This window comes from Lissotriton helveticus, chromosome 2_1 (genome assembly GCF_964261635.1).
Source record: "Lissotriton helveticus chromosome 2_1, aLisHel1.1, whole genome shotgun sequence".
NCBI classification, from domain to species: Eukaryota; Metazoa; Chordata; class Amphibia; order Caudata; family Salamandridae; genus Lissotriton; species Lissotriton helveticus.
In genome coordinates this window covers 286,247,804-286,319,892 of record NC_136059.1, presented here as the reverse complement: position 1 = coordinate 286,319,892, position 72,089 = coordinate 286,247,804, and positions in this window count along the sequence as shown.

The following is a 72,089-nucleotide window of genomic DNA, read 5'->3' as shown; positions in this document are numbered from 1 at the left end:
GCAGTCCTTCTTCCAGCAGATGTTCCTCTTGATTGTAGAATCTAATTTTCTGTTGTCAGGGGTCCTTCTCTTATACCCCAAAAAGTATTTGAAGTCCTTTGAAGTCTTTGTGCAAGTGGGCCCTGAGCCCGGTCTAAACCAGTTCTGGGTGTTGCTGGAGCACTGGGGCTTTCCTGGCTTCCTTCTTTTTCTCAGTATCAGGGACAGAGGTGACAGTCGCCCAGCAGGGGGGTGGAGCCAGCATTGTGGTCAGGCAGGCAGAGCCCTATTCACTATCAGGTGCGATCTCCTCCCACTTCCCTGGCAGCAGATGCTGCCTTTCATCCACGGGCTGACTCAGACAACCTCCTGGGGGCTCTGCAGCCCCTGTCACCCTCAAACCAGACAGTCAATCCACAAACAGGCCCAGGCACACAGAAAGGTTAGACAAGAGAACAGCCACTTTCTAAAAGTACTATTCTCAAACACAGAATTTAAAAACAACCTTTACTAAAAGATGTGTTATTAAATTCTGAGTTCAGGGATATCAATCACTTATGTCCCATCTTGTTCCTATGAGAAGATAGGCTGGTATCCATTGGGGCCAGCCTCCCCCATGTTATTCTATGGAGCAAGATACCTTACAGCAGTGAGCACACAAAATGGCTGCTGCTCACTACCAGAGCATGTGACCTGCACTAGTACATGCTCTACCTTACCCATGCCCAGGGGGGTACCTTGAGCCTTCCATAGGGGTGACTGATGTGCACAGACAGGGAAGGGTTGGGCCCAGCCAGTGGGGACACTGGCCAGGCGGACATGGCAGTCCACTGACTGCACACAGGCGCTGCGCTGGCAGGCCTGAGACACCATTTTAGGGTTACTCATGTGGGTGGCGCAATCTGCGCTGCAGGCCCACTAGTAGCATCTGTCATCACCAGCCCTGGCACACACAGTGCACTTTAGTAGGGACTTCATGGCTATACAAATATGCCAATCAGGTATACCCAATCAATATGACAATTTACATAGGGAGCACTTACACTCTGGCACTGATCAGCAGTGGCAGAGTGTCCAAAGCATCTAAACCAGCAAAAACAAAATCCAGCACAGCATCAAAAATACAGGAGACAGAGGCAAAAAGATGGGGGAAAACCACGCCAAGGGTGTCAGGTCTAACACTCACATGCTCAACATCTGCTTTGCCAGAACTAAAACATGCTATTTTACTAAAGCTAATGCAGGGAAAGCAATAATAAGTAATTGGAGTTAGGGTAGAGATAGGTGGTATTAAGTGAAACCATTTATTCTTGAAAATAACATCTGTCTTTCTGACTTTATTATTAGTGCACATTTGGGCCTCTGAAGTGTGACAGAAGCAAGCAGAAACAAGTGACTGCAATGTTCATCTGCGCATGTCTATTGAGAGTGAATCTGCAATGATGACTACAAACTTCAATACAAGCCAAGGACACTGAATGTCCTGGCCTGGGAACCAAGTGGTGAAGAGTTTTCAAGGATGGCAGAAACTGTAGAAGCTATTATAAATGTTGCAAAAATACTGTGAATGCGGAAGGGAAATAAAGGTTGAATAAAGAATTATGGGGATGGGTTTATTAACAAATGGCTAACTGAAAAGAGTGATATGTAATCATGGTATGATGATCACCTCCCCTTGCCTGTCCAAACAGATTTAGGAGTTTCATGATATTGAAACATTATTGGGAGGTACATGAATATTGTAGGGTATTAATTGAGGTAGTTCCTAGTTAGTTAGCTAGCATTGAGAAGCACAGAGCATGAGAACGAGATGCTGTCGGAGTGACGAGAGAAGCTGAAGAAGAATCGAATGTAGAACTACTTTATTTTAAAGTAATATACTTAGAAGAAGATCACGGAAGAATCTCGAGGAGGAAGAGAGTGTCAGAGAGGGGTGCTACGCAAGCGTCAGTGGTAGAGAGGTCATCTGTCCTGTCCTGATTCCTGTCCTGAAGCCTTTGTCACCCGATCTTTCCCAGGGGACCCTTCCCAGCCCCTTCGCCAGGGGGCTGGTTTTCACACCATCCTAGGTAATATATTTTCTGCGTATGTGCTAATGTTCTTTTCTCTCCATCCCCTCCTTTCTACGTAAAGTCATTGCTTGATTAAGTATATGTATAGATTGAATAATGAAATCTTCCTTCCTATGAGTGACGATGGCTGTACTGTACTTTGTAAGTGGTTCACATGAAAATAATTTAGATAAAGGTTGAAAATATTTCCTGAGTCTGTGATTATTTAATCAAATGCAAGCAGATTATATTTATGTCATTTCACCATCAACTAGTTCAACTAATTTGGTCCATGGACCAGAGGAAAGAACATTTTGATCAGTGAAAGATTAGCTGAGAATGAGAATAGACTAATCTAGAATGATAAAAATTACAAGCAATTGACCCCAGCGGTTTATTACCCGGTTGAATGAATGTGTGTTTATGGGCCCAGGTGAGTATATGGTATTAGAGTACCTGTTGCTGGTAACCCACTGGATCAGTTTTCTGGTAGCAGAGCTGTGGTTATTATTGACTAGTTTGGTGATGAGTATTGATTATTGATTATTGATCTATGTTTAACAAGAAGACGTTTGAGTTGCGTTTTGTGTTGTCTGGAAACACAGGTATAGTGCTACCTGGAAATCCTGGGAAGGAATAGCGGGTGATAAATGGAAGTCACACTGCAGTGAGGTTACTCGTCTGTTGGAATAGCACTGAGAAGCTATGCAGGGCTGGCAGTGTTATATTAGGGACTAATTTAGGGTAAAAGTGAGTGTGATTGACAGTAGAAGTTTGGTCTCATATCACAATTTTAAAGGGTAACACCAAAGGAGTAGCAGGTTCTTCCAAGCTTGAATGAAGAGTAAGCGGAAAGTTTTACTCGCAGTGTATGAAAAGTAAACAGAAGGTCTTACTCAAAGAAGAGTGAGCGGAATGTTTTACTTGCAGTAGAAAGAACTAATCTATCCTTTGGATTAGAGGAACAGGCAGAGTAGTGAATGTTTCTATGTTGTTACTAACTAAAAATGTTATGGAAAATATTGAGTAATACAGTTTTCGCATTACCTTGTGAAGGGAGGGTCAGTTGCTGGAGTTGTACTGATGTCACAGTGTACCGTGCTGGGATTGGTGGAAACAGCGGGTGTGTGTGACTAACGCAGATTGTAAAGGAGGGGTCAGTAGTGAGGAGTGATACTGACGTCACAGAGGCCGCACTGGGATTGGTCAAACCATGAGTGTGAGCCTGATTATAATTGGTTAACAAAGTAGAAGCCGCATTAGGATTGGACGGAGGAAGATTTGTATGTGGAATTCTGTTTTGGCTATTGTAGTGGATCACCCAGATAGAAGATGTCAAGGGCATAACATACATAGATCCTTATCTAAAATGTACGGAAAAAGGAAAACATTTATTTTATAAAGAAAATTAAGAGTTTCTTTAAGAAAGATAAACCTGTTTTGACTAAAGAGGGAATTCCTATTGTGCCACCTAAAATGCCTGCTTCATTTATGATGATGGAGAGAGGTTATCATACATGTGTATGGATAGTTATTGGATGGAATATACAAAGGATGATGGTGTCCTAGCATTTCCAGAGCATGGTACCTTTAATGGGAACTTGTGTCATATAGCTACTGTATATCTTTATAATGTGTTAAGTTAGCATAGGCTCATTAAATGTTTAAACGCCATTTTTCCTTTTGCTGCTTCTGCACACGACACTTAATTGTTGATTTAGCTTTCAACCTAGTAGTTCGTTGTGGTTTACATGAGAATAATATGTTATTAAGCTTTGCTTAATAAACTATGTCTGCTCATAGAGTGCTGAAGCCTCAGGAACAACACGATACAGAATTGTTATGAGGTCTGATCTTCGCGCCTTTATAGACATAACATAAGTGCAGCTTCTGCCAACTTTGGGCTTGAGGCGGGTTTTTATATTGCTTTGCTGGAGGCACAAAGACACTTGATGCTGTTCGCATGCAGAGAGAGCTGGTGTATGCTGATGTGATCCCTTCATACTAGGACACTGAGGTATGGGCCCGCCCTAATTCAACCCAAAGAGACCTTCTTAGGTATTAATATAATATGCGAGTTAGGGAGGGTGATAAATAAGTGTTGTTATACCCTTATTGATTTACAGCATGGTAACATGCTGTCACCATTCGCTTTCTATGGACTAGTAACTATGCTTGTAGCTTTGTTGTTGATAATATGTTTACTTGTATTATCTAAGATACTGCGCCTGAGAAGACGGCATTAGTAAATAAACATTTCAAATGCTCACGTGTTCTTCTTTACTCCATGTTCTGGTTTGTAATGATTGTATAACGAAAGAGTGCTCATGTGTTCCACGTAACCTGAGGTTGGTGAGTTCATGTTCTGGTTTGTCTAAACATTGGGAGTTGGTTATGACCAATGAGACACTGTAGCTAGCTCGGTAAGGGGTTTGTTGGGTACTAAGGTGAGTTTTGGGTCACCCTAATTCGCTGAGGTTCCAATCCTCTGTGTACAGTTCTGTGGGAGAACAGAAACCCTGCTACATGGCGCCCAACGTTATCGGTGGTCTTATATCATGACACTCGAGTAGTATTTAATTCCTACTTTAACCCCTTCACTGTCATTTCCGGTAAACGGTGGTGTCGGTGAAACCTACCTGTTTTTTGAAATAGGTCTTTATTCAAGCTTGATTCTTTCTAAACGGTTTCCTTGAATTACTACCCAGTTGTGCTACAAAGTTGACTTTGTTTTTCAGTGGTTCCGGTGGAATCATGGCTGTGGCTGTGGTCATTGCGCAGCATAGTCGCATTGCGGTGCGCACCCATCTACAGACATACCAGGTCCCGTTGGAGGGCATGGCTGTGATTTTAGTGGTGTGTGCAGATCCGGCGTACCCGTTTGAACTGTTTTATTCATGGGTAACGTTTCCGGCAGTGGACGCAAATTCTGGTGTGTTCCACTCCTACACACCCTCCCCTGTACCGGCTGAATATACACCGTACAGGGCACTGGAGATACCTATTGATCATTGGCAGCATCGCGTTTGGTTTGATGGCGCCCTCCCCCACTCTTTATCTGCTGCGAGGTTAGGTCCTTTATCCATTCCAGGTACGAATTGGCCTGCTTTGGGTGGCTTTACCCCGCACCCGAATCACGGGGCTTGTACCCTTGCGGAAGTTCGAAGGCTACACGTAGTCTCAATTGCCGTGATTCGTGCCTTAGTGCAATACATAGGTCGACATCTCCCGGGAGGTCCCCAGGGGGGTGCGGCCGTTCAAACGAAACGTGTCGGTTTAAGGCTCAATCCAGTTATGGTCAATTCGGTTTTTGGTCAGCGTCCTGTTGATAACGATGACTTCCCTTTCTGGCTTGCCGAGAAATTTGACCAACTGGAGGCTGTGTTTCCGAATTCTACTCCTGCTGATAAACATAGAATGTTGACGATCACTCTACCGAAGGATTTAACTCCTGAGCTCGTTGACTGTGAAAGCTGGGGAAAGACTTTTGCGGCCGTTTATACGAGGTGTTTCGGCACACCGTCTATGTCCGCACTGCCTGAGATCGTTAAGCGTGTTCAGGATGATCACGGACCGGAGGCAGCGGTTGAATTGGGTATGCGCCTGTGCGGTTCTTTTGAGATTGTAAGCGATCTCATTCTCTCCAATATTAAAGGAGATACAGTGAACTTTCTGGTGTCAAATGCTTTGTCTGCTCTGCCCGATGCCGATAAACCCCGACAGTTAGCGAAGATAGTTGTGGCTACATATAAAACTATTGGCCGCACAAGTAGAGGTCTGAAATATTTTCCAGTCAAGGAGAAAAAACAACCACAAGGACAGTCTGCTGCGGCGGATGTCCAACCCAAGTCCAAAAAACAAAATTGGCCTAAAAAACAGACACAGGGGAAGCAACGAAAGCAGATTCAGGATTCTTTTCCTGCAACACAGGTTACTGCGCCGACTGAAAAAGTTTATGATTTGCGCGATCGCGCGATGATTAAATCGCCTGATCGTTTTCAGGTTTCTGATCAATGCTCTCCTCGTTCCTTTCAGGACTCATCGGCCCCGAAAACCGGTGGAGGAGGAGGCGGTAGGGGACGTGGTGGCCAACAGGGACGTGGCCAGTCCCGCCAGACAGACGGCGCGGCGAAGCAGGAGGATTCTACGCCTAAAAGACCACAGTTTGCAAAAAAGAAAGTCGCGGCCTTAACAGCGCATAGATATGCCACAGATAGTGAGAACGCGGCTTCGGAATCTGATGTGGGCTCTGACCTTGCTGGACAGCGCGGCGGAGATTACCATAGTCAGAGAGGCGCTGCGTCCACTACTGAGGGTGACAGCGACTGATGTCTACGTTGTAATTGAAACAGCAGATACGAGACTTGCTCCCCCTGAAAGACTTTATGAAATTGTCCTGTTAATTGAAGGTGACATACAGCGTACCGTTAAAGGGGTATTTTGGGAAAATCTGTCTTCTACGTATGATATTTTGCTTTCGGAGGCTGACTGGTCCCTACCTTTTGTGCTCGCTGCGCCGCGAGGGGAGGAGGTAATCCTCCCCAGTTTCACGAACACTGTCTCGAAAGAGCATGCGCAGCATTTTGCAGAAGAGTGGGCTCGGGCTCTCGCACCGGCTCTGTACCGTAACCAATGTGGTTGGGATAAATTGTCGCCTTGCCACGAAATTCCATTGCGGTCTCAGCCGCAGCCTCAACCTCAATATCCCATTCGGCGTGAAGCCAAAACTTCCGTCGCAGAAATCCTTGAACAATTTGAATATCAGGGAGTTATAGAAACTTGTGTGTCACCAATGAATAATCCTCTTTTTACTGTGACCAAGCCTGACGGTTGGTATTGGATTACCGGCATTTGAACTCGCATTGCCGTAACTGTGCAGTACAGAATACTCACGGCTCTGCCCTTGTGGATAGTCTAGTGCGAAAGCGTTTCAAGACAACGCTTGACATATCCAACGGTTTTTATGCCCACCGATTGGACAGCTTTAGCTCCCAATGGACCAGTTTTACGTGCGCTGGGGTCCAATAACAATTCCGGCGTCTCCCAATGGGCTATAAGAATAGTCCTGGTATATTTACCTCTCGCATTGTCTCTATTCTGGAGGTACTCGACCCAGATGCTTGTTCGTATGTGGATGACATATATCTCACAGACGACGATATTTGGGAGCATCTGTGTCGTGTAAATTCTGTTATTTGTAACTTTGCTGACATGGGTTACAAATTTAACTTTGCAAAATCGCACATTGCTGAACACACAGTGTTGTTTTTGGGCTATGAGCTCAACAATGAAGGTAGAGGTTTGGCTCCTCACTTCTTAGAGAAGTGCGCACAGTTGCGCGCTCCTACTACACTGAAAAAATTACAGTCCTTGCTGGGTTTCTTAAATTTCGGAAGAACATACATTCCGGAATATGCCCAGCGTATCAAGCCTTTGTATGCTTTGATACAACCAACTTTTTCCAAATCATGCTGGCTGCCTGAGCACTCAGCCATCTTGCAATCCTTGCAGGCTAATCTGCTCGCTTCTAAATTCTTACTGACTCGTGATAACCACACCAACCTGGTGATAAGAATAATTCCGGGGACAGTGGGTTTCACGTACCTCACTTTTAATGAAGGAGACACAGTACCTATTGCTTACAAGTCACACTTGTACACTCCGGCTGAGATGCGGTTTCCCACTGTGGAAAAGGTTTTAACAGCTGTACAGATGGCTATTCTTAAAGAACGGGCTCTGTCACAAGGTCAACGCATGTTGGTTGTAACACCCTGTCCTCACTTGGAGGCAGTCACGAAAGCCAGTGTACCAAATTCGAAAGCTTTGCACCCTCGGTGGATTCAGTGGGCTGCGTCCTTGGCGTCCACGGATGTCACGTTTATTTTTGACGCCTCGTTGCGGTCGCAGGAGTACTTGCAGTATGAGTTTGTTCACCCTGCTCCTCTAGCTATGCGACCTTTGGAGGACTTCCATTGCATCATTTACACTGATGGTTCGGCACAGGTTGCGCATGGCTCTAAACATGCCTACGTTTCCGCATGCGCCATTGTGGTCGGTGCTATGTTGAACGATGAGTTCATATCAAGGGAAGTGCACACGTTGCCGCTTGGAGATTGCACCGCACAATTGGCAGAGCTTCGTGCTCTTTGACTTGCATTGGAGTACGCAGATCCTAGTGTTACTACTCTTATTGTAAGTGATTCTTTCTACTGTGTCCAGTCTTACAATGAAAACTTGTTCTTTTGGATTCAGAATGACTTTCGTGATTCCAAGGGTAGCACAATAAAACATAAATTGATCTGGGTTCGAGTGGCAGAGCTTAAGGCTTCGTTGCCGCTCGTTTTTGTAATTCATACTCTTGGCCATCAGCGTGTGGGAGTCCACGCTGTCGGTAACTCGCTTGCTGATGAAGCAGCGAAATCAGCAGTGTCTACATACTTAGTTGCAGCAGTTACACGGTCCAAAAGTAAGATTGATAGTGACATCTTGGCAGCTGTTGCTGCCACTGAGAAGGGAGGTAAACATCCTTCGGGGTTCCCTTCGAAGTACACATACCACTTAAGTCCCGAAAAGGTTCCTTTTGTGAAAATACCTGATGTTGGTGAACGTTTGATTCCCAACGCGGATCGCAGGGCAGACTTGATTACTGCGGCTCATGAAGGTGTGGCGTCTGCGCATGCAGGCGTCTCAGCCACTGTAACTCAATTACAACAACGTTTCTGGTGGCGGGGACTGTACAAACAGACGCGTGATTATGTCCTTCTTTGTGACATATGTCAGCAGATTAAACCTTCGACTGCTGCGCGTCCGCCACAGACTCAGTTGTACATTTCTAATAAACCACTAGGTTGTGTTTATTTAGATCACTGCGGTCCTTTTTCCTCTGATACTGCGTATAAGTACATCTTAGTTGCAGTTGATTCAGGCACACGCTTTGTGTGGGTCTAGCCCCATCGCAGCGCTGATTCACGGACTGTCATTAGAGATTTGCGCATCTTTGTAGGGATTTTTGCCTGTGGTACCTTCCATTCGGATCAGGGTCCGGCTTTCGCCTCTAAGGCGTATAAGGATGCCATGCGTTCGATGGGGGTCCAAGTCAAGTTTTCGTCTCCCTACAGACCTGAGGGTAACAGTGTAGTGGAATGAATGAACCGTGATTTAAAGCAATCTTTGACAGCTCGAGTTATAGGCACTGGCAGAAACTGGCTAGCCCACCTCTATGGCGTGCAGCGTGCTCTTAATAATCTCCCTAGAAGGTCTCTGGGTGGGCGGACCCCATACGAAATGCTCTTTGGCATCAAGATGTACGTCCCTGACCTTGACGGTCTAGACTGTGTGGTTCGCGCCACTTCCTTTGACGCAGATGAACATTGCAATGTTTTACAGAATCTACAAAAGACCAGAGACAGTCTTGCAAAGGAACATTTGCCCTCCACCTCGGATGTTGCATTGCAGATCCGGGTAGTCGGCTGGCTACCACAAGTTGGAGAACTGGTTCGAGAGAAGATCGATAACAAGAAAGAATTTGGTCCATCCTAACGAGCTCCAGTTTCAGTCCTTGGTGTGAAGGGCACAAGAACAGTCATTTTACCACCGCTTCCTGGTCGTAAGGAAAACAGGTTTATTTCAATTGACAATGTCAAGATACACAGAGTGGCCGATTCTTCTTAGTATGACACCAGCAGTTTCCTGTCCTTCCATTGTGAGAAATTCCGTTGGGCCCACTGCTTTTAATCATGAATCAGAAGTGGCCATTGAATTACCTGCGATTTCCAGTCCTTTATTGAGTGCTTTGCCAGGTGCGTATCAAAATGAAATAGACTATGCATATCCCACTGATTTGTCCATGCCTGACCTGCAAGCACGTTTAGCCACGGAATCCAGATTTTCATTTGACTCTGTTTCCCTTGCCTCGAAGAAACCCTCTCGTTTTGCAGTTTATGCTACCTTATTCAAAAAACATTTTTTGATTCCCCCTTGGACATATCTCTGGCTGGTGCTTTTTTCGATATATCTTTTTATGTCAATTGGTTTTGTGTTTTATTTTTTCCGATTGGTAAATGGACACTATGTCGAGGAAAGAACATGCATTCGCCATCTCAATGGAACTTTGGCTCCCCTTTCGTCATCACATTCTGCACACAGACTGAAAAGAGACTTGACATTTGTTAACATCACTGCTTGGCCTGTCCTTGATGGGATCGTGTGGGATGCCGTTCGATTTCAAATTAATGGCCCTACGGAAGTTGTTAATGTCCCTAACGTGCTTAGAGTTAATATGGGGGATGTGGTGAAACAGAACATACGTTCTGATGATTGGGATGTTCAGGCCGTAGAGTCTTTATTTTCTGATTTGAAATATTATGCTGCCTTTGATGCTGAAGATTTATATTTAGAATCTGCTAATTATGGTGATTTATTTTGCTTTCAACATTTTGGCAATCACTTCTTACATAAAACAACATCCAGAAGGAATACTGTGAATTATACACAATGGGAGCATTGCCCAGCTCCTATACAAGGCAGTTCTAGTACTTTTTTGAAAAAATACACTTATTTTACTGACTTCAATCAGTCTAATCCCGAGTCCTTTTATTTTAAAATGACACAGAAGCCTATGTCCAAGGTTAGACTTACCGATACTAAACTCTTGTATTCGAAGTCCTTTCTAGATCAGCTGGCTATTGGCGGTTATGAAGTCTGGAAGGAATTAATTGACTTAAAATCAGTTTGGGGTTCTAAGGACTGGCAGGTACAAGGCACTGAGGCTTTGCACCGTGCATGTCTCATCCCTAATCAGATTTTGTTTTTGAATTCTACTATTTCGCAAACAACATGCTTTGGATTGGCTACTGCTAAAAAACTAAATTATCCTTCTATCCCCGAGTTAGAGGAATATTCAGGCTGGTGTAATTATACTCAATTTTCGATTAGAGAGTTACAGACCCTATTGCTGAATTCTTCCTTTAACATATCCAGTATAGACACTAAAGGTTGGCTAGTGTGGCACAAGAGTGCTGATTCTTGCCAGCGCCGTTTTCTGGGTTTGTCCGACGGCTTTACTCAGGTTAAACCTGATTCACGTTTTGAGACTGAGCATTCTGTCACAACTTACTCTGTGGGTAAGTTATGTCAAACCTGGCTGAAACATTCCAAATTATCTGCAGTTAAATTACATCTTGCAAAACTGAGTGATGATGTAGATTTAAATGATTTCATAAAAGGCCCAGCTAGTGGTAGGTCGAAAAGATGGATATATGCTGTATACAATGAAATTTGGAAAACGTCGCAGATTGAAGCTGCGACACGACTTAGGGCTATAGATCAAGCAAATCTAGAGAAAGTCCTTGCCGTGGTGGACAATAGTATTAACATGCTTTCTTCACGCATTTACACTTTAGATAACATTGTATCTTCTGTTGTGGATATTGTGCATGATGAAGTGTCTGTGTTATACCATGGTCAGAATCAATTACGTTCTATCATGCAATTTGCATGGACCCTGCAAACACTTAAAAATGGCAAGGTGCCATGGGGCTACATGAACGTTTCCTCTCTCTTTGCACCCTTTAATTTGACTGACAAACAACGCTTGCTTTCTATGCGAGATGCTTCTTTTTCTATGTTGCATATTGAGAAATTAGAGTCCTTGCCTTTTTCTGTGGCAGAGGCCTCAGCTGCAACGTGGCTTATCCACGGTCTGTTAACATTACCTTTTGCGGAGGAGGAGCTTAGCGCGCACCCAAGATGGTCGCGTGAGCTCAGAGCTCCCGGACCCTCGCCACCTCCACCGGTTATCCTGCACCTTATCCTGATTTGGACGACGGGCTTTTGTGGTCGTGACCCTGCTGATCATTTCCTCGTTTCCGCATTTCGGCTAGGCTCCCGGGAGCCGGAAATATGGACTTTTGACCATTTTTGGCCTGCTCCATGGTACTGCCCCGGGCTTGCTTGCCCTGCCAGCCGGGTGGTAATTGAATAACAACGGCACGTGTGACTCTCCCCTGCCCGGTCTCCAACTTTCGGTTTCGGTTCCGGTGCCTCCACCTCATGGACTCTGCCTTGGTCGCCTAGGTGATTTGATCCTCTCACCTGGCCCGCAGGTGCTTGGCGTTCCTGGTTGTCCCTGCTTCTTGACTGGTGGCTGGCCTTTACCGATTTTCCGACTTGCTGAGGGCACTTCGAGTGTAGCCATTTTCACTAGGTCTCAGAGTACCCCTCGGGGCGCACGACCCAAAATGGCCACCAAGCCGGAGGGAGAAAGACGCAAGACCAGACCGGCAGCTCGAGGAGGCTCTGTGCAGTCCAACGTCATGGATCGATACACCCTCCCTAAGGGCTCTCTGGGTGGACCGAGTAAACCCCCTGCCAACCTTGGGGACGACTCCCTGTTGGATGGAGATCTGTCGTTGAAAGACGTCATGGGCGCCATTAATGGGATGAAGGCCACGCTAGGACAGCAATACGAGGCCCTGACCCATAAGTTGGACACAGTTGCCATAGATGTCACCCTGATCAGGACGGACCTTGCGAAGACTAACGAGAAGGTCAAATCCCTAGATCTGAAGACATCTAGCCTTATTACCGACGTCTCCGAATTACAGACTGAAGTTGGTAACCTGAGGTCCGCCCGTGACTACCTCTCTCGGCGCCTGGATGATTTTGAAGGCCGTGCTCGACGGAACAACGTCCGACTGGTCGGGGTACCGGAGACGACGGAATCGTCATCGGTGGATCTACTAGTGGAGGACCTTGTCCTGAATCACTTAGCGCTCAAAGGCCTTAGCAAGTTTTTTGCAGTAGAAAGGGCCCACCGTATCCCGGGTGGCCCGCCTAAGCTTGGAGCTCCCCCGCGGCCCATCATTGCACGGATCTTTAACTTTCGTGACAGAGACGTGATCCTCCAGGCTTCCCGCACATCGGGCCCTACGGCTTATGAGAATGCTTCGGTTAACTTCTACCCGGACTTCACCCAGCAGGTCCAGAAGCAGCGCCTTGGATTTCAGGGGGTGAAGAGGAGACTGTGGGACAGAGACATGAAATATGCCATGCTTTTCCCGGCTCGCCTGCGTGTGGTCTACAATGATAGAACATTTTTCTTTGATCATCCTGGAGCAGCCAGCGACTGGCTGGACTCACTGCCCCCTCAAGAACAATTTGACCGTCCTGATCACTCCGGTGGTGCGGGGGACGGCCCGGTGGAGCAGGAATGAGGAGCGAACTCGGCTCCCGGGCCGCCATGTTGACTTTCGGCAGTGGTTTGATGCTACGCAACTATTGTTTGCTATTGTGTTGTCAGAACGGGGTGTGGGCGGGGGTCGGGTGAATCTTCCTCCTCTGGGGTTCTTTTCGTAGATTAGTTGTATATTAGGGCGACAGGCACACTGCAAGTTGGGGTGGCTCTTGAGTCTTACGCAGGGGTGCGGGGTGGGGGGTATGATGATGTTTTGGGGGGTTGAGGGGTTTCGATTTTTGTTTCTCTGTTTTCTTCAAGGCACTGTACTGATGATCTTCTGTATTTACGTGTTGCGTTGGGGGTGGGGGGGCCTTGGGGTGGCCTGTGGGATGGGGGATAGGGGACAATGTATACTGTGTTGGAATGTCAATGGGTTGGGTGATAGAATTAAGAGGGGGGTGGTTTTGCAGATGCTGCGACGCTTGTCTCTGGATGTGGTTTTGCTTCAGGAGACGCATCTGCTAGGCAACACGTGCCATGCACTGAATAGGCGTGGCTATCGTCTCATTGCACACTCAGGTTTCACTTCTGGCTCCAGGGGGGTGGGTATTATGGTTCGGACCTCCCTCCCTCTCGCTGTAGACGATATTATACTTGATGATAGAGGGCGGTACGCCGCCATTGTTGGGCGCTGGGAGGGGAAGGTGATCACTATGTTTTCGGTCTATATACCTCCGGGCCTCCAAACTACGACTTATGCCGATCTGGGAAGAGTGATTCTGGGGTCCCCGAAGGTTTGCTGGTGGTTGGGGGGGATTTCAATTCGGTAGTGTCTGGGACATTTGACCGTTACCCTCCCCGTGTTATCGCACAATCTCAATCCTGGTTGGGGGACTTCCTGGAGGCGCTGGGGCTAGCTGATTGCTGGCGGTTACATCATCCTGGGCAACGCCAGTATACCTTCCACTCTGGGGCCCACGGTAGCCTTTCGAGACTTGATTATGTACTGATGCCCTCCTCTCAGGCTTCCCTTATAGGGGAGGTTAAACATCTAGCCAGGGGTATCTCGGATCATTCCCCGTTGTGGTTGGTTGTGAACGCACATCTGGGTTCGGAGGGTCGTCTCGCCCCGATTAACCCGTGGTACCTCTGCGATCCTAAGATCAGGAAGGAACTCCTTGCAGCGATCAATCACTACTTTGCTGACAACGTTGGTTCAGTGACCTCTTCTGTTTCTCTATGGGAAGCGTACAAAACTGTAATTCGAGGCCAGGCCCTCTCATCGATTGGCCATGTTAAGAGATGTAGGCGGGAGGAGGTCGTCCGTCTTGAGTCTGAAGTTTCTGCCCTTGAAGGGGAGTTGGATTCTGGGGTCTCCCCTGAGAAGCTGCACCTTCTAAACCTGAAACAACTTGAATATAGAGCGCTGGTGACTGATGCTGCGAAAGAGATGGGTCGTGAACGGCAGGGGCGGCAGTATGATGTGGGTGATAAGGCTGGGAAATTGCTGGCTTGGTTGGATAGGAGAGAATGCGCGAGTCGGGTAGTTCCTGTTGTGGTGGATGAAAATGGTGTGGATGTCACTGATCCAGCTGGAATCGTGACGCGCTTTGCTGACTATTTTAGGGTGGTGTACTCCTCGGTGTCCGATCGGCCGGAGCGGGACTCCCACTTGCTTCTACGTCATATCTCGCTCCCATGCCTGTCTGATCAAGAGAGGGATCTGTTGGAAGCTCCGCCCACTGCGGATGAGATTGCGACCGCAATCCGCTCGATTCGCTCGGGGCGGGCCTCGGGCCCGAATGGGCTCCCCATTGAACTTTATAAGCTCTGTCTGGATGTACTGGCGCCGTATCTCCGATCGATGTTCTTGGAGTCACTGGAGGAGGGATTTCTTCCTCCTGACCAGAGACTGGCCTCCATAGTAGTTATCCATAAGGAGGGTAAGCCGCGTGACCGTTGTGAATCCTTTAGACCTATTTCCCTGATCAATGCTGAACCTAAGATCCTAGCTAAAGTCCTTGCTAATCGTCTGGTGTCTGTTATAGGCGATCTGGTTCACCCGGACCAGTCCGGCTTTATACCGCACCGAAACACGGCACTTAACCTTCGGCGACTGCATGGAGTCCTCGCGAGAGCGGGGACTCTCCGGGAGACGGCCATCTTGGCGTCCTTGGACGCCACCATGGCGTTTGACACGATCGAGTGGCCTTATCTTTGGGCGGTCCTCAGTAAATTCGGTTTTGGTCCCGCCTTTATTCGCTGGGTGCAATTGCTCTATGCTGATCCCTTAGCCAGGGTGTTGGTGAATGGGCGGGCCTCGACCCCCTTTGCTCTTGGTAGGGGGACACGCCAGGGTTGTACTTTGTCCCCGCTCTTGTTTGCCCTAGCTCTGGAACCACTGGAGGTTTGGTTGAGGTGGGAAAGGTCCTTGAGGGGAATTAGATGGTCCACGGACTTTGAGGATCGGATATCTCTGTACGCAGACGATATACTTTTGTACCTTACGTCACCTCGGAAGTCGTTAATCGTCCTTTTTGATGTTTTGACTTCCTTTCATAAAAATTCCGGTCTAGTTATCAACTGGTCAAAATCCTGTATTTATGTTCTTTCCGGTGACGCTCCGCTTTTGCCACGTGGCTGGGGATCTTTATTACCTTGGACCCCGCACTTCGATATAAACGCAATTTGCTGCCCCCCCTCCAGCGCCTCCGTGCGGATGTTGGAACGTGGAGTCGGCTTCCTCTCTCTCCTCTGGGACGAGCAGCGTTGTTTAAGATGATGTCGCTCCCCCAATTTCTCTATGCGCTTCAGAATACGCTCGATGTTGTACCGGCTAGCTATTTTCGGGAGATTGAGGGCCTCCAGAGGCAGTTGCTATGGGGGGGCCGGTCTCGCATTGCCCTTTCGAAGCTTACACTCCTGTGGTACGATGGCGGCATCGCTCTCCCTGACATCCGTCGCTACTACTGGGCCTCTCAGCTGGGGACCATCAATCATGGCACCTACACTCCTTCGCCAAATCCGGCCTTTGCGATGGATAAATGGTTGTTGCCCGGTGGTGACTACAACAGGGCTCTGTATGCGAAGTTGACGGTCGGGTCACTTACGGGGCCCACTAACACTGTCGTGCAGGTGTGGCATCGGGCCACAGCTGCTACAGGCTGGGCTGATAGGTTGACCCGTGCCACGCGGCTTTATGCCTCGGATAAACTTGGCTCCCTCTGGCGGTCGAAGGGGTTCAATCGATGGGACATGATTGGGATCAGCAAGGTTGATGATGTATGGATCAAGGGTAGGGTCAAGTCGTTTGATGAAATGAAAGTTGAATATGGGCTGAATGATAGAGAATCCTTTAGATATGCGCAGGTCCGACACGCGGTCCTGTCTGTTTTCCCCCTGGGCTCGGATGTTCCGGAAGCGTCCCCGCTTGAGGATCGGATACTGGATGGGCATGTCCCTGATAGCACGATCTCCCTCATTTATAAAAAGTTAATCAATATTAGGATTGATCTATTGGATAGCCTTCGGGAGTTGTGGACTAGTGATGGTCTGGAGCTGGATGATGAGGACTGGCAGGCTGCGCTCTCTTCTCCTAAGGAGGTAGCTATTCCGGCACGCCTTCGATTTGTCCAGCTCAAAATTCTTCATAGGGTATATGTGACTGGTCCGCGTCTAGTGCGCATGGGATTCTCGGCGGATGGATTGTGCAGAGATGGTTGCGGTATGGTGGCCACGTTCCTACATATCATTTGGGAATGCCCTGCTGTACTACACTATTGGAATCGCGTGCATGATGTAATGAGTGAGGTTACGGGTGTGCGGTTGAAGCCTGAAGCGCGGAGATGCTTGTTGAATGTTTGGGAACCGAATGATTGTACCCAAGCGCAGCTTCGATGGGTGACACTGGGTAACATGATAGCCAAGCGTGACATTGCCCAGCTTTGGGGCGCTCAGAGGCCTCCTACGGTTCTGGCATGGCAACAGAACATGGACTGGTCCATGTTTCGTGAAAAGACTGTGTATGTCTCCCGGGGCAGACCTGGCAAGTGGGGGAAAATTTGGACTCAATGGAACGCGTACCGTGGAGATATATGTACCCCCCCCGCCTTTCAGAATTTGATACCGACTTGTCTTCCTCCCAACCTGATGTGTCCTCCGCAGAAGTATAGATATATTGATTATTTCTGTTCTCCTTCTCTTCCCCCCATCCCACAGTATATTTTGAATGCGATACTGTAAGCTTTACGTTTGTACCCCCCCCACAAAACCACATGATGACATGCTTGTACTGGACTGCCTAGTTTTCTTTTGTTTCTCTATTTTCTTGTTCTTTGCCTTCAATAAAAAAGTTTTCAAAAACATTACCTTTTGCTTTGTATAAATTTACTAACTGTATGAAATATGTTGCCATAGGTCGCTATGAGCCTTTGGGTAGTGGTTTTCTCCATGAAGTATGGTCCCTTCCTTTCACTTTTAGATGTTTGAGGGACGGCCAAGAAGTTTATCTAAATGGGGAGGAATGTACAGAAACTCCAGATCATTCGTTAATGTGTAGACACATACAATTACACGGTTCTTGCAATCAGGACCGACCAAACTTAGCCTGTGTTTTAAAAGGCACTCCTGTACCAGCAATTATCCCGACTTTTACCTTGTTAGGGAATGGAAGTTATTTACTTTTGCATAATGAAGATTGTTGTGGGTTAATTAAAGGTGTAGCTTATGTGGTTATAGTAAGTGAACGTGTCGTTTGCTGCAGAAATGTCTTATACCCACCCACACATGAAAATAGGGAGGTTTCCATTTGGCCACGCATACCAACCTTGAAGGCAGAGTTCAACGGCATGACTAGACTGAGGGCTCTATTGTCCCAGAAAGAAGTGGCCTTGAGTTCGGCTCGAGAAACTTTCGTGCTTCACATAGCTAACACCAGGACCGAGGTTCAGGCCCTTTTAAATACTGATTTACCGTTGCATTTCGGCGAGATGATACATTCTATCTTTAACGCGTCCTCGACATCTGGACTAGCACATTTTTTTAAAACAGTTAGCAGCGGCCTTGTGACTTCATTTGAAAAAATATTTGGAGTAATCCCTAGTTTCTTTCATTCCATTTTCTCGAGTCTCTTTGGTGGATTCCCGGTTTTACTGGCACTAGCGGTAGGCGTCCTAGTTGTTCTCTGCTTCCTTAAATATGGATGCCCCACATGTGGAAGGAGTAGCCCAGCCTCTGCTGCCGCTGTTTCGCAACCGAATGCTTGATAATTTTGGCACACTGCCGCTTGCGATTTTAAGCACGGCATATGGATTATCGTTTCGATTTTCCTACTTCTCCTGTGTTTCACTGCCTGAGCTGTGATTTTGATTGGGCCATTGATTTGTGTCTCTGCGGACCGGTTTCTCCTGGCGTCGATTTTAATCAGCTGATGAGTCCTATCACTACTCACGAGTTGGTTTGTTCTGACGAAAGGATTATGGCCATAGCAGCGGTGCATGGACTAATGGGTCCCTGGGATATATTCACGGCAGCGCAGGATTTCTTGGAACTGAGCTTTCTGGAGAACCCACCGAGTTGTCCTCTGATGGTAATAGAGACTCCGATACTTGGGTCAGCACGTCTGTTCTTTTCAACTTTTGAATTGGATGGCTGAACTGTTTTCTGATGAAGACGGTGATTTCATGCTGGAGGCTGTTGCTGCATATTTTGCTTATACGGTCTTGTCCTAAATACTTTTCCATAATTTCTTTCCGGATATTTGACTTTCAGCTTGCATTTTTTGCAATTTTTCGATCAATTTCCCAGTCCTATTGACTTGAGCGAATTTTTGAAATTTTTTACTGTACATTCATGGCTCACAGTTCTTGAACTCTGCTTTCATGATGTTGCCCTTATCTTATCTTATCTTATCCGTCGTCGGATCATGGGGGGTGTCATATAGCTACTGTATATCTTTATAATGTGTTAAGTTAGCATAGGCTCATTAAATGTTTAAACGCCATTTTTCCTTTTGCTGCTTCTGCACACGACACTTAATTGTTGATTTAGCTTTCAACCTAGTAGTTCGTTGTGGTTTACATGAGAATAATATGTTATTACTCTGATATCAGCTTTGCTTAATAAACTATGTCTGCACATAGAGTGCTGAAGCCTCAGGAACAACACGATACAGAATTGTTATGAGGTCTGATCTTCGCGCCTTTATAGACATAACATAAGTGCAGCTTCTGCCAACTTTGGGCTTGAGGCGGGTTTTTATATTGCTTTGCCGGAGGCACAAAGACACTTGATGCTGTTCGCATGCAGAGAGAGCTGGTGTATGCTGATGTGATCCCTTCATACTAGGACGCTGAGGTATGGGCCCGCCCTAATTCAACCCAAAGAGACCTTCTTAGCTATTAATATAATATGCGAGTTAGGGAGGGTGATAAGTGTTGTTATACCCTTATTGATTTACAGCATGGTAACATGCTGTCACCATTCGCTTTCTATGGACTAGTAACTATGCTTGTAGCTTTGTTGTTGATAATATGTTTACTTGTATTATCTAAGATACTGCGCCTGAGAAGACGGCATTAGTAAATAAACATTTCAAATGCTCACGTGTTCTTCTTTACTCCATGTTCTGGTTTGTAATGATTGTATAACGAAAGAGTGCTCATGTGTTCCACGTAACCTGAGGTTGGTGAGTTCATGTTCTGGTTTGTCTAAACATTGGGAGTTGGTTATGACCAATGAGACACTGTAGCTAGCTCGGTAAGGGGTTTGTTGGGTACTAAGGTGAGTTTTGGGTCACCCTAATTCGCTGAGGTTCCAATCCTCTGTGCACAGTTCTGTGGGAGAACAGAAACCCTGCTACACTTGAGGATGCGGATGCATGAATTAGAGCGAAGACCTAGATTAACTCAGTATGAAGCATTAGCAGAATGACAAACTGAGTTGTTTGAGAGAGAGAAGGGTAGAAGATGAAAATGTACAGGATTTTATACAAGACGTATGAATGGGTCACGTGAAGAGCAGATGAAACAATGGAGAAGAACAATGGTATCAGAAGGTTTATACCTAGTATTTGGGGCTGACTAACAGTCAGGGAGTAAGTGTCGAGAAAAATTGAACCACTTGAACCCACTAGGATATGGTGAATCAGAAGATGAATTATTAGGAGATATTTTAACTAAAAATCCTCCACCATACCAAGAAGGACCAAGTAGACTCACCCCAAGTGCACCAGTATTAGGAACACCCATAATTCCACAAGTTATACATGATTCAACAGTTAATACGTTACTTTAAATAGAGAGGAATTAAAACAGAAAATAATACAACTAAATGTAAATCCAGAAGCATTGACCATACCTGTAACTATAGGTCCAGTTGTTCCCTTGTATGGAGACAAGGTAAATTGTCCAAAACCACGAGCTGCAGAGATTCCTTTAAACAATCCAAGAAAAGAAATTATAATAACTGATGACCAAGCCGGTGAGTGTGATTCAGTAATTTCATTAATGGATCTATTGATAAGAGACTCAGTAAGTGAAACCCTGAAGAGAGTTGTGCCTAGTAGTTCAAGAGAAGGAAGGTCAGTGACATCCTCGGGAGTCAAAAGTGCTACAGCAGTAACTCCAGAGGACTTAGCAAGATGGGCGCAATGGATTGAAAAACAATGTTCACCTCCTAAGATATTAGATATTTACAAACTGAAAGTGGAATTGGAAGAAATGATAGCCGGAAATGTGGGACTAGACAGACTAAACACCTACGATGTAGCAGAATTGTTATTTGCATGCAGGAGTATAACTAGAAATACCAGATTGTTTCATGAGAAATTGGCAGAACTTTCCTCTGAAATGAGAATAGACTTAGGGAGATCAAAATTGTGACAAAATCCCTATTGAGTGGATTTTACTGACAAAGATTTAGAAAATATGAATGAGTCTGGAAAGAAGTTACAAGTGAAGGAGTTGCTGAATATTTTGCAAAAATGGGGACACATTGACAAATGGAGAGCATGGTGGATAAAGAAAAAGGAGGAAGCACAGGCAAAGGAAGCGTCTACTGCATATATGTTGAAAGAGCCAGGAAAGTGGAAAGATTGTGTCCTATGAGAGAGGTACTTGCTGCAAATATGTTCATGTTCCATTGAGTCAACAACATATTTTGTCATTTACAAAGGATTTCCAAAAACTGAGAGAGAAGCCAGTCCAATGGTACAAACAAGTTGAAAGGTTTGTAAAAGTTTCGAAAGTCCTGTTCAAAGATTTAGATGGTCTGTTTGACATAGTGGGACTGCAGATTTATGGACAGAATGTAAAATCACAGTTTATTGGCTTAGTGAAGAATATCCAAGAGCCTCGAAAACCGCAGCACTTTCAGATGATGTGATGAAAAAATATCACCAAGTAATTACTTTCTTGAAAGGGGAAATTCCTCCAAAAGAAACAGAATGGGTAAAAATAGACAGAACAACCCAAGAATCGAATGAGTCTGTTCATGCATATTATGAACGACTGCTACAAGTGTTTAAAAACAGAATATTGGGTTTGAGAACATTGGAGATAAGGATATGGGTCATTTTCTGTATCGATTTGTGTATGGTTTGAAAGCAGAAATTAGTCAGATGATTCAACAGCACTTGTTGTGTTGGCAGAGCAAGACGATAGATGAAATTTAGAAGTATGCAAAGTATTGTGGGGATTCTATTGAGGCAAGGCATGAAAAGTTAAAAGAGAAAATGATGTGGGTACAAGTGAAACTAGCTGAACAACAGGAACTTAAATTAAATAGTCAGACTGATGATCAGGTGAAAGAGCAAAATCAGAATGATAATGTGGCGAATGGTGGTAAAGCAGAAGGATGAATTAGTAGAGAGAAGGCAAAGAAGAAATTTCCTTGTCATAGGTGCAGAAAGCTCGGACATTAGAGAAACGAGTGTAAAAATATTCAGAATAATAATGGCCCAACCCAAAATTTAAATGCACAGATGCAGAATGAGGTGCCTATGAATCAGCCGCAGCAGGTAGTTAATCAGCAGTGTCAGGTGCCACCTGCCCCTATGCCAAATGCTGTGAAACAGCCAAAATACAGTGCGGACACTGGATTTCAAGGAGGAAGTTGTAAGAAAAACTCTGTGATTTCACAATATCTTATGTTGAATAACAGTAACAGTGAAAATGAGCAATGACAGTGCCTGAGGGGGAAGGAAGAAGAATGCGTACTTGGTGCATCCTTGCCGGTAGATCAGTCAGGTCCATTTATTGATGGGAAAGTGGAAGGCAATGATATCATTTTTCTGTTGGATTCTGGTGCTACCTATTCTACTGTGACAGCAGCAGGCATCCCAAACCTACCCCTCTCAGGAAAAGCGATCCAAGTAGTTGGAGTTTCCAATCAACACATTAGAACCTCAATTACAGAACCCATGGAGGTTCACATTGGAAACTTTAAAGATATGCACAGATTTGTAGTCTGTGATTCTAGTCTAGTGAATTTACTAGGAAGAGATCCATTGTGCAAAATTAACTGCACAATATATTGCACACCAGATGGTGTTGCTCTCCGGACCCCTGATAGGACATACAAAATAATGTTAGAAAAACAAGGCTGAGATGTAGATGAAATGTATTCTTTGAAGACAAAAGATGATTTACCAGAAGAACTCAAAGCAACTGTGCATCCAGAAGTATGGGATTTCACAGGAAAAGAGATAGGGCTAATGAAAAACGTAGACCCACTAAAAGTAACAGTGAATGAAGGTGCAGTTTACCCCAACAATACAAAATGAGTCCAGAGGTAAAAGCTGGAGTTGCTTCAGAAATTGATTGTATGATTAAACAGGGCATTTTGAAAGGAATAATGAGTAGTAATTTGCCTATAATAGGACTTAAGCATAGTGGAAAGTATAGAATAGTTCAGGATTTGCGGAAGATCAATAGAATTGTTGTGCCTTGTTGTCCTGTGGTGCCAAATCCCGCAGTGATTCTTATCAGAACCTTTGAAATGTAGGTTGGTTTACTGTATTTGATCTGTGCCAAGCCTTTTTATCAATTCATTTGCATCCAGATTGGCAGTATCTTTTCTCGCTTATGTTTGAACATCGTATCTTGGCATGGAACTGCCGTCCTCAAGGGTAGACAGAAAGTCCCTCAATTTTTTATCAAGTATTGAAAAAGTGTTTAGAGAAGTTAGTCATACCCAGAGATTCAGTTTTAGTGCAATATTTCGATGATTTACTTGTAGCATCTAAATCCAGAGAAGATTGGTTTACCGATTCTATTGCATTACTAAATCATCTGACTGAGGGAGGACACAAGGTAATCCCAGAAATATAGCAATTTTGCCGAACAGGAGTTAAATATTTGGGTCACAATATGGAAAGAGGAGTGGGAAAAGTGACCACTGAAAAGAATAAAAATAATCAAACAAATGCAATTACCACAGACACAAAAAGAGATCAGAATGTTTCTCGGAGTGGTGGGTTATTGTCGACAATGGATTGTAGGTTTTTCCTTACTAGCCAAACCATTAATTCAGATGACACGAAAAAGAGTTAAAGATCCAATAATTTGGAATGATATAAAGTGTGGAAGCATTTGCACAATTGTGAAATTGTCTATGTGAAGCCCCAGCTTTAGGTATGCCTGATTATTTGAAAGAATTTGTACTGTTCTGTTGTGAAAGAGAAGGTTGTGCACTTTCAGTCCTGACCCAAAGACACAGATTAAGCAGACGTCCAGTTGCATATTTTTCTGCTACTTTAGATCCTGTGGCTTCAGCATTATCTGGCTGATTAAAAGCAGTAGATGCTACTTGTATGAGCTTATACCAAAGGGAGTCAATAGTGATGGGACATCCAGTGAAAGTTCATGTTCCACACTCAGTCGAGATTCTTGTAACAATAACTTGAACCCAGTATCTTACTCCTAGTCGGATGACTAAATATGAAAGAATAATTTTGGGAACAGAAAATGTGACAGTGATCAGATGTACCATGGTAAACCCAGCTACTCTATTGCCAGATCCACGTTGTGACGAAGTAAAAGATGAGGCTGAACATGATTGTTTAGATGTAACTGAGTTATGCACCAAGCCGCGCCCCGACATACAGGAAGAGCCTTTAAAAGAGCCAGACAATGAACTATTTGTTGCTGGTTCTTGCTTAAGACTTGAAAATGGAGGACTAAATGCCGCTTATGTTGTTTGCAAAATTTCTGGAACCATTGAAGCATCCTGTTTACCGGGAGTCAAATCTGAACAAGTAGCTGAATTGATAGCTTTAATTAAAGCATACAAAATTGGGAAAAATTGGAAAGTGACCATATTTACTGATAGTCAATATGGTTACGGGGTTGTGCACGGCTTTGGCCAGCTATGGATGCAGAGGGGATTTCTGACTTCCTCAGGGTCCCCTATTAGAAATGGGAAATTTGTAAAAGAATTATTGGAAGTGATACAATTGCCAAAAGAAATAGCTGTGGTCAAGTGTGCAGCTCACCAGTCAGGAAATGAATATGTGATAGCTGGTGATCGATATACTGACCAGGTGGCTCAATACTGTGCTAGAAATAACATGCCATTGAATAAGAAAATGGAAACATGTGGAATCAGCTGCCAACTTGTGCTATTCTCAATTTTCGAAACATGGGATGAGGTGAGACAGTTGCAGGATGAGGTAGAGGAAAGTGACAGGGAAAAATGGATAAAGTCAGGTTGTGGACGGAGGACAGAAGACAATGTGTGGGTGTACCCTGATGGAAGACCAGTCATGCCAGATTGTTTACTTTCTCAATTTGCAAGATTGTGGAAGCATACCCCATTAGGAGAAATGACAGCATAACAGTTGCCAAATTGTTGTTGAGAGAGTTAATTCCATGGTTTGGTTCTCCAGTAGCTTTGGAATCAGATAGAGGACCTCATTTTAATAATGAAATAATTTGATTAATCTGTGAAGCATTTAAAATTGATTAAAATTGCACCCTGCATACCACCCAGAGGCTTCTGGAGTGCTAGAACAATTGAATGGCACAATCAAGTCAAGATTAGAAAAAGTGTATGCATCCACCTCCATGGAATGGCCAGATGCATTGCCTCTTGTCTTGATGGGACTCAGAAGTATTCCTGACAGGAACACAGGATTGAGTCCCCATGAAATGCTCATGGGTAGGTGTGAAGTCTCCGCGTAAATGAAGTCAGGATGCCGAGGTAGGTCCCCTTATTTTATTGAATAAGAGGGAACAAGATAGATACCATGCGAACAAGCCTGAGCCAACCGTCCTTCTGTGGAATCTGGCCCACGCACAGGGTCTTCCAGATTCCACCAAAGAACATAGAATACCACTTTTCTCCCTCCTTTGAAAAAACATTAACAGAACTTATCCAAAACACAATAGTGAAATAATGTATAATCTTTCACATTAGCTAAAATTACATAACATTTAAATGGCAAACAGAAATAAATAAATATTTAAAAGCACAAAATTAATCACTGTAACCTGGAAAATTATCTACTCATAACATAATCTTTACACCATGCTGGTGCATGTCTCTGTCTCACATTCACCTGGCTTCTCCCAAAATTGGAAGGATATTGATGACCTTTTCGCCAATTCAAATTGTTATGCAAGACTTTTTTGTTTTATAATGAAGGAACTCGATAATTATCTCCATTAGAGACTTTCACAACTTTTGAAAAACTCCAAACATTTCCATAAGTTAACTCCACAACTTGTCTCCCAACCCTTACCACTTTCATGGGATCAGAAAATCGAGATTCACCTGTTCTGACAATTCTACCCTTTTTTACACGTACCCAATCACCAACATTTATAGGACAAGAGATAATCTTGTTTGGATCATTATCCATGACATGTGACTGTTTTATAATCGTTTTGGTAACACCATTTCCTTTGTCCACTAAATCTCTCATCCATTGTTGACTCAAATTGCATAAACTCTTCCTACCTCTCATTTTTTCAAAAGGTGATAAATCGCCTTCACTTCTAGGAGTATTCCTATAATTCCAAAGTAATTTATTCACAGAATCATAACAATTCTTCCAATTGCTTAAGGCAAGTTGTAAACCTTCTTTCAACACCCTTATCCATCGCTCTACAATACCATAGCTTTGAGGATAGCATACAGAAAAACGCTTATGTATAATACCATGATTTTCAAGAAATGACTTCATTTCCACAGAAGTTAATTGCACACCATTTAGAATTGACACAGGAAAACCTTCCTTCTCAAAAACATCATTTAAAAACTGAATGACGACTTTTGAAGTAACCTGAGAAACAAATTTAACTTCAGGCCAATGAGATAGTTGATCAATTAAAATAATAGCATAAACTGGATTATGACCGAAACACATCGGTCCAGCAATATCCAGTGACACACATTCCCACACTTTTGTAGGTCTTGAAAGGGGAGCATGATGATAAATCAAACAAAATTCACTCCTAACTCTTCACTTCATACTAGACATACCCGGATGTCCTTCATGGGCCATGTCTAAAACAATTTCCCTAAAATCACAAGGTGCGACTAATTGTAAACCCCTCATCAAAATATCATCCTGAATGGATAATTCTTGTGCAACTTGAAGAAACGGTAACAAGCTTTGAGACAAATCAGCTTTCTTGGGCCACTTGGTTTTGACAAAAGATATAACTTTCTTGAAGTCTTCATCATTTTCACATGCAGTTCTCCATTGATCTTTCTTTATACACCCATCAGAAACTTCACATATAGATACAACTTTTTCATAATCAGTATCGTCGATGACAACATTGCCATCTTTAATTGGTAATCTTGACAAACAGTCAGCTAGTACATTTTTTATTCCTGGAATGTATTCTACTTTACAGTGAAAATCTTGTAATATATATTGCCATCTGGCAATTCTAGCTGTTGCTTTTCCACATCCTTTAGTCGTAAATAAATCTACCAATGGACGATGATCAGTTCTGGCTCTAAATACTGTACCATACACATATTTACGAAAATATTTAATACCCCACCAACAAGTAAGTGTTTTTTTCAAGAATGGAGTACTTATCTTCTGCACCTCTTAGGGGTCTTGATGCAAATGCTATAGTGACAAGATGTCCTTTTTGATGTTGCATAAGCACTGCACCAATCCCACGATTGCTTGCGTCAGAAATGATAACAGATTCACAAGATGTGTCAAATGGGGATAAAGCAGGGGCTGAAGCTATACATTTTAAAAAAAAGACAAATTCTTCTTTACAATTTGAATTCCAGACAAACATTTGATGTTTTTTCATTAAACCTCTCATATGCGTTGTTTTGTCTGCAAATGATGGAATACATTTAGCATAATACTCTGCTAAGCCTAAAAAAGACCTCAACTGGTCTTTGTTTTGAGGTTCTGGAGCATCTTCAATTGCTTTCACTAAATTTTGTTTAGGAGAAATACCATTCTTACTAATAGAATGGCCTAAATAGTCAACAGAATCCATGCCAAATGTACATTTCTCTTTAGTTAAGGTTAAACCATTGTCTTGTAAAATAGACAAAACTTTGTGTAAAACTTCTGTATGTTCTTTCACATCCTTCCCAAAAACTAAGATGTCGTCCTGAAAATACAAAACGTTATCTATGTCTTTGAACAATTTATGCATTACCCTCTGAAATACTGTGGAAGCTGAAACTAGCCCGAAGGGCATCCTTTTATACCTAAAAGCACCTTCAGATGTGATAAAGGATGTAAGATGCTTGCTATCCTCATGTAATGCAATCTGATGATACGGATTAGATAAATCTAATGTTGAAAATATGGCAGCATCTTTAAGTTTAGCGAACATCTCTCCAATATTTGGTAGTGGATGTCTGTCAACCCAAACATTGGAATTCAGATCTCTCATACCCACAAATAGTCTAACTTTATCATTAGGTTTATGTACAACAACCACTGGCGAAAGCCATTTGGAAGACTCAATCTCCTCTATAACATCTAATTGACAAAGTCTTTCCAATTCTTTTTTAACAGCATCTCTCAACAGAAATGGAATGTTCCTGACCTTATGAACTTTAGGGACGGCATTGTGTTTTAATATGATTTTGTGCACTAACTTTTTCAATAATCCTAAATGAGAGGAATATACCTTTGGAAACAATTTTTCCCAATCTGTTTTGACATCATTAGTGACCTGACCAATCAAATCAGAATAGCCCAATGCTTGATCGGAGTGATTGGGATCCAAAGTAATCATCTAGTCTCGTTGTTGTGGACAACCCAAAAGACAGGATCCCTCTTTAGTCACATAAACTTTAGCAGATATGGGTTTACCTTTAAAACTAAGATCAGAGGTAAAATAACCCAAAACATCAATTGGTTTCTTACCATACCCTACTAATTTGATGTCAGGTGGAAGCAACAATATGTCAGGAAATACCTTTAACCACTCATCACCAATTAAAGTATGTCTTGCACCAGAGTAGGCCATAACTTTTATATCTTTGTTACCTATTTGTAACATACAAAATGATGCATCCTTGCTAGTATCATCAATTTTGTACACATCCAATAAATATTCAGATTCATCAATGTCATTGTTATCTTCCTTAACATTTTCCGACTGAGTTTCTAACTTCTAAATTTTTATTTCTAAATGTATTTCTATTTCTGCACATTCTGGCATAATGACCTTTAGATTTGCAATATCTACATACTTGACTTATAGCCGGACAACGTTTATCAGTAGCCAAATGTCCTGGAAATCCACATTTAAAGCAAACATATTCTTTTCTTTCTGAATTAGTTCCAGAAGTAGAAGGTTTGTTGGTGTTATCTTTCCAATTTTTTTTTTTAGCAATATGTATTTCAGACGTAAAATTTTTTTTATCTGACGACTCCTTCATACCTAACTTCATATCTTCGAAGCGATGAGCAATATCAAGAGCTTTAGACAGAGTTAGATCTTGCGCAGGAAGTAACTTTTCTTGTAATTTGGCATCTGCAACATTGTGTACAATTTGATCTCTTACCATTTGATCATGAACATTTTGATGATTGCATTTTGCAGCCAAAATTCTTAAATCTTTGACAAACGTGTCAATAGGTTAATTGGATAATTGCTGTCTACCTAAAAATTTATGTCGAGCATCAACTTCATTCATTTTCTTTATATATTGTTTGTCAAGTTGTTTAATAGCATTTTCATAAACATTCATATCTTCATCACTGGAATTATCTGTGGGTATTGGAGGCAGATGACTTAATACCTGTCTGCCTTCAGCTCCTAGACAATGTTTTAAAATAGCAAATTTGCATTTACCAGTGTAATCATCACCTTCAATTGCTTCCATATAAGCTTTGAAACCTTCTTTCCATTGTTTCCATTCTAATGGAGGTTCTCCTGGCGAAGCTAAAAATGGAGGAGGAGCATTGAAGTTTTCCATCTATGCATTGTGTATTATAGAGAAAATAAAAATAAAAACGGTATACTAACAATATATTGCTTGTGCTGTGTGTGTCAGCGTTAAATATTGTTGACACACAATTAAATGACCCACTGCTGTGTGTATCAGCGAAATTTCTAGTTAAATCCACTTAGAAATGAAGTTGCGTGTGTTAGCAGAGAAGGAAATGCATTAACACACGTGTTGATTTGTTTCTCTCTGCCAGCGAAAATCGGAAGATCAGGCAGTCAGCCGGTACAAAGCAACACTAATTATGACATCAGCGCTAAGCAACATGTAAATGAGTTGCTTTCAGCGCGAAGCGTCATAAACGTCAGGCATCACGAGTGTGAAAGCTCCATTATTAGTCTCTGCACATGCGTGAACTACGTAGAAAGCGCTCACGAGACAGCATGAGACAGCGCGAGCAGAAGAATTCCAAAGCGCGAGTCTCAACGCACTGCCAAAGCGCAATTTAAAATAAATTCAATAAAGTCTCACTGCATATAGTTAGAAATTCCGGATTTTCAGTTTTGCCTCGTGGATCGCGAGACCAGTACTTGACAGAAATATCAGCCGGATTAATGACTCTCCAAAGTCAACCGTCTCTTGATCTGCATACCATGCAGGGCTTCAGGCTTGGACTCTTGGGTTATCCCATCCTCATCGCCAGTGTGAAGTCTCCGCTTAAATGAAGTCAGGATGCTGAGGTAGGTTCCCTTATTTTATTGAATAAGAGGGAACAAGATAGATACCATGTGAACAAACCTGAGCCAATCGTCCTTCTGTGGAATCTGGCCCACGCACAGTGTGTTCCAGATTCCACCAAAGAACATAGAATACCACACAAGGGCAATGAGACAAGCATTTATACCAGGACATAAATTGCGGAATATATCTGATGATCTGGTTTTGGATTATTGCAAAGGATTGGCTTACCTAGTGCGTTCTGTCTCTCACCAGGTTGGAGAAGACGCATTTGCCAGAAAGCTGGATCAGGCGCATGATTTGAATCCTGGAGACTGGGTTGTCGTGAAGAAGCACACCAGAAAGTCATGCTAGCACCTAAGTGGGATGATCCACGGCAAGTCATACTGGTCACTACTACAGGAGTGAAGTGTGCAGGTTTGCCCAATTGGACCCATGCCAGCCACACGAAAAGGGTGCCAGTTCCGGCTGAAGAGAGACCACAACTGACTAGAACAGTTGAGGCTGCTGAAGGTTGTACAGTTGAAGAATCTAGAGGAATAGATTCTGAAGTGACTAACAAAGAACAACCGAGCACAAATCAGAAGGAATAGATACCAGTAGTTGATATACCTGAGGTGGTCATTAAATCAAGAAGTAGAACAAGATCAGAAAGACAAGAAACTAGTAAGGACCAGATAGGTGTAGAAGAACATGCTCAGGAAATAGAGAACAAAGTTACAGGAGACCCTGAGCAGGATCAGATAGGGACAAAAGAACAAACTCAGGTAAATCAAGCAACCAAAAACACTGAGCATGGACAGACAAGTGAAAAAGAACACGTTCAGGCAATAGAAGAACCAACTGTAGTAAGACCTGAACAAGACCAGTTAGGAGAAGAAGTACAAGTTTGGGCTGAAGAAGAACACACTGAAAAGAGACCCAAACAGGAACAGCTAGAAGAAGAACACGTTCAGGTAGAAGAAACCACAATAACAAGGCCTGAACTAGGATAGATAGAAAGCAATACTGAGAAAAGAGAAAAACATGTTGTGCCACAACATAACGAAAATAAAAGAGATCTTGAGAGAGACCAGGAAAGTGAAAGTGCAGTGCAAGTTAAATGGGTCAGAAAAGGTGATAAGTGACCTGGAGGAGTCAAAAGGTTAAAATATCAGTTGAGAAATGTAAATGAAATCCCAGAGCAAGTGAATGAAGTTACTAGTCAATCTCAGTCAGAACAGTCAGCTACTAAAAATAATCGAAGAAGTCCAAGATTAAAGGTCTTGAACAATAAATTCAAGGGACCTGAATGGACTTAAGTGTTTCTTGAGGAATTTGAGAATCTAGATTGAAATGAAGAATCTGATGAAGAAATAAATGCTGAACAGATTGACGAAGAGGAAGTGAGGCCTCCTTGAAGTATCATAACAGAGAAAAGAAGAGAAATCTTCTTAAGTCAAAATGCCTGCAAACAGGGTTGCTGAAAGACTAAAACAAAACTGTATAAATAAATGCTGTAGGGTTTGCTTATGTAGTATTTTATTAGTGATCTTAGTATGGCTTTATCTAACAATGGCAGTACCTTATCTTATGATAACAGACAAGAAGAATGACACAGACACTAATGAAAAGACTGCTAATATGAAAGGAAATAGAGTAGAATTAGAAGCAACAGATGAGGTAGATTTGCATCTCACAGTAACAGATAATGACACATCATTGAATGTATTTACACAATTATTATTTCAGTATGTAGATACAATGGAAATTAGTGATTGTTATGTTTGTATGAAATTACCAGCATCAGTAGCAGAGGGAGTGACATACCATCATTTGCCTTTAACATATGGTATTTCATGAAGCATATTGTCATTGGCATATTCACCCGGCCCTAACCAGCATAGCCATTGAAATAGCAGGTAAAAATCCAAGCCCAGTTGCCACTTCTGCCCTTGGCCTAGATAACGGTATAATAGCATTGACCAAAGTGGGCTTTTCCATAGCATTAGAACCAAGCGCAAGGGTTGCAAAGAAAAAGTTAAAAGATTGTACTTGTAACGCCCTGTTTTGGAATATTGCGGTTTAAAATCTAAGATTGTGAAACCCACAGTGGACAGTGTTTGTACTCAGGTTCAATATTTTGTGTCCGCAGGAAACATGGGCTGAAGATGTGATCCACATTAATGGGTTTAAGACTTTTCACTCGTCTGCAGTAGCATCAACGCATGGGAGAGCAATGGGGGGCTTTGCACCTGTGTAGCATACCATACAAACCTGTTAAACATAGTAACATTGGTCACTGACTGCCACTTTCAAATAATAGGGGCTGATCTGGACAGAACTACTGGTCTATTGATAGTGAATTTTTTCAACAATGCTCCTCGCAAAGATCAGGCAGAAATGTTGGGGGCCATATCCCTACATGTTATTTACGGCCACATGCATCATTGTTGACGTTTGCGATTCCTAAATTGCGAAAATTAAGGAATCGCAATTTAGAAATCGCAAACGGCAATGCATGAAAAAATCGCAACTTTTTTTGCGATTCCTTATTTTTCCTTAATTGCGATTCACAATTTGCAAATCGCAATTAAGGAAAACCTTCCCATTGATTCCTATGGGCCAAAAGGCCCATAGGAATCAATGGGAAGGCATTCACACTTTGCGATTTTCAAATTGCGAATTCTCAAAATGTGAATGCAATTTCAAAGGTGCAGGGGGGGTCCAAAGAACCCCTCCCTGCACCCCTGAAATTTAACTTTAAATGCAATTTACACACACACATGCCCCAAGGACATGTGTGTGTGTAAATATGTAACTTGTGCATGTTTGAAAGTTTTCGGTAAATTAGCATGAAGTTGAACTTCATGCTAATTTACCCCTTCAAATTTCCGAATTTGCAATTTAAAAAGGATCATGCATTGCATTTAAGAAATCTCAAACTGTGATTTCTTAAATGCAAACGCAATTTTAGATTCCTAAAATTGCGAAAAGCAGGATGCATCAAAAATTTGAGAATTGCATTCGCAAACGGCCGAAAATTGCGATTCGCACCGTTTGCGAATGCAATTCTCAATGATGCATGTGGGCATAAGATCCAGGAGGCCTCCCCTAAAGATCTTCTTATAATTTGGGGCGGAGATTTTAATATCAGTCTCTGTCAGCACTGGGACACTGGAGTCTGTGGTTTTGGATATAACAGCGAGATTAGTCTCCCTCACTTTAACCACTCTGGTCCAGGGGAGATTTTAAATGATATTATGCTCACTGGTGACATGGGCTTCGCTAACAACTTATGTAGTTCATCGGTTCCATTCAGCCCAACTTTTAATGGGCGCAGACTTTACTCCACTATCGACTTTATTTTATTTCATCAAGACACGCCTCCAGACTTAGAAGTATTCAAATTTACGACATCTCCCTTAGCGACCACTTTCCACAGAGTATTGGAGTTAAGCCAAATCGCAGACCAGTCAAAGGGAAGGACTCCTCTACTTATTGTGCAAATGACATCACTTTGACCAGACAAAATGGCTACACGCTGAGCTGGAAAAAAATAGACCCAGATTCATTCTTGAATAAGGTCATATCTAACTGCAGCGAAGCAATCAATAAATGCACTGGGGAAGGCCATATCGCGTCAGAAACAGTGGAGGGGTTTTCCGTCTTTTCTGAATTCATAGGTAATTCCCTACACATTGACTCAAATAAGAAAACTATACAAAAGAAAGGTTGGTTTGATCACAGTTGACTATAGCTCACTTCAATCTTAAATCTGCTCTTCATAGTAAGCCTATAAATAACGATGACATAAAAGAAACGAGAAGGACATATTGATATGCCTTGAAAGCAAAGAAATATAGTCTAAGGGAGGGGGCATGGAACTATCTCCGAACTGCATCTGAACTGAAAGACTCCTCAGTGTTTTGGAAAGCGGCCAATACTCCGTTTCTAGTTGACGCAGGGAGGGCAAGCATAGAGATAGCGGTATCTGGGGAGGAATGGGTAGACCACTATTCCAAACTATATTCTAACCCACCCCTGAACCACGTATTAGCGACTTGGAGGGGGATAGGATAGAACCCCAGATTGTTAATTACCACTCACAACTTCAACTGGATCTTAATGAGATTGAGGAGGTGATTAGATCGAGTAAGAGTGGTAAAGCTCCAGGGCCAGATGGCATCCCTGTGGACCTTTTTAAGTATAACATAGCCTTCTGGGGACCTAGTTTAACCCATGTCATCAATGCATGCATATCAACCAGCCTTATTTCTACCTGGAGGGAATCGATATTGGTCCCGATTTTTAAAAAGGGGGATAGGCATAACCCTGCATGCATTGGCCCATTTCGCTCCTAAATTCCACGGTCAAAATAATTAGAAGAGTAATTTAACCTAGAATACTGGCTTGGGCAGATGAACATTCCATCATCAGTAATATCCAATATGGCTTCCGAAAGGGTCTGGGAACGATTATTATTATTATTATTATTATTGCATTTATTGAGCGCGCAGCTACCCGGAGGTTTCCCGGCGACGATAGACCAGTGCTTAAACTTAGAATTATTACCAACAAATATACTAAGGCTAAAAGAGGCCCTCTTTACCTAGCATTTGTGGATTTGTCCGCGGCTTTTGACTGCATCATCCACAACAAACTATGGCCGATTTTAGAGAACTTGGGAGTAGAGCCATCTCTAATTTGCCTAATGCGTGAATTTTATATTGAGGCCAGAGCTATGCTGCGATTTGGCATGGGTGGTGAGTGTAAGGCAGGGTTGTGTCCTGGCACCCGTCCTATTTACCTTGTATATTAACAACTTAGATCTGACCTTGAAAAAGGAGTGGCAGGACCTCCCAGGGGCAGGGAATTGTCCTTTCCCTGTGCTAATGTATGCTGATGACCCGGTGCTTATGGCACGCACCCCAAATAGTCTCCAGACGGTTTTAACTATATTTGTAAATTTTATGTCCAATTTGGGTCTCACAGTCAACCCATCTAAAACTTTTATAATAAAATGTGTCCAAGGGAGCAATAAATGCAGCTCTTTCTTCTTAGAGGAGAATCGCCTAACTTGTGCCAATGCTTTTTCTTCCCTGGGGGTTCTTTTCAACCGCACTGGATCATGGTCAAAGGCTGTAAATCTAAGAAGAATGTTGTTTTCTAAGGCCCTGGCAGCTCTGAACAATTTTGTTAGAAAACTAGGCAGACGGCCCCCCACAGAACTGCTCCACATCTACAAAGTGAAATGCGTCTCAATAGCGACCTATGGAGCGGGTATCTGGGGATACGTAGATGTTACTTCTTTACGGAAGATCGAAAATAAATTTCTTAGACATCTGCTTGCTATTTCGGCTAGTGTTTCTACCTTTAATTGTCACGCTGAGTTGGGTCTATCGCATATGGAATATGTCATTGGCATCCAGCCATTTATCCTCTGGCATCACATATGGACCACAAAACAGACCAGCCTAAATCGCCAAGTGATCAGAGACTGCTGTGCATTAGATGGGGCCTCTCACATAGGATGGCTCATGTATATTAAAGATTTTCCGTGTAAATTGGGCCATCCAGAATATTTCAATAACCCCAGCAGCCTGACTAAATTAAACAGGAACGTTTTGAAACTCAGTTGCCTGCATTATCTCGAAAACAAAAGATTAAACACAGAGATTAAAAAAATCTCAGTCTTGGCACATCAAAACCTTCTGACCACTTTTTAGATATAGCAGTACTTAACATATGTAATCACTGATTTTGATAGATTTTTATTAACACGTTTTAGGATGTCCAGTGTTCATAGGCTATTTAGCTTTCCACATTTGTAATGTGCTTTTATGATTATCTTTTTAATCGAATAAAGCTTGCTTTGTTTCTAAAATTTAAAAAAAAGATGTGGAACTGCCCGAAATTGACACCCTTCTGAGCAACCGTTTATAAACTTGTCAATGAAGTGGCATCAAGGGTGGGGAGTCCGTAAGCACAAGAAGTAACAGAATAACCAAACCAAATTTGCTAATTTATTATTAATACAGGCAAAAAGAGCAAGAACAATGTGCTGGTAGTCTGCGCAACCCCTACTGCGCTATTATGGCATGAAGAAGTAGTGCGTTGGGGAAAGGCCGAAAGTATGGAGATAAGGAGAGAAGAAAATAGAGGACTTAGGAAACACCTAATTTTCATGGAATGAGATGTTCTTTTGGAACAATTTATATCTGTGAAACAATCATTGCACTGAACATTGACTATATCAGATTTGTTGCTGTTACCTCAACCCTCCAGCAACCAACTAGTTTCAGTATTAACCCTGATGAGCCATTTATATAAGTGTTGTAAACGGAAGTATGTAAATGTATGACATGACCACTGTCTTGGCTGATAGTATTAACTGTTGATACCATTACAATGAGTCTGGTGGGAAGGGTGGGAGAATTAGTAAGTTGTTATTAACGGGGAGGAGGGTTGGTCTAGATTGTTCAATAATTCGTTCCTATATACCCTGTATATGATGTTTAATTTCAATAATGTATGGTGCTATTATTTCAAAACCCAATAAAAGAAGGTGGTGTCCCTTCCTCCACCGAAGCAATCCGGAGGGCAACAAAGGCACCCTTGCACTGTGGTGCAAGGGTTCCTGTAATGGTGCAAGGCTGCCGAAACTGCACCAATGCATGGGGAAAAGGACAGGAATGCACCGTATTGCATAAATACAGTGCATTCCTGCTCTTTCACTTTGGTGTAGGTAAGTGAGCAGCAAGATGACTTGCTGCACTGCCCTACGCCAAATCCCTGTAATAGAGGGCCTTAGTGCGCAAGCAGCAACGGGTCCCTGTTGTTAAGTTGCACCAGTAGATGAAGAAGTGATAGAGAAGTAACCTACTATATATACAGTGGGGAAGAAGAAAGCTGTACATTTCTTTCAAAGTGAAAAATACAGAGTAAACAACAAAGGAGCTTCCACTCTGGCTCCAGTCTCTCATCAAGCTCATTCTCAACTGCCGCCCTTTCATAAGATGGTCCTTAGCCAGGCATTCCAGAACAAGAGAATTAAAAACGCACAAGAGCGCGCTACGAGTATACTGCACACCTTTCCCCTTACAAAATGAAAACACAAAATTAAATAAATGTAAGCAAAAGGTTACAATATAATATAAATAACACATAATGAAATGTAAAATAGGGAAACATATAATGAAATCCTTACATTTTGGAGGAATATTATGAGAACTCTTTATCATATTCTGAATGTAGTCAGTGGGGATCTTATTTTGTTTCCCCTCATCACCCGAAGAACAAACACCCCTGTGAGATTCTTCTCCTCTTGGACTTTCATAAGGAATATCATGTCCAGAAATAACTAGAAACACATTACTATTCTCCATACAAATGTCAACTCTTGACCTATTTTCACACTCATGCTGTTCCTTCAACAAATTGGTGCACAGTAACACCCTGTTTAGATTCCACACAGTACCATTGTGCACAATCACAAGATTGTTGAAAATTTCAATGAGTCACATTAGATCAGACCGTCTTGAAGTCTCTTTCCCAAAATCTGTAACATTTTTAAATCTTACCCAATAAACCACTCTCAACAAACATTTATTGCACCTTCCTTTCTTGTCATCCATCATTTTTTCATTTTCTTTTTGTAGATTTCCACAGACTTTTTAATTCTCTAGTAATCAATTGCAAAGGAAACAATTGATGGACGGAATGCTGGACAATGCAAACATTCACCCCAGTCGCAAGAATCTGGGTTTTATCCATCATTCTTTTGCTCACCACACCAACCCAGTTGGGACTCAACCACATGCAAATCGGTCTTGACCCTTCGCCTTATGGGAACAGCCCACCCTGAGCAGCCAAGCAAGGTCCTCCCTGGACCGGAAACAAGCATCCTGGAACCGGTTTCAGGGCATCACCCTTCATCAGCCAGGTTACCTTGATTCGAGTGGTGTAGCGCGCATGGGACCCACGTCTGGGCATACCCTTCCCACTTAGGGTGATACATGCAAAAGAATCAATTGATGGATGAAATGCTGGACAATGCAAACATTCTTCTCCAGTCACAAAGATCTGGGTTTAATCCATTATTCTTTTGCTCACCACACCACCCCAGTTTGGACCCTGCCATATGCAAATCAGTCTTGACCCTGTTCCTTATGGGAACAGTCCAGCTCGAACTGCCAAGCCAGATCCTCCCTGGACCGGAAACAAGCATCCTGGACCGGTTTCAGGGCATCGCCCTTCATCAGCTAGGTGAGCTTGAATCCAGTGGTGTAGTGATGGGCATACCCTTCCCACTAAGGTAGACAAATGCAAAAAAAATAATTGATGGATGGGATGCTGGTCATAGCAAACATTCAACCCCAGTCACAAGGATCTGGGTTTAATCCATCATTATTTTGCTCACCACATCATTGTTGCTACATTTAGTCTTTAACCTCCAGGGAATTAACCTGTAATCACCTTTGTGACCCCATAACATTCTAATGGAGACAAGAAAGATATAGGATTAGCCAGTGTTCTTTATGTAAGTAACCTGGCTTGCGATGGTTTCCTCCAATTGAGTTTAACTGCAGCAACTGATGGACGGAATGCTGACTGATTCAAACATTCTTTCCCAGTCAAGAAATCTGGGTTAAATTCATCGTTCTTTTACCCACTACACCACCCCGGTTTGGACCCAGCCATATGCAAATCAGTCTTGACCCTGTGCCTCATGGGAACAGTCCAGACCGAACTGCCAAGCCAGGTCCTCCCTGGACAAGAAACAAGCATCCTGGGACCGGTTTCAGGGTATGTCACCCTTCATCAGCCAGGCTAGCTTGAATCCATCCTACAATTGAGGACATCTTAGAGTGTTGATTAAGTAGACTTTTTATCACACTATTGAACCTTTCAACCTGACCATTGGTTTCAGGATGAAACGTAGAATTCCATGTATGTTGAATCCCACAACCTGAAAAGTAATCTTCGTTAAGCTTGCTCACAAACTGAGGACCTTTGTCTTCTCTGCAGAAAAGCTCATTCAGAAACTCCACTATTACCTATTACCTTACCTACCAATCTCATCTGTGGCCACTTATATTAATAATAAACAATAACAATTCCATAGGATTCTTGTTAGGGAATGACAGAAAATGAACCAATAATGTCAATACATAACCTTTGCCATGGTCATCAGGTAACGCTACAAGTATAGACTCGGTCACAATGGCCTTTGCCAATTTATTGCTGCAAGAGCACTATCTGCATGTCTTTACCCAATACTATAATAGCCAAACCTGGCCACCAATCCTGCTCATATAATCGTATCCTGATTTAAGAAGCTGCCCTTCATGGGAACACTGAACCAGTCTAGACCTAAGGCTAAAAGGGGAATGATCTTGTCCCCTCTATGCACTCCGCATTTTCTGTGCCTAATTCCACTCCCACTTTGTAGAAACTTTTGAGTTCCCACAGCACAGTACGTTCAGCTGGCCAACCCTCCAGTATATATTGCTGCACTTAAGTCAATCAATTCTCCTTCTCTACCTCCTCAAACCAGTCTCCCTCTGATATCACATTAGTGCCCACACTATATTTTTCTACAATGCTCACATCTGAAAAAGTATAAGCCACTTCACACTCCAGTTCATTCTGATCTTCCTCAATGCTCTCATTGACAAGTAACCTAGACATACAATCAGCAAGTACATTATTTTCCCCTTGAACATACTCTATATTTTGGCTGTGGGGTTTTAGGTTTAAACCTATAATAACTGATAAAATCCCACTGAAAGAAAAATAGCCCTCACCGGTGAAAACATCTAAACACCGAAAAAACACCTGCACAACCACAAATTAAATGCCATTCAAAGAAAGGAAAAAGAAAGTGAAAGAGCCATTTTGTTCTTACTGAAGGGGTCAATAAAATGTAACTTTGTTATACAAGCTAGCAGTAAGAAAGACTGGCTAACATTATTCTGCTTGAGTTTTGTTCTTTAGGGATGCCACTAAAATATTGTTTCTTCTTCCTTTTACATTTTCAGTTTTATGGCCTTTGGTCTAAAGATGCAGGGTTTAGTTTCACGTTTTAGGTTTAGTTTAATTATTTTATAAACTGTAGAGAATCAGGACATATCAAACTCACATTTGATATTTTGGCTGAATTTGATTCTTTCACTGATAGGTAAAATGGCTAGTTTCATAAAAATCTTTCCTAATATGTGTCATCACATTTACCCACAGAGAATGGGTACAAACCCTTAATACATCAGATCATAGATTCTAGTGGGTCAGTATTGATAGTAGGTGAATTACCAACACCTCAGGCTTTAAACATTAAATGCAAGTATATATATCGCCAAGCATCTGGGATAGTGGTGAAAACTTGACACCAGACTTTTGGAAAACATGGAACGCAGTGTCACTTGTTATGCTCTGCAAAAAGAGGTTCTTTCCAAGTTCAACAAAGATTGGAGTGGTATTGTTTGTATTTGTAGTGATTCAGCTACGTATACATTAAAAATTTATGTGACGACCTGTCAAAATTGATACCCGAGCTGAAGTGATTCCCTGTAGGAGATCCTTGCCACTTGTTAGATGGTATGCTGAAAGCATCTTTACAATCTTCAGAGTTAATGAGGGATGCTATTGACTTTTTAGTCCATTCTTATGCCCAGGAACTAAAACGCAAATACTTATCATTTTGTGCTTTATGTGGCATCAAAGAAAGAGTCATCCCAACTGTGTCCCTTAGCTGACGGTTCTCAGCCAAAGGGGCTATGAATGCTGAGAGGGCCTTTTCACAGAAGTTTACATGGGAAGGAAAGCACGAGCACACATGACCAAAGACTCACTGAAGAAGTATTGTATGGTGTACTACAATAAGATGAATTTGCAAAAATCTCTTTGGACCTCATATACACTATACGTACACTGTCTATATACCATGTTCTTTCAGTGCAGAAGGCAAGCAATGATAAAAGCAAAACGTTCCATAAACACCGGAAAAACACTTTTTCTGTTGTTTTTAGTGGCGTGAAAATGTGTAACCACTGATAACAACAGTTTTTTAAGATATTGAAAACACTGAAAAAACCCCACCAGAATTTACCAAAAATAGAAACTGAAAACAGGCCTGTAATCTGGAAGCAAGCCTTGCTAACCTTGCTGTCATAGATCTACAAGGACCAGGTGACAGCATGTTAATTAAAGGTTTGTGGTCCATTCTTATCATAAATTTTGTGCCCAACAAAAATACCTTGTATTTTTCAGTACCACAAACACATATTAAGAACTCCTTTTCAAATGCGGAATATTGTCTTTCTGAGTTCTTAACAGTTCTGGGGCGATAGGACACAATCAATTCTTTGTTTCCGTCACATTGTATGAAAACAGCACTTTAACCACAGCTACTGGCACCAACACCCACAGTACACGACTTCATAGGATTTTAGACATGGTGCATGAACAATCAATTTTTTTTAGCAACTTAAATGTTTCACTTTGTGATGACTCCCAAATAAATTTCACACTGACTGGCCCTTAAAGGTTCGACTTTAGTAGTATATCCCTGTCAAATTTGGAAAATTATGTTAAACCTAAAAAGTCAAAAGCAATTCTATGGAAGTTGGTTTGGAAACCTTCAGCATAGCTGTGCATGGCAAATTGTGGGCTTAATACTCATATTGGAAATAGTGTGTCATAAAGAATCAGGTTCTTGTTTGTGAAACGTACATTTGAAGAGTTTAAATGTCAAATCTTTCTCTTGTAGGACTCTTAGTACTTAGTTATTATCATGGTCATAGATATCCTTTTCAAAGACCAATAATTTGTCTTGGAGTGCAGTAGCTCTGGTGACATTCTCTAATATTTCTTTCATTAACCTTTGACATGGAGGCAGCACTAGCCAAGCCAAATGGCATTCTGAAATAGGGGTGCATGCTTTCTAATTAATGTTATAAACTATTTGAAATCACCATCTAACACAACCTGATGAGACGCAATGGCAATATCAGATTAAAGATATAGTAGAAAATGTTGACACACCAGCAAAAGTGAATACCATTTTATGCGGATTGGGTAGGTGATTAAAACCTACCTAAACTCCTGAACTCTTAACCGCTGGTAATAGCCATGGAGAAGACTTGACAGGCTCAATAATGTTATCTTTGCATTAGGGGGCCAAAAGTCTCTGTTAGGGGGACATTTACAAACATTTTGCGCTGGGTTAGTGCCAGCGCAAAATGTCTTTTTTTGCTATTTGCTTTCAAGCGCAAAACTTGCTTTGCGCTGGAAAGCCCCCTCAAAGTAGCACAAAGCACTGATTTGCATTTCTTAGCGCCAAGGGGGCGTTACATGGGTGGACCATGGGCATAGCCATGCAACCACCCATGCCTTTTGAGGCAATACCATATTTTTCTTTATAACTTTCTTTATTGCAATTTTCTTAGCATACTTTGCATATGTACACAGGTACATCACATGGACTACCCCATACAATAAGTAATACCCTCCCCGTCCGGGGTTACCAAACTACTACGGGTGGTCTCTGGGGCGCCCATCAAACCAATCAATCAGTGAAAGCATCATTCTCATGAATCACGTTATTATTGTTTATAACTTGTAAACAACCCCCCTCCCTCAGAACGCCCTCCCCTCACCACCAGGTCCACCCATCCCAAGGTCCAGTTTGCCAACATTCAAGTCGGGCGTCCTCCCGTCCCTCCCTCTGCCTGGGGAGGCTCCGTTCCCTCCGAACTATCTCCCGTTGTCATCATCTGTGTAGAACCAGGGGCATTCCCCTCTATCTCCTGGACCATTAACCCCCATGTCTGTAACACCTCTGGGAGTTTGGCATCCCTCCTAGTACTACGCATGTGCCCCTCCTCCACCATTGCCCATTCCTTCACGTTCTTTTTCCAGCTTGCTGGTAGTGGCCCCTGTTGCGTCAGCCAGTGGATTGCTATTTGTCGCCTGGCCGTCACCAGTCCTAATACTAGGAACTTCTAACTGGTTTTGCGTTTAGGATCTCTGGGAATTAATCCCAGGATGTAAGTGTGTACCTCCAAAGCCACCCTCCACCCCGTTATCCTGTGCAGGTCCTCTAGGATCGCTACCCAAAATCCCTGTATCGTCGGACACAACCAAACCATGTGTGCGAAATCTGCCTGGCCATAGTGGCATCTGGGGCAACTCAGGTCCCTTGAACTGTCAATGGTGTGTAGGCATTTGGGTGATAGATACGTCATATGGACCATAGTGTATTGAATCTGTTTAAATCTATTGGAGACCGCCACCTTGCAGACCCTTTCATGAATCGTCTCCCACTCCCGTGGCGTTATCTCCTGCTGGTTCACTTCCTACCATCTACCCTCCACCCTAAGAGGTGCACCCTTCCTGTCCTCCCTTAGAGCCCTATACAGGTGTGTGACAAGCTTCCGCCCGCCCACCATGGTAATCATCGTGACCAGGGTGTGGGAGTGATCTGGGGCGTCCGGGAACATAGGCCATAGCTGTTGTGCCATTGCTGCTATCTTAGCGTACTGTAGGAATTGCCCCAGACCTAGTTCAAAGGATTCCACTGCTTCCTGGTATGTAATGAAGCGCTGTTCTGGGTAGAGATCCGACAGCATAAGACAGCCTCCTGCCTTCCATTTATCAGTGGACATGACGCGCTCAATACGCGCGAAAGGTGGCATCAGCCAAAAATCCGCCTCCAGGGCGAACGGCTTCACTTTGATAATTCTCCTAACCACCTTGGCCCAGATGGCCGCCAACAAACCACCCAGTGTTGAGCCCTGCCTCTGGTCACCATCCAAGTGCCATAAAAGTGCGCCCAGCTGTCGGTCCCCATAAGTGTTGGCTAGAAGCGAACGTTCCTAGGAGGCGTCCGTGTCCAGCCAAGCCACTACGTGCTGTAATTGGGACGTAAAATAATAAAGTTCAAGATCAGGGATTTCTAGGCCACCTCTACCCCAGGTGCGCTTCATGACCTCCAGGCTTACCCGACAGCGTTTGCCATTCCAAAGTAATCACAAAAGCTGCGAATCAAGGTGTTTGAAAACCTGATGTGGGAGGTCGAAAAAGGAGCCTTGCATTGTGTAGAGACATCGGGGCAATATCACCATTTTAATAAGGGCAATCTTCCCCATCAGTGAAAGTGGGAGCGTATTCCAGAAATCAATACTGCCCAGGAGACCTCTGTTATGTTATGTTATATATTTCTTATAACGCGCACTAATAGTCGAGACTGTCCTGGCGCGAGAGAAGATTCAGGTATCAGAAAGGAAAGGAAAGCATGTGGATCCTCCCCATATTATGCTGGTAAAAAACGTCCCTGACCCTACTTATCCAGATCCCCAGGTAGCGCAACACATCAGGCACCCAGGGGACCCTATCTCGGGGAGTTGGACTCCGCATCGTTCAGTCTCAGACCCCACCAGGTATAGTTGGGATTTGGTCTTGTTGACATACAGTCCAGAGACCTCAGCAAATCGTCCCAAAGCCGCCATCAGTAGCGGGAGTGAATGTGTAGGCCCCCGCAGGTAAATCAGCATGTCATCCACGTACAGTGATATAACATGTTCCACGGCTCCAACCTTAATACCCCTTCCCTGGAGAACCCCATGAAGATGGCACACCAATGGCTTCATCGCCAGGGCGAACAGCAGGGAGGAAAGTGGACACCCCTGCCTGCCCCCCTGGCAACTGGAATGGCATCCGAGACATAACGTCCCTTACGGATCCTCGCCACCGGCCCAGTATAGAGGAGTTTTACCCAGTTCACAAACCCCTCCCCGATCCCAATTTTTAACAGTACCTGCTATTGATATTCCCACCTGAGCAAATTGAACACCTGTTCAATGTCCAGGAAGACCAGGGTATTCTGCTCAGCTCCCCCCTCTAGGGACTGCATCACGTGGGCCAGGCGACGGATATTCCGAAGCGTATTTCTGCCTGGAATAAAACCAGACTGATCGTCATGTACCAATCGTCGAAGATACGGGAGCAGTCTGTTCGCCAAAACCTGACTTAAAAATTTTCAGGTCAACATTGAGCATTGATATCGGCCTATAAAGAGGCCGGAAGCAAGGATCCTTCCCCGGCTTGGGGATCATCACAATCAGCACTTCCCGCATGGAGGCGGGCAGTATACATGTCTCCCCAGCCTCCAGAACTATATCCAGGAGCCGAGGAATCAGGGTTCCCCCAAATTCCTTGTAGAGCTCCGCCGCCAGGCCATCCGCGCCAAGGTATTTGGCCGTCTTTAAGTGTGCAATCGCCACTTTTACCTATTCTCCCGGGAAAGGAGCCCCTAGGGACTACTGGCTCTCCGGATCCAGGCAGGGCAGGTCCACTTCTGCGAGATGAGCCTCCAGATATTGCGTAGCGGAAGCGGGTACGGAATATATTTTTTGGAGGTGCGCGGCAAAGACCCTGTTTATCTCCTGCTGGGTATAGACCACCCGACCCTGAGCGGACCTAAGGGCTAGTATAGGAGTAGGCTGAGCCTCCTCCCTGATCAGGCACGCCAGTAGGTGTCCCGCCTTCTCCCCCTCAGTGTACCATCGCTGTCTGCTAATGGACCTGTTATATTTGCCCAGTGTTTCCCAGAGCTCCCCTAACCTCTGTCATTGTTTCGTCCATTTAGTCGGTCCCTCTGTGTCCGTGGGAAGGGTTGCCTCCAGAACCTTCAAGTGGTCCTCCTGATGTGTTAGGTCCCGCTCCAACACTCTCTTCACTCCCACCTCCGTGGCCATACATATTCCCCTCAGCACCACTTTCATTGCATCCCATTCAAACGTCCTCAAACTAGCCGTGTTCCAGTTTTCCTCAAAGTAGCCGTCCAACCCTGTCATGATTGTGTCCTTAAAAACCTGGACTGTCAACACTTCCGTATTAAGGTCCCACAACAGTATTTTTGAGCGCGGGTGGCCCAAAGTATAGGCCCCCAACAGGGCGGGAGTGGTCAGACAGATAGCGGGCCAGGTACTGCGTTTTTAAGATCCGACCAGCCGCCGTTTCCGGCACAAAGCAATAATCCAATCTACTATATGTATTAGCGCCGGGGTAAAACAAGAATACACCCGGCTATCCGGGTGGTGGTGCCACCAGATATCCAGCAAATAGTAGGTTTTTTTGGGTTTTTTTAAGTTTCAAAAACATTTATTTCACATCGCATAGAATACACAGCTGTGAAGCCACAACCAGGAGGCCGGCAGCGCTACATAGCAACATTTCAGATGGAATAACACAGCCTGAATCCCATAGGGCCCAGCGACGTTGTATCACTAGCACGATATTAATTCATACCTGCGTGAAACATGTCTGATCATTTTAGAAAACTCTTTCTTTATGTCCTTGGAAACCAAATCAACAGTACCCTAACCCAACCTCCTGCCATGGCCCCAGACTATATAATAACGATGTATGATGTCTCACAGTGCCCAACCCATGGAACACGTTTTGTTTTTTTCACAGTCATGAGGATCATGGGGTCGCCAACCTCCCCTTGTATGGACACTGTGACGTTGACCATCGCTTATCGCACCAACTTTCTTGAATGCAATTTAAACTCCCATGACACCCCACCCATCCCCCCTCCCCAAATCACAACTTCCCCTCCCCTCCCCCCCCTCTGCCGAGATTAGAACCCTTCCCAATGTGGTCTGTGTGCCCTACAATTTGATTCACCAGAAACAAGCAAAAACAGTGATATCGGGTCTGCGCAATCAGCTCCTCAAAGCTGGTCACCAGGTGGTGTGAGTTCTGGAGGACTAATGCCTTCGTGTCCTATGACTACCAGTTCCGGGCTATTTGCGTCAGAGGGGCATCCAATCCCACCAACTCCTGAATCATTACCCCCCATGCCTGGAGAACCTTGGGCAACTTCCCATCCCTTCTAGTACGTCTAATATGGTCTTCCTCTGCCAGCGCCCATTCTCTCAGATCAGACTTCCATCACTGCAGCACAGGACCCTGTGGGGATAACCAGTGTATTGCAATGCGGCGTCGAGCCGTCACCAGGCCCAATACCAAAAACCGCCTCCTCACCTTTCGTTTGGGGTCCCGAGGGATTAGGGACAAGAGGCATGGGAGGGGGTCTAATTCTATTACCCATCCGGACACCTTTTCCAAAACCTCCCGGACCGACTCCCAGTATGTTTGGAGGACCGGACACTCCCACACCATAGGCACAAAGTCTGCCATTGGGTTGTGGCATCTTGGGCAGTGCGCGTCCCTAGTGCTATCAATGGTCTGGAGACGCCTAGGGTTAAGGTAGGTCATATGTATAATGTTGTACTGAATTAATTCTAATCTGTTGCTAACTGACACTTTCCTCACACTTTCATGAATTTTTTCCCAGTCACGGGAGGTGATCTCCTTCGGACACGTCTGCTGCCATCTGTCCTCAATCGTCAGGGGCCCCAACTTCCTGTTCTCCCTCACGGCCCTATAAAGGTGAGTCACAAACTTCCGACCCCCAGCCATCGCCAACATTGTGACCAGTGTACGGGTGGGCCCCGGAGCCTCTGGGAATGTCGGCCACAGCTGCCGCGCTGTTGCCGCTATTTTCGCGTATTGGAGGTATTGTCCCGGGCCAAGCTCAAAGGAGGCTACTGCCTCCTGATAAGTTACAAATTGGTCATTCGGATACAAGTCCGATAACATCAGGCACCCTCCCTCCGTCCATTTATCTATAGTCATAACCCGCGCAATCCGGGCAAATGGCGGTAAAAGCCTCAGAACCAAGTCCAGGGCGAAGGGATTGCTGTGGAGGAGGCGTCGTGTCACCCGATCCCAGATCGACGCCATCAACCGCGCAAGTGGTGGGGTATGTTCCGGGTGTCTCCCCCAACGCCAAAGCAATGCCCCCAGTTGCCTGTTTCCGAACGTCCCCTCCATTAAGGACCTTTCCCACGAGGGATCCGTATCCAGCCATGCGACCGCCTGTTGTAGCTGTGAGGCAAAATAGTACATCTCCAGGTCGGGAACTTCTAAACCTCCAGCGCCCCAACTGCGCTTTAAGACCTCCAAACTCACCCTGCATCGCTTCCCATTCCATAACAGGAGGGTGAGGAGTGAGTCCAGCTCTCAAAAAACCCGATGTGGAATCTTGTAAAAGGACCCCTGCATAGTGTATAAACAACGCAGGAGGATCACCATTTTAAATATGGCTATCTTGCCCATCAGGGAAAGTGGAAGGGTATTCCAAAAGGCGATGCTTCCCTTTAAACCTCGAATTATCCGTCCCATATTATGCTGAAAAAAGGTGTCTGAGCGCCGGCTTATCCACACCCCCAGGAAGCGCAGTGTGTCATCCACCCATGGGAGTCCCATCTCTGGGCGTGGAACCCCTTCCCACTCTTCCTACGTCCCAATCGCGTACAACTGGGATTTTGTGTTATTGACCGCCAGACCGGAAGCGGCTGTGAACTGTGCTAATGCCGCCATCAGGATCGGCAGGGAGTGCGTTGGCTGACTCAGGGACATCAAAGCGTCGTCCGCATATAAGGACACCACGTGTTCCCTCTCCCCTATTCGGATGCCCTGGTCCCTAAGCACCGAACGAAGGTGACATGCCAGCGGCTCCATTGCCTGGGCAAAAAGCAGGGGGGAGAGAGGGCACCCCGGGCGAGTACCCCTCAAAATAGGTATCTCCTCCGAGACGCACCTGCCTGTGCGGACTCTGGCTACCGGTCTGGGATAGAGCAGCCGAACCCATCGTACAAATCCTTCCCCCAGTACGAGTTTTAAAAGTACCTTCCATAAATAGGGCCATCGGACCGAGTCGAAGGCCTGTTCGATGTCTAGGAAAACCAGCGTGTTCTGTCCTGCCCGACCCTCTCAGGTCTGCATAACATGGGCCAGGCGGCGTATATTCCGCAAAGTGTTTCGGCCCGGGATAAATCCCGATTGGTCATCATTGACCAGGCGTCGAAGATATGGAAGGAGTCTGGAGGCGAGGACCTGACTGATTATTTTTAAATCCACATTCAACATGGATATGGGTCTATAGGATCCTGGGAGAAGAGGATCCTTCCCCGGTTTGGGGAGCATGACTACCGTCGCCGCTCGCATGGAGTCCGGGAGCAAGCCCCGATCATACGCCTCCGAAGCCACCTCCAGGAGTTTCGGGACCAAAACGTCTTTAAAGTCTTTGTAAAGTTCAGCTGCGAGGCCATCCAACCCCGGGGATTTAGCCGTCTGTAGATGGGCTATCGCTGCTCTTATTTCCTCCACTCGGAGTGGCCCACCCAAGTCCTCCTGACTCTCTGCCTCGATACTTGGCAACTGTACCCTCTCCAGATATTGTTCCATGTCCTCCATGCCCGCTAGGGACTGTGAGTCGAATATGTTTTAGACAGATGGGAGCGGAACACCTCAGTGATCGCCTGCTGGGTATATGCTAACTGGCCCAAGTCATCGCTCAGTGCCAAAATTGGGTGAGACCTAGTTTCGGCTGGAATCAGACGCGCCAGCAACTTCCCCGCCTTGTCACCCTCTGCGTACCACTTTTTCCTACTGGTCGTTATGTTAAACTTGCCGAGGGAGGCCCAAGTGTCCCCCAGGAGTTGCCGCGTGGCCGTCCATTCCGGTTTTTGCTCCTTGTCAGTGGGGAAGTCCCTCTCTAGTTCTGCCAGCGTGTCCTCATGCCGCCTAAGCTCCTCTTCTAATACCCGCTTGACCCCAACTCCTGTGGAGAGGCAGACACCCCGCACAACCACCTTCATGGCGTCCCACTCAATTGCCCTGGTACTGGCCGACCCCAAGTTCACATCCAAGTACACCTCGAGGCCTTGCGAGATAGTATCCCTATATACGGGATCAGCCTTCGCTTCAACATTAAGCCTCCAGAGCGGGACACTAGCCCGGGGACCCCCCACCAGGTACGTAAGCAAGAGCGGAGAGTGGTCTGACAAGTAACACGCCAAATATTGAATGTCCTCCACCCGATCAGTGACCCCGCCCTGGAGGAAGAAGTAGTCCAACCTACTGTGGGTGTCGGACTCCGGTGTATAGCACGAGTATACCCGCCTAACTGGGTTACGATGCCTCCAAACATCCACCAGGTCATAACCACGGAGTATCTGAGTTAGAGCTTCCCTTGTTTTAGGCTTCGCATCCAATTCGGGGGGGCACCTATCTAAATCACCGTCCAATGCACAATTAAAATCTCCAGCTATAAGGAGCTCCATGTCCGGGTCAACATCCACCTGTCCCAACACTTGACCCATAAACTCACCATCATCCACATTCGGGGCGTACACATTCACCAGGCATACATCCCTACCATCTAAAGTGCCCACAACTATTACAAATCAGCCCTCCGGATCTATCTGGGAGTGAACAGCCCTAAAAGGAACCCCCAGAGCCACCCAAATAAGGGCCCCTCTATCAATCAATCAGGAGTTTGTTAAAGCGCGACTACTCACCTGTAAGGGTCTCAAGGCGCTAGGGGTGGGGGGAGGGTTGGGGGGGTGCAGGTTCCATTCCATCAAGGAGGGGGTCTGTCGAAGAGCCAGGTTTTGAGGTTTCTTGCGAAGATGGGGAGCGATGTTGTCTGTCTGAGGTGGAGCGGAAGGGCGTTCCATGCTTTGGCCGCGAGGAAGGAGAAGGAGCGGCCTCCCGATCTGGTCTTTCTGGTGCGGGGGACCACAGCGTAGGAAAGCTGGGCTGATCGTAGGGTCCTTTGGGGTGCGTGGAATTTTAGTCGGCTGTTCAGGTATGCTGGTCCGGTGCCGTGGAGGGCCTTGTGTGCGTGGGTGAGCATCTTAAAGGTGATTCTCGCCTCGACGGGGAGCCAGTGGAGTGTGCGCAGGTGCTGGGAGATGTGGCAGTGTTTTGGCAGGTTGAGGACCAGTCTTGCGGAGGCGTTCTGGATGTTCTGTAGCTTGCGGATGAGGTTTTTGTTTATTCCGGCGTAGAGTGCGTTGCCGTAGTCGAGTCTGCTGGTGACCAGGGCGTGAGTGACTGTCTTTCGGTGTTTGAGGGGGATCCATTTGAAGGTCTTACGAAGGAGGCGGAGGGTGTGGAAGCAGGAAGATGAGACAGAGTTGATCTGGGGGTCCATTTTGAGCTCGGAGTCCAGGATGATTCCCAGGTTGCGTGCGTGGTCTGTGGGGGTTGGCGGGTTTCCGAGGGCGGTGGGCCACCAGGTGTCACTCCAGGCGTCGGGGTTTGGGCCCATGATGAGTACTTCTGTTTTGTTGGTGTTTAGTTGTAGGCAGCTGTTTTTCATCCATTTGGCGACGGCTTCCATGCCTTCTCGAAAGTTGCGTCTGGCGGTGTTGGGCTCGTTGGATAGGGAGAGGATGAGCTGGGTGTCGTCTGCATATGACACGATGTTGAGTCCGTAGGTTCTGACGATGGGGGCAAGTGGAGCCATGTAGACGTTGAAGAGCGTCGGGCTGAGGGAGGAGCCCTGGGGGACTCCGCAGGTGATAGGTGTGGGGTCCGAGAGGAAAGGGGGGAGTCTGACCCGCTGCGTCCTGCTGGAGAGGAAGGAGCAGATCCAGTCGAGGGCCTTGTCCTGGATTCCTGCATTGTAGAGTCTACGTATTAGGGTGCGGTGTGTCGAACGCCGCTGATAGGTCGAGGAGGATGAGGGCTACTGTTTCTCCTTTGTCCAGTAAGGTGCGGATGTCGTCTGTTGCGGCGAGGAGGGCGGTTTCCGTACTGTGTTTTTTTCTGAAGCCGGATTGGGAGGAGTCGAGGATGTTGTGTTCTTCAATGAATGTGGCGAGTCGGCTGTTGATGGCTTTCTCGATGACTTTCGCTGGGAACGGGAGCAGGGAGATGGGTCTGTAGTTTTTGAGGTCGGTGGGGTCCGCTGAGGGTTTCTTTAGGAGGGGGTTGACCTCGGCGTGTTTCCAGTCGTCGGGGAATGAGGCGGTCGCCAGGGAGCGGTTGATGGTTTGGCGGAGCATGGGTGCGATGGTGTTGGCGGCTCTGTTGAAGATGTGGTGGGGGCAGGGGTCCGTGGGGGCCCCTGAGTGGATTGACTTCATTGTCTTCAGTGTGTCTTCGGTGGTGAGGGCTGTCCAGTCATCAATCGCTGGTTTCCGGGTGTCGGGGTGGTTGGTGAGGGTTCAGTGTGTTGGTTGTCTTCGTCGAAGTTGTCGTAGATGCTCTTGATTTTGTGGTGGAAAAAGATGCTGAGTTTGTCGCGGAGGTCTTGTGAGGGAGGGATGTCGGTAGACTCGCTGGTGGGTTGGGCGAACTCCTTGATGATGCTGAAGAGTTCCTTGCTGTTGTGTGCGTGGGTGGAGATTCTGTCTTCAATCGCTTTTTTCCTCGTTTCTCTGATGAGTTGATGGTGGGCGTTGGTGGCGGCTCTGAAGTTGTTGTGGGCTTCTGTGGATTTGGTGTTTCTCCAGGCCTTTTCGAGGCGGCGGCATTTGTGCGCCTGGACTCTCGAAGTTCGGTGGTAAACCATCTGGCTTTCTTGGCACGGGTATTGTTGTTTTTCTTGAGGGGGGCTATGGTGTTGGTGCTGTCCGAGATCCATCTATGCAGGGTTCGGGCTGCGGTGTTGGGGTCATCGTTTTCCGCGATGGTTGGGGTGGAGTTGTTGAGTGAGGAGGTAAGCTGGTCATCGGTGATTTTGGTCCAGTTTCTTTGTGGAAGCAGGTGCTGGTGTCTGTGGATGGTGGGTGTTCTGAAGGTGAAGTGGACGCAACGATGGTCGGTCCATGGGAGCTCGGTGGTGTGGCTGAAGGTGATGGAGTTTCCTGTAGTGAAGAGGGGGTCGAGGGTGTGTCCTGCTGAGTGCGTGGGCTCGGTCACGATCTGGCGGAGTCCAATGTTGTGGAGGTTGTCCAGGAGGGATGTGGTGTTGGGTCCAGTTGATTGTCGAGGTGGAAGTTGAGGTCTCCCAGCAGGGTGTAGTTGGTGGATGCGATGTCCTGCGGGGAGATAATGTCCGTAATGGAGTTGGCGAAAGGTCCGCGGGGTCCAGGGGGTCGGTAGATGAGGGTTCCTCGGAGGGCGGCGGTGGGGCTGGCCAGTATCTTGAAGTGAAGGTGTTCCATCAGTTCTGTGGACTCGTCAGGGAGTGTGCTCAGGCGGAAGCTGGATTTGTGGACGATGGCGATTCCTCCTCCTGGGTGGATGGGGCGGTCCTTCCTGGAGATCTTGTATCCTTGGGGGATAGCGATGGCGATGTCCGGTCCTGAGGTGGTGTTGGTCCAGGTTTCGGTGAAGAATGCTACGTCTGGGGTTGTGCTGTCGAGGAGGTCCCAGATTTCTGTGGCGTGTTTGTGGAGGGATCGGACGTTGAGGAGGATGCATTGTAGGGTCTTCTGTTCGGTTGTGTTCTTGTGGGCGGGTTGTGCTGGATCCGTGTTCTTGGCGGTGCTGCAGGTGTGCCGGCAGCGGTGACAGCTGAAGGGTCCATGGGTGTCGGCTGGTGATGCTAGCTTGCAGTTGTTGTTGCAGCCTGGGTTGAGTGCGTGGAGTGCTGCTGGGTCGTAGCGTTGGCGGGGCGGAGGTCCAGGGTTCCTGGTGCTGGTCGCGGACGGGTCGCAGACGGGTGCAGACGTGCTTGCCTTTGACGCGCCTTCGGTGCACCAGCGGTGCGCCCGCAGCCCGCGGCCGCTGCGTGGCCACGCAGTGGCCGCCATTAAGTAGGGGTCGGGGAGGGCTGGACAGCTGGGAGGCGGGAGCGGGGAGGGGAGCTGGATTGGGCCGGTCGTGCTGGGGGGGGGGCCGCGGGGGCAGCAGCGGCGGGGAAAGGTAAAGGGAGGAAAGAAGGGATAAAGAAAAAAGGGAAAATAAGCAGAAATAAGGCACAAAAGAGCAGAGATGCAGAAAAGAGCAGAAAGGAGAAAGATAGAAAGGGTAAAAAAACGAGTGAAAACGGTTGAAGGAGCAGAGGGAGAGAAAGAGAAAATGGGCAAAAATAAGGCACAAAAGAGCAGAGGTGCAGGAAGGTGAAAGATAGAAAGGGAAAAAAAACGAGTGAAAACGAGTGAAGGAGCAGAGGGAGAGAAAGGGAAATGGGCAGAAATAAGGCGCAAAAGAGCAGAGGTGCAGAAAGGTGAAAGATAGAAAGGGGAGAAAAAGGAGTGAAGGAGCAGAAAGAAAGAAAGGAGACATCCTATCTATCCAGCAAATAGTAGTTATTAAGCATTTGTTGCATGGCCGCACGAGTCTTGGGCTTAGCGTCTGGCTTTGGAGGGTGTCTGTCACAATCCCCATCAATGGCACAGTTAAAGTCCCCAGCTACTATCAATTCCACATCAGGCGCCAAATCTAGGTTCCCCAGAACCTTGCCCAGAAACTCCCCATCATCGGCGTTTGGGACATAAACATTCACCATGCACAGATGTCTCCCATCCAATGTCCCCTCCACCACCACATACCACCCTTCTGAGTCTGGACAACATTTAAGCATTTTGAAGGGGACTCCCGGTGCCACTGATGGAGCAAGATAGAAAACAAAATTTTGTTTAAACTCGCAAAGTCACATTTCCATAACATGAATAAAATTATTAATGATTTGTGATATGTCGTGCTAATACAACCTAGATTAAACTTTACACGTGGGGGGACTAACATGTGTGCTCATAAACGTGCATAAATGTTGCATCTTTTTGTTCGTGCAAAATAATAAAATAATTTATTGTTTTCGTTTTTGTCATTACTAACTGCTGCAAACTTAAATAAGCATGTGCTTGTTTTGCTTTTCCTTGTCTGTGTGATGTCATTTCTACTATTCTAGGTGCATATGGGTCTCATAGAAAAACGGAGACTGGTAAATATAAACGCTGCTTTATTTGTTTGCAATGGCTAGGTAACATTTTGATTAATCGGGTGGGTTAATTATTTAGTAAACCATGGGGTGGATACAGAATATACTTTATTTCTTACATTAATACTTTTCTTGTGTTTGTTTTATACTAGAAATCATAAGTTGCCTGCTTTTGAGGCCTAACTATTTGAGCCGCACAAAAAGAGCTAATTCATATTTCTGCAGAAAGTCACGAGACGCCCATTCTGAATTAAAACGTTTATTGAAGCTGCATTCACAAAGCAAAAACTGATGAGCTGACATCATTCTGTCGGACATGGCCAAGGTCGAAAGTGAACTTTTTGTCAGTCCTTAACTTGGCATCCGCGGAAGTTGCACTGTAAGACTATGGAAGCTGCGAGGATGACTTAAAACAAAGTTGCAATCGCAGGAAGCCTCTGGCTTCACGTGGAAGAGACAATGGTCTTTGTAAGACATGATTTTGTGGAACTTTTTAAGAATCGGGTGACATGTCACTTGTCACTCTCAGCCAATGGGACGTCGAGTATTTCTGAAAATTTTCCTTCGCTAGTTTAGTTAGCGTAGAAAGGTATAAAAAGTCATGCCCTTAGGGTTGGGCTGGCTGCTGCTTTCTGACTTTCCGATGAGGGTGATGTGCTGCTGGACTTTGCGTGGAGCACGTAAGAATCCTCAAAGAACTTTACTTTAATTTCTGTCTATTTAGCTCAGTTAGGGAAATAGGTTTTAGAAATGCTAAACTTTATATAATTTCTTTAAATTGATTAAATTGCTTAAATTGTATTTTTCCATATTTCTTACTATCATGCTTGCTTTATTGCTAATAAAATTCATTTATAAAACTTACAACTTATATACCATAATTTAGAAAATAAAATCTTACTTTTGACAAACAAGCTGGTCTTGGTTATTTAGAAGTATAGGTTACCTTTAGCTAGATCACGTCGCCTATAGTGGTCATTTAAATGATTGGGTTTTATTCTAATGACTATATTCTTTCTGCAAATGTATAAAATGTTTATAGTTTGAAAATAATGTGTATATAGATTTATTTGACCACCTGATTCAGTAGGCCCAAAAATATATCAGGTTCATAAATGGGTCCATGTATAGTTTAGAATTTTGTTTATAGGTTATGAAATTGGGTAGCGTAGTTTATGATATATTTTCTATAGCCCGCTGGATCAATTATCTGGTAGCAGAAATTGATGGTTGCTAAGCGGTAACCAAGGTAACATGTTGGTTGCTAAGGATTACGTCATGGTATGAAAATAGGATTAATGTTTTAACACTTGTTAAGTTCGTTTTTCGTGCCTATCTGTAAAGCTATACCGGTATAGATTGTGTGGCGAGAAATTAGTCACGCAAGCCATCTGTTCGTTTGTAGTGATATCGCCGAGTATCACAAGAGGTATCGCCGTGTACCATAGTGTTGTCGCCGAGCAGCACAGTTTTAGGGCTAGGTCTGAATCTTGTATAGTGAGGATTTTCTAAGAAATCAAAGCAGCATGAGAATAGGGACAAAGCGCCTTCCATAAAACTCACTGTGATGAGAGTATTAGTTATATCCGAGCTTGAGTGAAGGGTAAAATTTAACGTCGGTGCATGATTATCTATAAACAGGTTAGAGTCCTGTACGGGTACATGTTTTATATCTATAAACAGGTGAGAGCCCTGTACGGATAACGTCGTTATTTTGCTAACGGTGCATGATTTCTATAAACAGGTGAGAGTCCTGTACGGATTTCGTGTGTGTTTGAATTTAGGGAATTTTCCGTGTAAAAGTGCGAGTTTGAGTTGTATTTTATGTTCAAGTGGAACTCTTAGAACTTTCACTTCGCGGTGGGTTCAGAGCAAAGCGAGTTCATAATTATACTTGCTTGAAGGGTGGGGTAAGGTTACTCTACTGACAATTGAATATTATCCTTAGTGTGAATAGCGCCGTCTATTCCGAAGTGTGGATACTTGAATGTATGTAAACTATCCTAATTAGTGAAACGAACAGATGTTGTCTTTATAGTCATTGTTAAGAATTAATTTACACTGAAAAGTGTTCTTAAAATGGCGCTGTGAAAAGATTTTGTGAAGGAGGGGTAAGCGCCAGGAGTGAGAAACGAGAAACCGCAGCTGCTGTGTACGTCACAGAGCCGCGCAGGGATTGGGTGACCTACGTCACAAGCTGTATTCTGATTGGCTCCTGAGTCTCTGACGGCCTGTGAGCTGATTGGTCCTTAGGAAAATCTCCAAAATTATTGGTTGAGCAGGAAACTGACGTAGCTCAACTGCCATTGGCTTGTTGGTGTGTTTCGCGCACGGATTGGTTGTTTTGCGGAACATCCCGGAAATATTTTACGAACGATTTTGTGAAATAAATTTAACTTTTAAAAATGAGTTATCATTTTAAACATGTTGAGAAAAAGACAACATTATTTCAGAAATTTAAGAATTTATTTTCACCTGACAAGAAAATCGAAACGCGAGGTGGTAAACTACTTCATAAGTATAAAACACCTGCAGCGTACATGGAAGGTGAATACGGATATCATACTGTCTTATGGTTCGACAGTTGGAAACGTTATACTAAAAACGATGGTGTTTTGGCTTGGCCTGATGATGGTTCATTTAATGTAAGAGTTTTAAGAAACTTACGAGAGAAAATGAATGCTCTTGTTCCAAAACCGAGACCAACTCAATTTGAAGCTTTAGTTGAGTGGGAAGATGAGATGTATCAGTTACAAAGAGAAGCTAGTGGAATTAAAAGACCTTCTAAAAATCCATCATGGAAAAGAGAAACTCATGAAGATAGATTACGAATGTGGAGACAGGGAAACATGAGTGAAGGATTGTATTTAATTCATGAAATGGTAATGGGTTCTCCTACAGGAAAATCTATGGAAAGTGAATCTGAGGATGCAATTATGGAAGAAATATATACAACTGCTAAAAATAAACAGCCTAATCAGCCTTTGAGACCTCCTAGATCATGGTCTACTCCGGTGGTTTCTACTGAAACTTCACCGAGTGCACCTCCAATTAATGAAGCTCCTAAACTTTATCCAAATAATTGTGAAATCACTGAAACTCCTAGAAGACCAGAATTTGAAAATGCTCGAAATGAGGGTAGACATTTTTCAATGACTCCAAGAGCAAGGGAACCTCCAAAAGATTATACAAGAGAGACAAGAAATGTTGATGAGGATGATTATAATGAATACTTAAGGTCTAAAGAAGAATTAATTAAAAGAATGACAAAAGGCATGGAAGCTGTCACAGTTCCAGTAACAATAGGTCCTGTTCAACCTGTATTTGATCAAAGAAATACAAACAAAACTGGATTAACTATTCCTTTAAATACAGAAATTCAAAAGCCTGCTGAAAAATTTTATTCAGACTTGACTGAATTAAACACTTCTAGATCGAGAATGCCTGATTTAACCTTTAATGAGGATTTATCTCCAAAAACACCAATGGGTGCTATGTCAGATGTAGGAAGTCCTGAAGTTAGGGTAACCACACCAAAGCTTGATGTGGCCAAATTAAAAGCAAATATTGAAGAATTAATAATTGGAACAATTGGCCCAGATAGTTTAAATTACTATCGGGATGATGAACTACTATTCATTTGCAAAAGTATTCAGTGGAAAACGAAAAATAAATATGATCAATTAGAGGATCTAGCTGCAGAACTTGAAATCGATGTGAGTAAACAAAAGAATTTTGCAAAACATTACAGATTAGATTTCTCAGAAAGCGACATTGAGAGTTTGAACTCAATGGGAAGAATAGTTCACATTAAAGATTTGATTGTCTATATCAAAAAGCTAGGAGAACTGAACAAATGGAGAGTGAAATGGACTAAAAGGAAGGAAGATGAAAGATTAGAAAGAATGTCAAAACAATTTCCAATGAGAGAAGTTGCAGGTGGAGGATATGTTCATGTCCCATGGTCGAGACAAGACATTCTGTTATTCACAAATGACTTTCCTAAATTAAGAGAGAAACCTGTTGAGTGGTACAGGCAAGTCGATAGATTTATCAAAGTGTCAAAAGTTCTGTGGATTGATTTGGATGGATTTTTTGACATTGTTGTTCCATCTGATCTTTGGACAGAATGTAAAATTTCTATTAGTTGGCCAAAAACAGAACCTGAGCGAATCAAAGAAACAGGTGCCCCAAATCCACTCGTAATGGATTTTTATGAGAAAGTAATTGTTTGGATGAAAAACAAAATTCCACCCAAAGAAGTTGATTGGGTTAAAATAGAAAGAACAGAGCAGGAAACAAAAGAATCAGTTCATTCTTTTTATGAAAGACTACTGTTAATCTTTAAACAATACAGTGGTTATGAAAAATTAGATGAGAAAGACATGAGTCATTTTATCTATAGATTTGTTTATGGACTAAAGCCTGAAATTGGAGAAATGATCAGAACTAGTATTGTCGGATGGCAAGCACTATCTATTGATGATATTCTGAGAAAAGCAAAATATTGTAGCGATGAATTAGAAGTAAAACAGAAGAAGCTAAAGGAGAAAGCCATGTGGGCACAGGTAAAAGTGGCTGAGCAACAGATTGCCAGCATGGGAAATAAGAACACTAATTTTGTTCAAACTGGAAATACGAACCAGATACAAGGAAAGTTTAAAGGTAATAATTTCCAAAAGAAATTTAGCCCAAAGATAGAAGAGCTGAAACAAAGATTACCTTGTTTTAATTGTGGCGAAATTGGACATTGGAGGGACGAGTGTCCTCATCCTCCTAGAAATTTAAAGAATCCCTTATTGAATCCACAGATGCAGAATGGTGTTAACGTGCAGCAACAGCAACAGATGCAACAGGGGTTAAATGAATTTAATATTCAGCGACAGTTACAACAACAGCAACAACAACAGGTGAATAATCGTCAGGACCAGTTGCCACAACCACCTTTTCCGAATTGTGGGGGAGTTCAAAAATATAATCCAAACGTGGGATTTCAGGGATGTGAACAGGTAATGAAACCACAAAAACAGCAAAAGCAGCAAAGGGTTCAAATGCAAAATGCTTCACAACAATTTTTATTAACAGAAAGCCAAGACAGTGATTCTGATGATTATTGCTGACGGTGCCCGAGAGAGGAGGAAGAGTGTGTTGTTGGAGCCACTCTTGAGGTTGACCAGTCTGGTCCTTATGTAAACGGGAAAGTTAATGATGTAGACATCACTTTTCTAGTGGACACTGGTGCTACCCGTTCTACTGTTAGATCAGTGGAAATTGAAAACCTACCTCTCTCTGGGGATACCATCCAAGTTGTCGGAGTAAGTAATCAGCAAATTAAAACAGACTTAACTGATCCAGTACCAGTTGAAATTGGAAATTACAGAGACAAACACAGATTTGTGGTTTGTAATAGTAGTCCAGTAAATCTATTAGGTAGAGACATACTATGTAAAATGAATTGCAGAATATATTGTTCTCCTGAAGGAGTTGAATTACAAACAATGGAGGAAGATGGTTTGTACAGAATGACAATGATGATGATGGAAGCAGAAGAAACAAAATTGTTTCATGCATTTGAAGAAAAAGATTTACCTGAAGAGCTAAAAGAAACAGTGAAATCTGAAATATGGGATTTTACTGGGAATGAGATGGGTCTGATGAAAAACGTAGATCCTGTTAAAATTGCATTGAAGCAGGGAATAGAATTTCCAAACACTCCACAGTATAAAATGAAAACAGAGACAATCGAAGGTATTACACCTGTTATTGAAAAATTAATCAAGCAAGGTGTATTGGAAGAAATGAAGAGTAGCTCTTGTAATTCACCAATTATGGGAGTTAAAAAGGCTAACGGAACATTTAGGATCGTACAAGATTTGAGAAAGGTTAATCAAATTGTTATTCCATGTTGTCCTGTGGTTCCAAATCCAGCAGTGATTCTATTTCAGATTCCATATGATGCTGAATGGTACACAGTCATTGACCTTTGCAATGCATTCTTTACTGTTCCTCTACACCCAGACAGTTATGAAATCTTTGCTTTCAGATTCCAAGGTAAGACCCTTGGATGGACAAGAATCCCTCAGGGCTATACAGAAAGTCCTTCAATCTTTAACGAACTGTTAAAAAGATCATTAGAAGATTTAGACTTACCAGGTAGGTCTACGTTGGTGCAGTATATTGATGATTTGTTAATAGCTGCTAAGACAAGAGAAAATTGTGTAACAGACACAATAATTCTGTTAAATCGCCTTGCAGAAGAAGGACATAAAGTGTCCCCAGCAAAACTACAGTTTTGCAAACAGGAAGTGAAATATCTTGGTCACAGAATTGCAAAGGGAAAAAGACAAGTAACAATAGAGAGAATAAAAATGATTCAGGCAATGTTACCACCAAGAACACAAAGACAGGTCAGAATGTTCCTGGGAATGGTAGGTTACTGTCGACAATGGATAAGTGGATTTTCAGTAATTGCGAAACCACTACAAAGACTGACCAAATCAGATGTAAAAGATCCAATTATTCTCAATGATGTTGAGATGGAATCTTTTGAGAACCTGAAAAAGAGCTTATGCCAAGCTCCTGCTTTGGGTATGCCAAATTATGAGAAAGATTTTGAACTGTATTGCAGTGAGAGAGAAGGATGTGCATTATCTGTGTTAATTCAGAGACATGGAAACCTAAAGAAACCTATTGCATATTTCTCTGCAGTTCTTGATCCAATTGCAAAAGCATTACCAGGTTGTTTAAAAGCAGTTGCAGCTACAAGTATCAGTCTTGAACAAAGTGAAGGAATCATTATGGGATTTCCTGTGAAAGTTTTTGTGCCTCATTCAGTTGAAATATTACTGACAAGAGGTAAGACTCAACATTTAACAAGTAGCAGATTGACAAAGTATGAGAAAATCATACTGGGAGCAGATAATGTTTCGATTTCAAGATGTTTGAATCTAAATCCTTCTACATTACTGCCTGATTCAGAAATCGTTAATGACATTGAGACAGAACATGAATGTTTAGATGTCATGGAATTCTGCACAAAACCAAGAAAAGACATCAAAGACAGACCTTTGCCTGAATCGGATTTTGTCTACTTTGTAGATGGCTCATGCTTAAGATCCGAAGGTGGTGTCTTGAAAGCTTCATACTCAGTTTGTACAGTTGAAAACATTAAAGAAGCATCATGTCTTGAAGGAGTTCGTTCAGCTCAAGTAGCTGAATTGATTGCTTTAATTCGTGCATGTGAAGTATCAAAGGATATAAGAGTTACCATCATTACTGATAGTCAGTATGGGTACGGAGTTGTGCATGATTATGGACAACTCTGGTCACAGAGAGGATACATGACATCAACAGGGTCACCAATTAAAAATGCAGTTTTCATTAGAAGATTAATTGAAGCAATACAATTGCCAAAAGAAATTGCCATAGTCAAGTGTGCAGCGCACACTAGAGGGACTGATTATATTTCCAAAGGAAATGCCTTCGCAGATGAAACAGCAAAATACTGCGCAAGGAAAAATTATTCTTACAATCGAAATAGAAGTACAGAAACTGATTCAAATTCATTAATGCTAACAACTATTGTAGAAACATGGAATGAGATTAGAGATTTACAAAACGAAGCAGATGATGAAGAAAAAGACCAGTGGTTAAGATCAGATTGTAGACAACGTGATGAAGATGGAGTGTGGGTTTACAAAGATGGGAGAGTAGTTTTACCAAATTGCATGATTTCTGACATGGCCAGATTATATCATGGTCCTGCACATTTAGGAAGAGATTCTATGGTCAGACTGTTTAAAGAAACATGGTTCAATACCAAATTTAGAACCATTGCAGAATCTTTTTGTCAAAGGTGTTTGTCATGCCAACAAATGAATCCTAACAGAAAATCAGTGGTGGGGACAGGAATAATTGGTCGAGAGGGTGGTCCCTTCACCAGGTTACAAATAGATTTCATTGAAATGCCCTTACACAACTGTTTGAAATATGTACTTGTAATTGTATGCTTGTTCTCAAGGTGGGTAGAGGCTTTTCCTACAAGACATTGTGATTCAATTACAGTAGCAAAACTAATGCTCAGAGAAATCATCCCAAGGTACGGTTTTCCAGTCACTATTGAGAGTGATGGAGGAAGTCATTTTGATAACAAACTGTTGAAATTAATTTGCGAAGCTATGAGTATTGAGCAAAAAATACACTGTGCATACAGACCAGAGGCATCAGGTGTAGTTGAACAAATAAATGGAACTATCAAAAACAGAATTGGAAAAATGTGTCTAGAGACAGGAGTTAAGTGGACTGATGCTCTTCCACTTGTTTTGATGTCAATAAGAAGTACACCAGATAAAAAGACAGGTTTGAGTCCTCATGAAATTTTGATGGGAAGAGTTATGAGGCAAGCTTTTGTACCTGTAGGTAAACTGTTGAGCATAAATGACAGTGCAATTTTGGATTACTGTAAAAGGTTATCTGATATGGTAACTTCTGTGTCTAATCAGGTGGGAACTGAAGCACAATCAAATGACAAAGTTTTGACACATGATCTGAGACCTGGAGACTGGGTCAGAACGAAAGTACATCGGAGGAGGAATTGTCTATCTCCTAGATGGCAGAAACCTAGGCAGGTAATCTTGATCACTACTAATGCTGTAAAGTGCAGAGGATTGAAGCGCTGGATTCATCCAAGTCATACTATTCCAATACCAACTCCTGAGAATTCTGATGTTGAAAGTGATACCACAGATGACTCTGATTCTGAAGCAGAAGACAGAACAGAAGGTGAAGTAATTCCAGATTCTGAAGATCGACAAGAAAGTCGACATCTGGAAACTGTGCCAGTGAATGGAAATCTGACAAGAAAAGACTTAGAAATAATTGAAATAGATTCTGAAGGTGAAGAGAATCTGTTAAAAGGAAAGATAACTGAGGATTCGGTTGTCTATGTTGAAGACAGAGAAGCTGAACCAAAAGAAGTTTCAGACCAGGAGAGTATCGAAAGGCAGAGAACAAGCTCTGAAGTAAGGAACAAAAATCCGAAATCTGGGAAGCTAGAGGTAATTGAGGAAGAGGAGGAGAACGAATTACCGAGTACCAGTGATGGAAGACAAAGCGAAGTTCCTGAAGGAGTGAAATTGCCGAATAGAGAAGTTCCTGAGTCAATTGAAATTTCAGACTACGAAACTGAGGAAAGTGACGTGGAAGGTGGAAGTGAAAGCAGAAAGAAAAGGACTTGGAAATCAGAATCGAATAATTCTGAACCAAAGAAGAAGTACGTGAGAAAAGCAGACTACTGGCCTGGTGGAAGATTGAGAGTCAGACTGATTAAAAAGCCAATAGAACAAGTTGAAGAAATCAGTAGTCAAAAGAGTCCTGGAAAAGAGGTTGGAGTTGGAAGGAAAATAGAAGTGATATCAAGAAAAGGGAAGAGAATAATTAGACCAAACCAGAAATACAAGTCTCCTGAGTGGACTTACTTAGTAATTCCACCTGTTATTGACATATATGATAGTAGTGAAGAAGAAAACGAAATCCAAGAAATTAGTGACAATGATTGAAGTACAAATTTATTAAATTGGCATAAGGCTGAAGAAATCCTGTTAGTTGACACAAGGTCGAAGAAAAACTGTTTAGTAGAAGAAAAACTTATGTATGACATAAGGTCGAAGAAATCTTGTTTAGGGTAATAAAAAGAAAAATATTTTAAAAGGGGGGTGTATATATAAATTTTAAAATTTATTTTTATTTTTAATTTTATTTTGAGGCTAAAACTAACCTAAAAATGCCTTACATTAAGGAGAGCACTTCAAAATGCTCTGTTTTTAAAAGATGCTGTAAGATGACTCTGGTGTGTCTGCTTATTTTAGTTCTGCTCTGGTTGGTACTAGCTGTGATTATACCTTTAGAAATGAATAGAGAATTACATAAAGTTAATTTAACAAGCAAAGCTCTGGTTAGCCAAACTAAACATAGTGCATCTGCAAAAGTAATTGATCATCAGCCTAACATTCATCAAGATAAATCAATAGGTGATTTTTCAAGCAATACTTTCACAAAGCTTTTGAGTGAATATGTAAAGGTAATGGATGCAAAGGATTGTTATGTGTGCGTTAAGTTACCCGCTTCTGTTTCTGAGGGAGTAACATATAATATGCTTCCTCTCACTTATGCTGTTACATGTAGTGTATTAACTAGTTTATTTTATCAAACTGGTCGTTTAGAATATTACTATTCAAATTATGATGAGATTTTTGCTAATGTCAAGATTGATAATGCTTTAAATAAGCATAAGAAAGCTAAACAATTGAGAGAATATTTCCTTGTTACTAACGAACTCACTTATGAGTATGCTTACAAGAATAATCTAACATGTAAATTAAGTGCTGAAGGAAAGAAATTTCTGAATATGGTTGAGGAGAGAAGAGCAATTTATAAGAGAAATGAATTAGTCAAGCAGACTAAGTCATCATTCTGGCAAAAAGAGGATGAGAAACTAAATGGCAAAATGCTTGAAAATATTGCAATTCATATAGACAAACCTGTTAGTGGAAAGCTTTGCATTAGAAGAGATAACACACTTTTTGATAATTATTTTGTAGGTGCAAGCAACTGTGAAGATACTTATCAGATTTTGGGAGGTTGGGGATTTAAAGGTGGAAAAGATCCTATCTTTCCTGGAATTTATTTTGTTTGTGGTGACAAAGCCTACTACAACCTTCCAGACCATTGGTATGGAACTTGTTATGTGGGAATTGTTTTTCCTAAAGTGTTTCATGTTGACAGAGATTCAGAAGGATTATTTAAAATTCACAATTATGTAAATAGAGCTAAAAGAGAAACTTTTACTGAAGTTCTGGGAGATATTTTCCAAGCTGTAATACCTTTTGTTGGTATAACCCTAAATGCAGGGAGAATCAGAAAATTATCCACTATAGTTGATAGATTATCAACTGACACTGCTGATGGATTTCAATTAGTGAATGTTGAAGTTATTGCAATTAGATCCATGGTAATTCAAGACCGTCTTGCTTTAGACATACTCTTAGCAAAAGAGGGAGGAGTCTGTGGCATTTTACATGTCCAACATTGCTGTACATATATACCGGATGAAAGTAAAAATATTGAAATGTATATTAAGAATATTACACAAATGCATTCTGAAATAATTCCTTTAGAAGAAGAAGATTTTACTGGGAAACTTTCAAATAGGTTTCAAGCAATTAAAAACTGGTTTCATAATATCGGAAGTTCAATTCTTGGCAAGATTCTGGCACCTTTGATTATAATAGTATTCATTTTTATTTTGACTAAAGTAGGTTGTCTGTTGCATAAAAGAAAGAAGCATTTAAGAGAAAAGAAGAGAATTTATAAACTCAGAAAAGAAGAGGAAAGGGAGATTGAGTTGCAGGAGTTACATAGAGAGCGTCATGTTAATTGCAAGGATTATGCTGAAACAGACTTTTAGGTTTACTAATACAATGAATTTGAATCGATTTCTTATAAAATAAATTTACCAAAATTTTGAGTGCTGGTGTGGTGATTTGTTAATCACCAGATGAGGGAGTTGATGGAGCAAGATAGAAAACAAAATTTTGTTTAAACTCGCAAAGTCACATTTCCATAACATGAATAAAATTATTAATGATTTGTGATATGTCGTGCTAATACAACCTAGATTAAACTTTACACGTGGGGGGACTAACATGTGTGCTCATAAACGTGCATAAATGTTGCATCTTTTTGTTCGTGCAAAATAATAAAATAATTTATTGTTTTCGTTTTTGTCATTACTAACTGCTGCAAACTTAAATAAGCATGTGCTTGTTTTGCTTTTCCTTGTCTGTGTGATGTCATTTCTACTATTCTAGGTGCATATGGGTCTCATAGAAAAACGGAGACTGGTAAATATAAACGCTGCTTTATTTGTTTGCAATGGCTAGGTAACATTTTGATTAATCGGGTGGGTTAATTATTTAGTAAACCATGGGGTGGATACAGAATATACTTTATTTCTTACATTAATACTTTTCTTGTGTTTGTTTTATACTAGAAATCATAAGTTGCCTGCTTTTGAGGCCTAACTATTTGAGCCGCACAAAAAGAGCTAATTCATATTTCTGCAGAAAGTCACGAGACGCCCATTCTGAATTAAAACGTTTATTGAAGCTGCATTCACAAAGCAAAAACTGATGAGCTGACATCATTCTGTCGGACATGGCCAAGGTCGAAAGTGAACTTTTTGTCAGTCCTTAACTTGGCATCCGCGGAAGTTGCACTGTAAGACTATGGAAGCTGCGAGGATGACTTAAAACAAAGTTGCAATCGCAGGAAGCCTCTGGCTTCACGTGGAAGAGACAATGGTCTTTGTAAGACATGATTTTGTGGAACTTTTTAAGAATCGGGTGACATGTCACTTGTCACTCTCAGCCAATGGGACGTCGAGTATTTCTGAAAATTTTCCTTCGCTAGTTTAGTTAGCGTAGAAAGGTATAAAAAGTCATGCCCTTAGGGTTGGGCTGGCTGCTGCTTTCTGACTTTCCGATGAGGGTGATGTGCTGCTGGACTTTGCGTGGAGCACGTAAGAATCCTCAAAGAACTTTACTTTAATTTCTGTCTATTTAGCTCAGTTAGGGAAATAGGTTTTAGAAATGCTAAACTTTATATAATTTCTTTAAATTGATTAAATTGCTTAAATTGTATTTTTCCATATTTCTTACTATCATGCTTGCTTTATTGCTAATAAAATTCATTTATAAAACTTACAACTTATATACCATAATTTAGAAAATAAAATCTTACTTTTGACAAACAAGCTGGTCTTGGTTATTTAGAAGTATAGGTTACCTTTAGCTAGATCACGTCGCCTATAGTGGTCATTTAAATGATTGGGTTTTATTCTAATGACTATATTCTTTCTGCAAATGTATAAAATGTTTATAGTTTGAAAATAATGTGTATATAGATTTATTTGACCACCTGATTCAGTAGGCCCAAAAATATATCAGGTTCATAAATGGGTCCATGTATAGTTTAGAATTTTGTTTATAGGTTATGAAATTGGGTAGCGTAGTTTATGATATATTTTCTATAGCCCGCTGGATCACCACCCACACCAGCGCCCCCCTGGGGAACCCCGAATAGGAGGTCGTAAAAAACTGGCCCCTCCACCTCCTCTGAACATATTTCAAGCAATTCCCCCAGAGATGCGTCTCCTGTAAAAGGGCCACACTTATCCTGTATCGCCGGAGATAGGTTGCTATCCGGATCTGTCTAATTATGTTGTTAAGCCCTCTAACAGTCCACGTTATAAGTTTGTAAGCCTGCTAATCGCCTTCCATAAGTAGCAATTACTAGGCACCCGTGGCCCCCGGGGGAGACAGGGAGCGAAATGTGAGGCGTATCGTCGGGGGTCCCTCACATCCCCCCGCCAACTCTCATGACCTCTGGTGACCCGGCATAAAAACATTCCCAACAAATAAGAATAAGAATAATACAAAACAGTGGAAACATCCCCCCCCCACCGCCAGGCAGTAGCAGGCAGTAGCACCTTCTTCTCACAGTCCAACCGTGGCCTGAAAATACAGGACTCCGCCCCATAGCCGCCACCCTCCCTCGAACCCCCCACAACAGTGTATTCAACACTAACAATTAGTCAAATGTGTTACCCAGTCCTTGTCGTACAGCCAAACTGCCTGGTGCCGCGTGGCCCCGCCCAAACAGCGGCCTAGCCAGGCCGACACAGCACACTTCAGTCAGAGTGCCTAGTCCGCAGAATGGCGGCATAACACCTCACCCGCCAACGGTCTCACCCCCCCTCCGCCCCCCCCACGGTCCCAACAGATGAGGATCTCCTCCCACCATTTCACAACAAGTTCAGGCCATGCCAATTCCCCAATGGGGTCCATACTCACAGCGGCCTATGTAGTCCCGTCGACCCACCATCCCATAGTTGGTTGACTGCATCCATAGAGTTAGGTGACTCAGGAACCACCTGCATTCGGGTCAATATTTCCTTCCGGTTCCGACTGAGTTTCCTGGACGAGACACAATGGGAAGAACTGATTTTGAGTCGGTATGCCCTCCAACTCCTCTCTCGGGGTGCCATCTGGCCCTACCAGGATGCGACCTCCGTCTGGCTCCCCCTGCGATTCGGGACGGTGTCCTCCAGTGCGGTGAGTCCAATTCCGCTGTCTGCCGCACCGCCTCCTCTGCTCCTGCCATCCATGTTGCATGTACAGCCCCCCCTAGTCCTAATGAGTCCATCCATGCCACGGCCTCCTGCTGAGTATTGAAAAAGTGGACCTTGTCAGTGTATATTTGATATTCAGATCTCGCAGCCTCTGCTTGACCCTTAGAAAGTCGCTCCGCAGTTCTTGGACTTTTTTGGTGTAATCCAGATAGATGTGAATCTCCTGGTTCTCAAACCTAGGGGGACCATTCTTGCGGATGTACTGCAGGATCACATCCCGATCCCTGAAATTGAACAAGCGTGCGATCAGTGTCCTAGGTTTCGGGGGGGGGACCCAGGGATCAGTGGGCCCATTCCACCGCAAACATCTTGGAAAGTCGAAGGCCCAGGAGGAAGGTGCCGATCCATTCCTCCAAGAATAAGTCCGCCTCCGGCCCCTCTGCCTTCTCCGGAAAACCCAAGAAGTGGAGGTTGTTCCTCCGTGAGTGCCCTTCAGCATCTTCTGCCCGATCCTCAAGGCGAGAGGCATGCTCTTGCAGTGCTGACACCGTCCCCTGTAGGTGCTGGACCTACATCCGTAGGGAGGTCAGTCTGTCACACTCTGCAGATCCAGGCACAGGTGGTCCATGTCCATCGCCATGCCGTACATTTTCGATTCTAGTGCCACTCGCGAGTCTCTGATGGCCTCTAGGAGGTCAGCCTTATCCTGGGCCGCAGCTCCCTGCGGCGGTCCCTCCTCCGGGTTCAGCCTGATGTGCTCCATTGATGGCAGCCTTGGTATTGTGTATTGCAAAATTTTGTTTGTTTGCACTCCAAAAAGGGGTCTGTCCCTCCCCATCGCCAGCGCGGACCTGCCAGAAGTCGTCTCCGGCGTTATTCCACCCCGCTGCCCCCAACACTGAGCTCCACCGCAGACCAGGCCAGGTCTGGGAAGCCTGTATGTAGGCCGCTCACCACTCTCAACCCTCCAAGCAGCCGTTCGACATCCAGAGAAAATGTCCTCTAGGCCCTTCAACTCAGGCCTCAAGTTCACCCAGGGCCACCGCAAGAGTCGCAGCCCAGCAGGGGTCTAGCTTCGTCCCCTGCGCCTTCTTATCGTGCCCTTATGGTGGTCCGCACAGCAGCCCCCAAGGCAGCGTCCGTCAGCACAGGTTATCCCAGGAGCACTGGGTTCAGCCCCCTGCAGCTGCTCTTCCACTCGCCGGGGCCCCCTTCCTTACTAGCAACAGCCTGGCCACCTTTGGTTCAAGGGGTCGTCAGCCGCCCCCCTCCAAGCGGGCGTAGAGTCCAAAGCGGTCTGGGTCAGCCCTCTCAAGTCTCAGGACCCCAGGTGGTACACCCCCGGGCGCCGTCAGCCATCCACTCCCTCAGCGCCGGTAACCCGGTCTAGTCCTGATCATGGGGCCCTCCAGGCGCAAGGCCAACTGCTCCTCCTGCAGGGGGTCCCTCACGGGGGTCAGGCAGGATTACGATCCGGACTGGGGGCCGCTACGGTACAAGCCTCGATGCCGCCAGGAGGAGCTCTACAATACGGGCCCACCTCGACCCACTAAAGCCCCGGGGTCGCGTAAAATCCGCCCCGGGGATCTCACCAGGCTGCTGTTTGCAGGCATCCGCAGGGCCTCACCACCAGCTACGCCATCGCAACTGGCCCACCGCAGTGATGTAGGAGTCATGGGCCGTCTGCAGCCCCTCCCCACCGGTCCAAACGGCAGGGGGGCCAACCCAGCGCAGGCTGTCAGTAACAGGGATTTAGGCCGACCTCGTCTGCGCCGCCATTTTGCCCGCAACGTGGGCACCATTACCGGCAGGGGAAAAGACTGGTGTCCAGGTCTGCTGGCAAGACGTTTTGTATACGGTCTCAAGGCACGGGACCAGGGGGGTTCCGACCCCCTCTCGTGTTGGTATAAGCACTATTCCACCAGGATTTAGGGAGGATTTTTAGCTTACTCTAACCAGAATCGTTGCTGAAAACTGTTTAATGACACAATTTAGTGTAATTAAACAGTTTTCGGCAACAATTCAGGTTCGAGTGTATTGCACGTTGAGAGCACTCCTACTGGAACTTTTGGTATGTTGAAGACAGCCGGGTACGCTCGCGCCACTTCCCTTGGGTCCAGTTGCTTCGTAGAGAGCAACAAGAAAAGGATATATATATGTGCCCAAACTTCCCACTCTCACATTTAGACGAGCACCCTCGATAAGGGATGCACTCGTCAAGAGCAGCCTTGAGGTAATTGTTTCTGACAATTGATTGTCTCCTAGGTCAGGATTTTTCAAGTGCAACACGTGCAGAGCGTGTAAGTTTGGTAAAAACTTCAGCGAGTACACCACAGCATTTCATAATAGACCTATTAAAATCCAGGTGCATCTCACATGCCGTACTGTGTTCGCAATGTATATATTGCAATGCACTTGCCAACTCAAGTACGTGGTAGTACCAACACCTTCGTGCTGCGGTTAACTCGGATCCAAATTACCCAGCACAATATTAATCTCAATGACCTCAGATATTATGTGATTGGATCTGTATCTAAGTCATTATGTGGTGGTAATAGGGAGAAAGAACTGCGCCAGCTGGAATCTCACTTCATTGTTCTATTAGACATGCGTATGCCCAACAGTCTTAATACTGGTGAAGATTTTCACAATTTTTTGTGAATGAGCGAATATTAATTCAACTGTCTTGGCTCACTTGTGCAGTCTCTCTTGAATGTTACAGGATGTCATATCTTTCCGTTCCTGATTCCAGTGTAATGTAATCTTTACTGGTATATTTGTATTGTACTTCTTGGTTTTGACTCTGGTTTTGACTCAGATTTTTTACTTTGACTT